A 71,411-nucleotide genomic window follows, 5' to 3' on the forward strand; every position below is an offset into this window, starting at 1 on the left:
AATTGTGTCCTGCTAAGAGATATGTCCATCCCCTAAGCCCCAGTATCCGTGAATGTGACCTTATTTAGAAGCAGGGTCTTTGCAGATGTAATCAAGTTAACATGAGGTCATACCAGATTAGGATGAGCTCTAAACCCAATCAAACTGGTGTCCTTAAAAGGAAAAGGAAATGTAAATACAGACACAGACAGCGGGAGGACAATGTGATGAGACATCTGGAGGAGACGATCACGTGAAGATGGAAGCAGATCTCAGTGAGCCCTCTATGAGCCAAGGGACACAGGGGACTGCAGTCACCACCAGAAGCTAGGAGACAGGTTCGAAAGGAAGCCTTCAGATGCAACTAGCCAGCCCGGCCCACACCTTTATCTTGGACCTCTGGCCTCCAGAACTGTGCGAAATAAATTTCCGTCGGTTAAGTCACCAATTTGTATCCTTTGTTATGTCAACCACAGGAAACATACATACACGAGTTAAACAGATGGGCTCTGACATCTCAGAACTGGACACAAAAATCAGATGTGACCTTGTGGTCTGAGCAAAGGGATGAGAACAGGCTACCCCTCCCTTCCACGCTCACCCCTGGGGCAGCAGGGACCAGAAGAATTCCTTGGGGGGTGGGTGTGATATCTGCTGGAGAATCTCCTGTCCACTACCAAAGAAGGCATGTCCGAGGAGTGTCAGAACAGGATAGGAAACCTCTGTCTGGTCAGAGAAGCTCCCTAAAGCAAAGGCAACTCCTTTGCTGCCTAAACACCAGCACTTAGGTTCCCCTGGGAAAGAAAACAAAAAGACTGCAGAAAACAGCAGGGAAAAGAGCGTTGGGTGGACGGTTTCCATTTTCTCAGATGTCTGCGTCACCAGTCTAACATGCTGGAACCCCTCATTTGTTACCGGGTGGCTGACTGCACAGCCATAAATCCACCTGTACCAACCCATAAACCTGCCAAAGCCAGGAGGCGACTCTAACTTAGTCACGTAAGCCTGTGCTCAGATGTCAGCTGGCTCAGTGGCCAGGACCATCGCAGCCACCGGACACAGCAAAACGGAGAATCTCAGGCCACCTAGGGTGCCTGCCCTGACGTCCACATAGCTGGGTTTGGGTTTCTAAAGCCAGCTCAGAGGGAGTGTTCAGATTTTCTCCTGAGAGGGGAGTTTGTAATTTTTATGAAGATGATTATTCCTTCCTTTTAAATTATTTTTTATAACATTCTTTTAAAAGTCAGTGTTGCAAGCCTTGTGTTTGTCACCACACCTCTTCCCATCTCCCATTCCCTCCCCATTGAGTTACTTCCAAATGTCTTAACTGTTTTATTTTTTAATCTTTACCTTCACATTTTTACCTGACATGATTACCACACTATTTCTTGTTTGTTCGTTTTTTCCATTGTAGCTCACTTATTAAAGTACCCTCCACCATCCTCCATGCACTCTCAGACTCTTCCACACTAATTATCATCTTCACAATTACATCGCAATCTTTGGCCAAATCACTGTTTAGGATTGGCATTACTATGACTCCATAAATGTCGCAAGAAAGTCTCTTACAGCACTAAGATACTGTTTCTTTTCTTGTGCAAATTTTTGTTCTTCCTGAAGTTAATTATTGACTCTTTTTTTTTCATACACTTAATTTTTTATGTACTGTGGACCACTTGGGCTTCCCTAGTGGCTCAGATGGTAAAGAATCTGCCTGCAGTGTGAGAGACCTGGGTTCAATCCCTGGGTCGGGAAGATCCCCAGGAGAAGGGCATGGCAACCCATTCCAGTATTCTTGCCTGGAAAATCCCATGGACAGAGGAGCTTGGCAGGCTACAGTCCATGGAGTTGCAAAGAGTCAGACACAGCTGAGTGACTAACACACATGCATGGACCACTTCTTCCCCAATGTTAGAATCCGACAAAGCTGAAAACTCATCCCAGCCAAACCACGCACATCAGGTAAGCATGCTTGTCTTGTTTTGTTGTTTGTTTTTCCAGTGGAGACATCCTGTCTGGAGCTCCCTGTCCTCCCATTTATATCTGGACTGGCTGACTCTTTGGCTGTGGCATAGCTGTCCTCCCTAGAGTTCCCTTCAACTTCAATGAGAATGTCTTTACATTTTTCTGTGCTATATACAGTGTGTTCTGGGTCCCATGTCTTTCTCTTTCTAGGTTTATTTTCTTACTCAAGTGAAGCACACCCTCCTGTAGCTTCCTAAGAAAGGATGCATGTGGGGTGCAATTTTTAGTTCTTGAAAATGTTACATATTTTCAAGCATCTTTATTCTGTCCTTTGTTTGACAGTTTGTATAGATAAAGAATTCCAAGTAAAACTTTTTAGAATTTTGAAGGCATTGCCCCCACTATTTTCTGCTTTCCAGTGGTGACTGCAGCCATGAAATTAAAAGCTCTTACTCCATGGAAGAAAAGTTATGTCCAACCTAGATAGCATATTCAAAAGCAGAGACATTACTTGGCCGACTAAGGTCCATCTAGTCAAGGCTATGGTTTTTCCTGTGGTCATGTATGGATGTGAGAGTTGGACTGTGAAGAAGGCTGAGCGCCGAAGAATTGATGCTTTTGAACTGTGATGTTGGAGAAGACTCTTGAGAGTCCCTTGGACTGCAAGGAGATCCAACCAGTCCATTCTGAAGGAGATCAGCCCTGGGATTTCTTTGGAAGGAATGATGCTAAAGCTGAAACTCCAGTACTTTGGCTACCTCATGCGAAGAGTTGACTCACTGGAAAAGACTCTGATGCTGGGAGGGATTGGGGGCAGGAGGAGAAGGGGACGACAGAGGATGAGATGGCTGGATGGCATCACTGACTCTATGGACATGAGTTCATGTCTATGGACATGAACTCCGGGAGATGGTGATGGACAGGGAGGCCTGGCGTGCTGCGATTCATGGGATCGCAAAGAGTTGGACATGACTGAGCGACTGAACTGAACTGAGCTGAACACTGTTGAGAAATTCTGACGCGTTGAATATCCCAATGTTTTTCTTCTATAAATGTTTAGAATTTTTTAACCCCTTGTGTTTTGAAATTTCAACATGATGCTCCTTGTTTCATGTTCTATTGAGAAACTTGGTTCACGCTTTCAGTCAGGAAAATCATGTCCTGCAATTCCAGTGAATTTATTTGCATTGTTTCTTTGGCAACTTTTTCTTCTGTTAAGCAGCAATCTTCATCGTTGACCCAGAACAACCAAAAAGCAAAATAAATAAAAAATTTAAAAAAATTAACAACTCACAATGCTAAGTGCTGGTGAGGTGGCAAAGCGAATGAAGTTCACATAAATCACTGACAAGAGCACTGAATAGTATAGCCACTTTGGAGAACAGGTTGGCAGTTTGTCTCTCTCTCTCTCTCTTTTTTTTTTTTTGGTTGTGACATGCAGCTTGTGGGACTTAGTTCCCCAAGCAGCGTCCCTGCAGTGGAGGTGCAGAATCCTAACCACTAGACTGCCAGGGAAGTCCCAGATTAGCAACCTGCAATGCAGGAGACCTGGGTTTGATCCCTGGGTTGGGAAGATCCCCTGGAGAAGGGAAAGGTTATTCACTCCAATATTCTGGCCTAGAGAATTCCATAGACTGTACAGTTCATGGGGTCACAGAGTCAGACATAACTGAGTGACTTTCATTTTTACTTTCAGGATGAAGTTAAATATAGACTTACCAAATGACCTCGCAAGTCTAATCTTAGATACTCTGCCAAGAAATAAAAACTAATGTTTACAGGGACTTCCTTGGTGGCCCAGTGGTTAAGAATCCACCTTGCAATGCAGGGGACTAGGGTTCAATCCCTGGTCAGGGAACTAAAATCCCACATGCCACGGAGCAGCTAACCCCTCATTGCTCTAGAGAGTCCATGCACCACAATGCAAGATCCCACATGCTAGAACTAAGATCTGATGTGCATGCATGCTCAGGCCTGTCTGCCTGTTTCCAGCCCCACAGGCTGCAGCCCGCCAGACTCCTCTATCCATTGGACTTTTCCCAGCAAGAATATTGGAGTGGGTTGCCATTTCTTCCTCCAGGGGATCTTCCCAACCAGGGATTGAACCTGTGTCTCCTGCACTGGCAGGTAGATTCTTTACCACTGAGCCACCTGGGAATCCCTTAAGGACCTGATATAGCTAAATAAATAAATATTTTAAAAATAAAACTAATGTTTACACCAAAACTTGTATGCAAATGTTTATGGCAACTTTATTCATAATCACCCCAAACTAAAGACAAACCAACAGTCTGTCTATCAGCCGGGTGACAAGGAAGACACTACAGACATGTACATGCAACAACATGGACTCAACGCAAATGCATTATGCCGCGTGGAAATGCCGCATTCAGCAGCCACATCCTCCCGGGGGAACTGGGAGGTTCCATTGAGATGGCATTCTGGAAATTCATTCAGTGGAGACTGGAATGGTCACTGGTTGCCAGGGGCTAGGGCGGAAGCAGGAGGCTGACTGTAAAGGGGTAGGGAGGGGTTCGGGGTGGTAGACGTCTGTTCTAGATTGTGTGGTGGTAACACAACTGAGTACATGAGTCAAAACTCATGCAGAACTGAGTTTTACTCTATGCCAGTTGTATCCCAATAAAGTGTTTATTGCTAAGTCGTGTCTGACTCGTTGCAGCCCCATGGACTGTAGCCCACCAGGCTCCTCAGTCCATGGGATTCTCCAGGCAAGAAGACTGGAGTGGATTGCCGTTCCCTTCTCCAGATCTTCCAAACCGATGGATCAAACCCGGGTCTCTCCCATTGCAGGTAGATTCTTTACCATCTGAGCTACCAAGGAAGCAGTTGAGGGACTTCCCTGGTGATCCAGTGGGTAAGAGTCCACCTTGCAATGCAAGGGACGATCCCTGGTCAGGGAACTAAGATCCCACACGCCGTGGAGCAACAAAGCCCATGGGCTGCAACTACTGAGCCCACGTGCCACAACTAGAGAGTCCATGCATCAAAGAAAGATCCTGCATGCTGCAGCTAAGACCTGAGGCAGCCAACTAAATAAATCATTTTAGCAAAATAAAATATTTCTGTTACTTTCTAAAAAATAATAATATATAAGTTGAAGTCAGATACACATGGGAAGTGCACTCACACTGATTTGTGAGTCCTTGAGAGGATGAACAGTCAAGGTCCTGAGCCAATGTCCTGCAGGACATTATCCAAGAGGATTCTCCTTCCCAGCCTTTTTCCAAGTGACAGGTTTGACACACGTCACCCGTCACCCTCGATGATACTGACAGTCTGTGATCTACAGGAGGTTAGGCCACGCCCTCTCTAGAGGCGGTCCCAGGCAGCAGTCACCTTGCTTGGCATTTATGTTTCTTTGCAGAAGGCGGACTCCTCTACCAGCTTCGTGGACTGACTCAGGTCTTCTCCAGGCCAGGAAATGAGGAGGGCGGACAGGATCCCTGTGGTCCACACCCTCTGGGAAAGAGCAGCTCCCGCTGGGGAGAGACATTGAGTCCCCACCTGGGGAGAGTGCGGCCCCCACCCACAGGGCCTGATGCCAGCCAGGGGACCACGGCCACCATCATGAAGGCAAACTCTGGTTCAGACTCAGACTGTGTCCATTTCACGAGACCACTTGAAGGAGGGGTGCAAGGTCTCCATGTGCAGCAGGGGCCTGCAGAGGAAAACAGAAATTGGCATGCTTCCTTCAGACCCTCGCCCTTGGCCAACAGGGTGCCGGGGGTCAGAGCCCGGTACCAGCCAGGATCAGAGGATCAGAGTGTGGCAGGGTCCAAGCCCCCCAGCTCAGTTCCCACTGCAACAGCCTTCCAGGTGTTTGCCAAGCACAGTTAGGAAGGTGACTCACTCAGCCCACGTGGGGGACGCTCACACAGAACACAGGCTGCCGAGGAAGGTGCCAGAGCACGTGGGTACTGTTCCTCCTCTGGCTCCACTGGGAGGCTGCCAGGAGGGCCCTGCCCTGCCCCCACCCCACACAGAGGATGCCCCTGGGCCTACTATAGGCCAGTCCAGCTGCTAAAAATAGTCCCAGTCTGCAGCCAGAATCAATAAACACCATCATATTTTCCACACCAGGCAGCAGCACAGATTGACAAGGAAATCATGGTGACTTTCCTAGTCTTCCCTGCGCAGCCTGCCCACGGCAAAGGGGAGCTTTGTGAACAGTACTGAGGCCCCTGAATCTCACACTGCGGCTCCAAATGCTTTCCAAAGGTAGGTCAGGCAGGACCATGGTGCCCAACCTGGGAGAGGAGATAGCCTCACACTTTTTTTCATATTCTGTGACATTTAAATCATACATTTCTTATTTCTGAGAAGACCAAATGAATGACAACGTAGATGAAACAAGTCTACAAAATTGGTCTACAAAGGGATGGTTCCCTTGTTGGGGCGCTAAGATCCCACATGTCCCGGAGTAACTAAGCCTACATGCCAACAGCCCAAGCGTGAGATAAGCACCCATCACAAAGTTTAAAAAATTAAAAAATAAACAATAAAAAGAAAGTATATTCAGTTTCTCAAAAGTCCTGGTTGATGTGCAACCATTTCATAAACAAGAACATAAAATCAGGTATAATAGTACTCCTTGATCAAGGTACTATTTAAAAAAGCTTTCTTCCTCCACGTTTGATGCGTTAACTCCCCCTATTGTTTCCTAGGACTGCCTTAATATTGTTGTTGTTTAGTCTGTCAGTCATGTCTCACTTTCAGACCCCATGGACTGCGGTATGTCAGGCTCCCCTGTCCTTCATTATCTCCCAGAGTTTGCTCAAACTTATGTCCATTGAGTCACTGATGTTAGCTAACCATCTCATCCTCCATTGCCTCCTTCTCCTCTCGCCTTCAATCTTTCCCAGCATCAGAGTCTTTTCCAATGAATCAACTCTTCGCATTAGGTGGCCAAAATATTGGAGCTTCAGCTTCAGCACAGTCCTTTCACTATATATTCAAGGCTTATTTCCTTTAGAATTGACTGGTTTGATCCCCCTGCCATCCAAGGGACTCTCAAGAGTCTTCTCCAACATCACAGTTCAAAAGCATCAATTTTTCAGCACTCAGCTATATTTTTGGTCCAACTCTGACATCCATACACTACTACGGGAAAAATAAAGTACACGAACTGGGACTTGGACAACAGAAATTTACTCTTAGCTCTAGAGACTAGAACTCCAAAATCAAGGCATGAAAAGAGCCACGCTGTCTCCGAAGTCTCCAGGGGAGGGTCCTTCCTGGCCTCTGCCAGCATGCTTGCCATCCTTGGCTGGCAGATGCATCTCCCAGTCACATGGTCGTCTTCTCCCATGTCTTCTCACTGCCTCCCTCTGTAGCTGTCTGTCCTTGTCTAATTTCCCCTTTTTAAGGATGCCAGTCATATCAGGGTAGGGTCTACACAATGCCTCATTTTCTTTCATTTTTTTAAAAGGCTGCTATGTTGCTGTGCTCAGTTGCTCAGTTGTCTGACTCTTTGCAATCCCATGGACTGTAGCCCACCAGGCTCCCTTGTCCATGGAATTTCCCAGACAAGAATACTGGAGCAGGTTGTCATTTCCTCCTCCATGAGATCTTCCCAACCAGGGGTCAAACCCCTATGTCTTGCATCTCCTGCATTGGCAGGCAGATTCTTTACCACCGTACCACCTGGCAAGCCCCTTTTTGCAAATAAATTGGTTAATTCCAGGTGGTGTAGAATTCAGGAAAGAACAAAGACTAAAGAACACACTCTGGCAGGAATATTCTGGGCTGGCTAGGAATGGCTGAGAAGTCCTAAGGACAAGATGAGCCAGTATATGCTTTTTTTTTTCATGCAAGTTTATTAATCAATGGACAATAGGTTCCAAGACAACACTTCATTCTATTATCAGCTCTAGGTGGCAACAGATGTTATAGCAGGACATCCAGGTGTTTAAACAAGAATGGAATGAAGGATCGTCATTGCCTTAGGCACAAGGAACAGCTTACTTTTTGCCAGATTTCGTAATTCCACCTGTGGTCAAGCGGCCTTTCCCCACAGCTTTTGCTTTTAGCTCCTAGAGTTTCTTCTGCTCCTCCTCCTGTATCTGCTTGAACTCCTTATCTCATCCATCTTCTTGGCTTTCTTCTTGGGCTGCTTCAGGGGCTTCTTCTTGCCTCCTTCGGGGCCCGACATGGCACCTGCCATGCCTCATTTTCTTTTGATCCCCTCTACAAAGACCCTGAATCCCAATAAGGTCATGTTCTGAGATATAGGGGATAAGAACCCCAACATGTTCTTTGGGGATCACATAAATAATCCATAGCACTGCCTAGCTTCTCCTGGAGGAGCAGAGGTGGGAGAGGGAGGAGAGACATGTGGGAAGATGTGGGGAGAAGCCTAACCTGCTCTAGGCACGCCCACTTCACTTTCGTGGTTTGCACCCATAAGACGTGCAGCGCAGACAGAACAAAAGAATTAAAACGCAAAACCAGAGCACAGACCCTGATGGTGCCAAAGACACAGTGGTGAGAACATTACCTGAAGAAGTTGGTTTTTTTGTTGTTGTTCTGTTGCTAAGTTATGTCCCACTCTTTGTGACTCTGTGGATTGCAGCATGCCAGGCTTCTCTGTCCTTCACTATCTCCCAGAGTTTGCTCCAACTCAGGTCTATTGAGTCAGTGATACTATCTAACCATCTTATCCTCTGCCTTCAATCTTTCCCAGCATCAGGGTCTTTTTCAGTAAGTCGGCTCTTCCCATCAGGTGGCCAAAATATTGGAGCTTCAGCTCCAGCATCAGTCATTCCAGTGAATATTCAGGGTTGATTTCCTTTAGGATTGACTGGTTTGATCTCCTTGCTGTCCACGGGACTCTCAAGAGTCTTCTCCAACACCACAGTTCAAAAGCATCAATGCTTTGTCATTCAGCCTTCTTATAGTCCAACTGTCACGTCCATACATGGCTACTGGGAAAACCATAGCTTTGACTATATGGACCTTTGTTGGCTGATGGCTTTTCGTGATTTGTCTCAAAAGTGTTTGGGGTCTGAAGTCCATCCAGTCTGGGTCAAGTTTCAGGTGGGGCAATAGGTCATGGGCCCTGACAGAGCATCTGGCTCCCGGGGCACAGGCCTGGGGAGACCTACCCCTTGGCAGGTGGACCCTAGTGACTTTCCCAGGAGAAAAAAAGCATGGTTCAAAGTTACACGTGGCCTGTTCCTGACTCTGTGGATGGAGCACACTGTTACTGTCTGTGATGCAGTGAGTGGGTCCTTTCAGCAGCACCATCTATGTTTCACAGCCCATGAGGCTGCCAGCCAGGTCTCAGGCTTCGGAGGTATTGGCTGCCGTGAGGCTAGGAAGCCTCAACCTTAAAACCTGGTACTGGAGAAAACACGTACAAGGCTGTCTGTTGGGGCCCATCTGTCCTCCCTGTGCTGACACGACTCAAGAATCACATGATGCTTTGGGTGCCTTTGTTCAGGAGCAGCCTGGGGATGGCAGCGGTCTCAGCCTGCTAGACTCTGGTTAGAAATGGTGACATCTGAGTGTCAAAGCAATACCATCTGTTCCCAAAATCGGGCTCAGCAGGATCACAGCTGATCCATCCTCGCAGTCCATCTCCCAGGTTTCTCTCTGGCTTCCTCTTGTGTCCTCTGGGAAGGCACCCCCCAGCCTCACCAGGAGCAGTCATCAGCCCCTGGCTCACCCGTGCAGGGCCTGAAAGAGGGCCCGTGGGCAGGCGTTGTTAGGAGAAGGCCCCAGGGAGCCCCAGCAAGGGGCGGAAGAGGGTGAAACTGTAGGAGGAAATACACTGCAAGACACAGGGGAGGTGGGTCACGAGGACTTGGGTCCCCTGGGCATCAGAGTTGTCAGGTGAGGCCAGACAGGGAGCAGACTTGCCCGTCCACCCCTGGCTCCCATAGTCAAGCAGTCACTTCCGCATATCCTGGCACCACCTGCATGCCAGGTGGGCTCCATGTGGAGAAGCCAGGGGCAGGAAGTGAACAGGGTTCCCCCAGACCTGCTCCCACAGCGGCAGCTGGGACCTGGGGCACAGGGCACAGGGCACAGGAGGCGTTGGACATACCAGTCCCCCATGACATTCCTTCCCTGCAGGGGCAGAGATGGTAATAAGAGAGTGGGCAGGCCCTGCAGTTGAGTCTGGGTCCTGGGAACCGGGCCTCAGCCAGCAGGGGAGGCCATGGAGAGCAGTTGGAGGCAGGGCGGGGATGGGGGAGGCCAGCTTGCCTCCACTGACTCATGGAGGCAGGAAACACTCCTCTCTGAAGCCATGGAAGGCCCCAGATCTGTGCCCTACATCACCAGCTGACCCCCAGCTGGTGGTGGAGGGCTTCCTGACCGGCCCTCCCAAATGAGTGCAAACTGGGTGTGAGATGATAAAAACATCCCTTTATTCCATACCTGCTATGAGGCTGGGACTCCTTCTGTAGTATTTTATTGACTGTCTGGGATCTTGCAGGGCAAGCATGTGTGGGCCCCGTTTTTGAGGAGGACCCCAGGGCTCAGGAGGGTTGGCATCGGCAAAATCCACACAGCAGGCGTGAGGGTCGGAATGCAGGGCTGTCCACACCCTCGTTAGCCAGGCCTAGGTCACCTTGCTCTGTCGACACCTGGCCAGGACCCCAGGAGAGGGAGTGCCCTTCAGGAAGACTTGCAGGGGGCCCTGCCATGGTGTGCGAGTGTGTGAGTGTGTGCACGTGTGCATATGCATGCAGTGGGACGAGGAAGAGCCACACACCCTCAGAACTGCCTGCTTTGGTTCTCATTCAAACCTACGCAGGGAAAAAAACAAAACCAGGATGCCCAGTTAAACTTACACTTGGATGTCAGATAAACAGATACTGCATACAATATACTTATACCAACAAATTATTTGTGTTTATCTCGAATTCACATTTAACTGGGTGTTCTGAATCTTACCACTGGCTCTCATGGGCTGTCAGCTGGTCTATTCCTTGCATTAAATACCATTAAATACCATGTTTTAAACATTTAGAGGGGTTTCTGTATACCTAGTGGGTTGCTGAGTTATACTCAGGGAAAATAACCTGGACAGAAATACACTAAATTGTTAATAGCCCTTGTCTCTGGTTAGTGGGCTTACAGATGGTTTTATTTCCTTATTTATACTTTTCTATGTTTTCTAAATTTTTCAGCTCACATCTACTTCACAGAAAATATTTTAATGACTCCAGTAACAATTACTCTCTCCTCCTTGGCACCTGAGTCCAAAGGGCAGATTCTGCCAGCATGGAGGAGGGGACGGAGTGGACTTTGGCAGCTGTTGGTCCCAGGCCATGTGAATAATTGACCCTCAAGAGGGAGTCTTGAGGGGCTGATGAGGGTCTGAGTGCCTGGAGAAATGGGGCTGTGATGAGAGCAGTGATTGGAAAGAGTGGTTCAAAGGCAGTTCACGAATTGGCCCCTTTGGATGAGAGGACTGTACAGGGGGCCGCCCTGCCAGGTGCAAAGGCTGCTACCCACCTGGAAACAAGGAAGATTCAGGATGCTCTCTGGTGGAGAAGCTAAACTGCACCCAACAAGGGGCACACGTGCAGTAGGAACGCCACTAACATCGGCTACAGAAGCATACTCCCTGACAAAACTTCCGCTTCTTCCTAAAAGAAAAACGAAGATCACAAGACCAGGTGTGGATTACAACCTCTTTTTTTTTAAGGAAAGGGCATGCATCCATCCCCTTAGAAAAGAGTCGCAAGGCTATAAGCAAAATGAGAACTTGTCCTCTCTGGGTGCCTCTGCAGACTGTCTGCAGGAAATCAGGAGCTGAGAGGTCCCACAAGCAAGCCACGGGGTTGGGGGGCGGGGGTAGGCATCCTTCTAGGGGGCTGTCTTCATGCAAAGCCCATCTCTCTGCATCTCCTGGCAAAATACTCCTTCTGCCATTTGAGACATCCATCATTGTAATCAGTGCTTCTGCTGTAAATCTGTCAGTCTGTAATCTGATACATTCTTTATTGCCTACACACATCCCATAGCAGTCATCTAAAACAATGATGCATTTTTCACTTGTTGGCCAAAGTCAGCCAATAAAATGAAAATTGCTCGTTTGTTATTCACTTCACAAATTCAGGTAGTTGATCCAGGCATCATAGAGTTCGTTTTTCACTTATTTCCATATTAACCTTAAAATTACAAACAAACAAAACATTAACTCTCTGTACTTGTGATATAATTCAATAAAAGACTTCAGAGTGGGTATCCTGAAGCTCCAGCTAGGTCGTGGCCCCTGGCTAAATGCAGTGGGCACCTCCTTCCAGATTGTGCCAGGTGGTCTGGTGGCAAAGCCTCCACGCTCCCAGTACAGGGGGCCTGGGTTCTTCCCTGATCAGGGAACTAGATCCCGCACGCCACAACTAAATATCTCACATGCCTCAACGAAGATCGAAGATGCCATGTGCCAAAACTAAGACCTGGCACAGCTGAATAAATAAATATTTTTAAAAGAGAAGTGTGGGGCAGGATCGCAGAGCCCACCCCTCGCTCATTCCCCAGGGCCTGGGGAAGAGGAAGCCCTGATTGATTCAGTTCTTGCTGGGGTGTCCACTCCTGAGAAGGGGTTAACCTCACCCCTTCAGAACTGCTTGGGCCAAATGTGAGTGTGTATGTATGCACATGAGTGTGGTAGGGGAGGCAGGCCATCCACCGCAGAAAGCAGACACTTCAGGAAGCTCCCTGAGCCTGTTTCCTTTTCTTTAAAGTGCTTGAGTGTCGGACAGTGGCTGTGTGACTCTGTTTTGTCAGTGATCAGGAAGGTGAAGTCACCCACGGCTTCTGGGCAAAGCGATACAAGAGCTGTGAGAATAGAAGCCCTTTGCCACCTGCCCCTCCCTGCACTGGGCGTTGCCCTAGGAGTATGTGATTCCTGGAACCCCTGCAGCCATCTTGCCACTGTGGGGAAAGCCAAGAAAATCTCACCAACCCAGTGCCCTCCCTCCATAGCTCATGAAATGATCGAAGGCATTGCTATCAACTACACTTCCATTTTTAAAATGCAAAAAAAGCAAAAAATGCAAAACCAATATTTTTTAAAATTAAAAAAAAAGCAAAACCACTATTTTTTTAAAATTAAAAAAAAGCAAAACCAATATTTTTTAAAATTAAAAAAAATAAATAAAATGCAAAAAAAAAAGAAAGAAATTTTTTAAAGAAAGTTTTGCTCTAGCTTCTGAGAGTTAGAGATTCTATTATTTATGACCAAAGGCACCCTATAACTACAGCCATTCTGTTGACAGACAAATAAATGGTCAGGAGGCCAGCTTAGTCATCTGCGTAGAATTTGGCTGAGACCTGTTCTGACACCTTTCTACTCAGGTACTATAAATGAAAACTTTGCCCCTTGACATCTCCCCAGCTCCCCGTTATCACACGACTATAACCTTCTGTGTGTGAAATGATTCCCGGTTGCCATAGGGACCGGGACACCTGCAATGGAAACAGACTGCACAGTAGGGTTGAAGGTCAGTCTAGGAGTAGGGCGTGGGAAGGCAGATTCTCCTGGCCCTTCTCTTTAATGGTCTAATTGTTATTTTGCACACAATAGTCTAATTATTTCCCTAAGGTTGGGGACAAGGGCTTGCCTGGAACGACTTGCTGAGCTGTCACAGGTCCCGTCCTTCGGACTCCTTCTGTGCCTAGCAGGGGCTGGCAGCCCCCATAGCAGAGGTGGACACTGGCTTAGCACCCCTGGAACAGCAAGGGGGGCCAAAGGGGAAGCTGCCCTTAATCTCACCCTCCACAGGACTGGACCTGGGCAGCATGGCTGGAGGTGTAAAGGTTCTATTTCTAGAACTCTGCAACCTGCCTGCCAACCTCCAGGTCTCACTGCAGGCAGGCAGGTGGGCAAGAACACTTATGAGATGCCCACTGACTTCATCGTCCACCCCACTGCTCTCAAAGCAGGAAACGCTCTTATAACACTTCCAGGACCAACAATCAAGCCTAATTTGGTTTCATCTGACCCCTATTCTTTCATTCAACATATATTTATGGAGCATATTTCTCAGCTTTCAGGTGGGGATGCCTATGGTGGGCAGAATAAACCCCTCCTCCACCCCTCTCCACCCAGGGTTGATGATGATCCTGGCCCTGAGACCTGTGTCATTTCTTCTGGCAGCAGGGACCCTGCAGCTGTGGTTCAGGTAAGGATTGTGAGCTGGGAGATTATTCTGGATTATCCATGTGGGCCCAACGTCATCCCGGGGGAAGAGAGTCAGTGAAGGAGACCTTCAGGGAAGCAGAGAGGGAGGGATGTGATGGCTGGCTTTGAGGCTAGAGGAGGGGCCAGAGAGCCAGGAAGGTGAGCAGCTTCTAGAAGCTGGGAAAGGATTCTTCCCCAGGATTTACAGAAGGAACCTCCCTGCTGCCACTTGACTTTATCTCAGCCAGGCCCCCATCAGACCTCTGACCTCCAGCACTGAGAGCTGATAAATGCAAGCTGTCTTAAGCCAAGTGTAACAGCAGCCACGGGGAACCAGCCCAGTGGCCTCTCATTGACCTCCAACCCCAGATCTCACTTCCTCCCTGTGCTTCACACCTTCCTCCTGCCACCTTTAAATCCAGACTTTTCTCTCCCAACACAGCCTCTGATCAAACCAGTCCTAAAGGAAATCAACCCTGAATATTTATTGGAAGGACTGATGCTGAAGCTCCAGTACTTTGGCCACCTGATGTGAAGAGCTGACTCATTGGAAAAGACCCTGATGCTGGGAAAGACTGAGGGCGGGAGGAGAAGGGGGAGACAGAGGATGAGATGGTTGGGTGGTATCATGGACTCAATGGACATGAGTTTGAGCAAACTCCAAGAGATGGTGAAGGACAGGGAAGCCTGGCGTGCTGCAGTCCCTAGGGTCACAAAGAGCTGGACATGACTTAGCAACTGAACAACAACTCATATACCACATAATTCACTCGTTTAAGGTCTTCAATGCAATGGCTTTCAGTACATTCACAGAGTTGTACAACCATCTCCCAGCCATCTCCACGGTCAATTTTAGAACCTTCATCACCTTCAAAAGAAACACTCTACCCTTTCAGCAACACCCTGCAATTCCCCTCAGCCCCCAGGCCCTGGAAACCAAAACACTTACTGTTTTTCTATGTCTGTGCCTGTTCTGGACATTTCATATGAGTGGAGTCATGTAACACATGTTCTTCTCGCCCTTCCATTTCCTCCTCGCCACCTCCAACCCTCCACCACTTCTTGCACCCACCTGCCTGGCACTGTCTTCTCTCGATGGGGCAGTGGGAGGAGGGCGTGTCACCTGTTATGAGTGTTATTGTTGCCTGTTTTGGTGGTTGAGGGAGAGGTGTTGGGGAGATACTTTCACCGTTTCCTTCAATGCAGACACTCGGGAGAGTCCCACAAGTGAGGCAGGGCATTGTCCTATTGGCCCCAGTCACACCTGCATGTGGGGAGGACTTCCTGGAGAATGTGGCCAGGACTGTGTGGAGGAGGGTGGGGGGGAGCAGGCCAGCCAGGAAGCTCCAGGAGGAGGGGCACGGATGTGTAAGAGGGGCTGCCAGCCCTTCAGGGGGCAGGATGGAGGCCCAGAATGATAACTGGAAGTGGGGCTGGACACAGGCTAGAGGGAGCGGCCTTCATGGGGGCAAAAGGAGCACTGAAGGGCCTGGGGGCGTCAGGCCTGGGAAGGAGAGTCAAGTTCCTTTAGAGGCCGCTGGCCCCTGAAGGGAGAGAAGACAGAAAGTAAGATGGAAGGAGGCCTGGAGCCTCCCAGAGGGACATTCCTGGCTGGTGTCCTGAATTAACCTCATGAGTTAATTCATGCTCAGAGCACAGAAGAGGCCAAAGTTCCTGTCAGGTGCCCTGGTGAGCACTCACAGCCACCTAACAGAGTCCTCTGCACTTTGCACCTGGGACCTCAGGGACTCCAGCCAGCACACCCCCGGCAGCCCATACTCTCCCAGCTCCCTCCTGGGAGCTTTCTGGGTTCTGGCTCCACCCCAGGTACTTCACCACTGAGTGCTGCACCCACTGAGGGTACCTGCAGATGGACCCAGGAGCCCCCACACCTCCCCCAATGTCCTTGGTCCCAAAGTGGTGCCCAGAGACAAGAACAAGATAGCAAAGCACATTGTCTTTGTAATGAAAGAAACATCAGCTCTTTGTTAATGGTCATGACCCTGATGCTGGGAAAGATTGAGGGCAGGAGGAGAAGGGGCAACAGAAGATGAGATGGTTGGATGGCATCACCAACTCAATGGACACGAGTCTGAGCAAACTCCAGGAGACAGTGAAGGACAGGGAAGCCTGACAGGCTGCAATCCATGGGGTCCCAAAGAGTCGGACACAACTGAGCAACTGAACAACAATAGTGACATCTGTGGGTTGCAGTAAAACCTATACAGTAAACTTACTGGAGAGAAATTCAAAAATTGAACTATTTAAAAACAAACCTTTTGGGGGGGATAAGTTAAGAGTTTGAAATTAGCAGAAATATATATATGCTAATATATAAATTACAATATACAAAATAGATAAACAGCAACTGTACAGCACAGGAAACTATATTCAATATCCTATAATAACCTTTAATGGAAAAGAATCTGAAAAAGAAATATATATATATATACAAGAAAAAATTTATATATAATATAAAACGGAATCGCTGTGCTATACACCTGAAACTAACACATTGTAAATCAACTATACTTCAATAAAACAAAAAAACAAGAAAAAATTCAAAATTTAAAAGATAGAAACAAAATTTTGTACTCTTTAAAGAACCAAGAATTACTAAGAGGATGTTATGTAAGTAAGGTTGCCAGATAAAATGCAGGGCACCCAGTTAAGTATGAAATTCAGATCAGCAACAATTTTTTAGTATGACTAGTCCCCGATAGCTCAGTTGGTAAAGAATCCACCTGTAATGCAGGAGACCCCAGTTCGATTCCTGAGTCGGGAAGATCCACTGGAGAAGGGATAGGCTTACCCACTCCAGTATTCTTGGGCTTCCCTGGTGGCTCAAGTGGTAAAGAATCTGCCTGCAATGTGGGAGATCTGGGTTTGATCCCTGGGTTGGGAAGATCCCCTTGAGAAGGGAAAGGCTACCCACTCCAGTATTCTGGCCTGGCGAATTCCATGGACTGTATAGTATATGGGGTCACAAAGAGTTGGACATGACTGAGTGACTTTCACACATACACACAGTCATAAGTAATAAAGTATAAAATTATAAACATTTGTGAGCTATTCATCATTTTTTGTAAGTCCCATGCAATATTTAGGGTATACTTGTGCTAAATATTATGAATCATTTTTAAAATTTGAAATAGAACATTAGTAAAATTGAGAATTGTACATTTTAATAAAAAATTAATAAACGATATTATGGCCAACTTTTTATTGTAAGTATGTCTTGTGCAATATTGGGGTATTAAAAAGTGATCTTGGGCAATAGCTCCACCACTCTGGGGCCTTGATCGTTTCATATCCAAGGTTGCAGTCCAGCATACACACTCCCATCCCCACTTCATCAGGATTCTTCTTGTCCCCTGGGAGTGATGACACTGACCTTGGTTTTAACCAACATGGTCAGGGAAGTTGGCCCCTGGCTGTGATGCTCTGACTCAGGTCATCCTGGAAGCCCCCCTCTAAGGGGACTTGGGACCACAGGGAGTCATTCCCAGGGCTGAAGGTCAAGGGAGAACTGGGTTGTGAGAGAGGACGATGGGGAGGCTACCCCAGGAAGGTGTGTTCAGGTAGGTAGAAGTGATGATTTCCTGTGGCAGGTCCCGGCAGGCCGTTGCTGCCTTTGATGAATGAAGGAAGAATGTGGCCAGATCAGCAGAAGCAGTTTCCTGTGACTTGGCCTCCTCGGCAGCGCTGTGGTTGTCTACATTAACCTTTTCCCTCCTGTTGTTTCATCTCCAGAGAGGATGCGTGGTCCAGGTCTCTAGTGGGACTGCCAGGCCACCCTGCATCCCTGGGGAAGCCAATACCTTCAGTCTTATTAGTTTACCTGGATACAGGTGGGGATAGTGACATTCACCCAAATGAACAGGGTTCCATGGGAACCTGGTGATGCTGAGGGGGCTCCAGCACCCAGGGCTGCTGGTAAGGGTGAGGAGAATGTGGTTTCATTCTATGTATCAGCTGGGCTGGACCATGGTGCCCAGACATATGGCCAACATTTTTCTAGATGTTACTGTGAGAATGCTTTTGGATGAGATCAGCATGTAAATCGGTGGACTTGGAGTAAAGCAGATTGCCCTTTGTGGTGTGGGTGGGCCTCATCCCATCAGTCAAAGAACCCAATAGCACAAAAGATTGCATTCCCAAGAAGAGGGCTGCTGCAACAGATGAGAAGGCAATGGCACCCCACTCCGGTACTCTTGCCTGGCAAGTCCCATGGACGGAGGAGCCTGGTAGGCTGCAGTCCATGGCGTCACTAAGAGTCGGCACGACTGAGAGACTTCACTTTCGCTTTTCACTTTCATGCATTGGAGAAGGTGATGGCACCCCACTCCAGTATTCTTGCCTGGAGAATCCCAGAGACAGGGGAGCCTGGTGGGCTGCCATCTATGGGGTTGCACAGAGTCGGACATGACTGAAGCGACTTAGCAGCAGCAGCAGCAGCAACATATGAGCTTTGGACTTCAGCTGGGTCTCCAGCCACCTGGTCTACCCCATAGGATTGGGACTTGCCAGCCTCCATAATCTCATGAGCAAATTCTTCATGATAAATCTCTTAATTTCCACATTTCCACACCCACTGTTCGGTTTCTCTGGACAGATGTGACGAATGTGGGGCGCATCAGGCCTGCTCCCTCCCCCAAGACCAAGAGAAGCTGACAAGCATCAGACACACAGCTCCCAGGCTCGACCGGGGCTGGGAGAAGCCTTCTGGAGGGGCCAGATTTGGGCCAAACAACTGGCAGAGCTCCCCCAGCTCCTCCGTCATGGGCCAGCCCCACCCCTCCATCCCTGACATGGCTACGGCCAGGGCGTGGAGATCATTACTGCCACCACCAATAATCCCCAGGAAACTCCACCCAGCCCGGCACCCACACAGGGTTCCACAACAGCCAGGCCTCCTCTGACTCCTTGGGAGCATCTCTGTTTTGCTGTTTCAGAGTTGCTCCAAAGTGCAGCTCTGGGGGCCCACAGCCTGAGATGCCTCTGCCTCAGGAAGATGTGTCCTGTGAGTAGATGGTCATGCATGGGTCGTATTGTAGCAATTTCCCTGGGGACAGAGCCCTGCCAGCCAAGATGGAAATGGTGGAGGGCGGGGCGGGGGTGGGGGCCCCTGGACAGACTCTCTAGCCCCATGAGGTCTGGTCCTAGGAGCTCGTCCAACTTGTTGGGAAGAGCCCAGGATGGCTCATTACCATGCTGGGGCCACAGTATTCTAAGCTACTGCCTAGCTGACTCCGAAAAGGGGCAGCATGGGCTGCTCCCCATGTCTCCACACCCCCTGTTTCTGACCAGCATCCAGATCACTCCCAGCACACCAGCCCATGACACACCTCAGTCCATTGTTCCCACCTGCAAGGGGTTTCCTGGTCTCCCTGACCTCCCAATACCATCACCTAGCCACCTGAGGGCTGACTCCCCAGGCAAAGAACTTCCAGGCCTCCTCCCTCCCCTTCTCCTCTGGGCCGGCTCCCTCTATCTCCCACTGTCCTCTAGAAGATGAGCAAGTGTCAGAGATGCTAGAGGGCTTGGTGCCCTTTGTGACCAGGAGAGCAGGAGGTGACCCACACTGCTGGGTGGGAGCTTGGTCTGTGCAAACGATGGAGGAAGTGAAGGAACAAAAGGTGGACTGAACGGATGCCTTAGTCTGACATGTCCATGCTGCACAGCTTCATTACATCTATAAAAGAGACGCAGTGAATCATAAAACAAGACAGAAGTCAGTGTAAAAGAAGGACGCACCAGGCACCGCCCAGGTCCTTAGCGGGACCAGAAGAGGAAAACGCAAGCAAGTGGCCCCTTGCTGGCCTTAGCTCAGGGTCTGGCAGCTGCAGGACTTGCTTCTGTTGAGGGACCTTTTTTTTTTTAATGTATTGAGATGAATACACACAACATAAGATTAGTCATGTTAGAGGCAGTTGAGCAAACATCTAACACATTCACAATGTTGTTTCGACCCCGTGTTTCCTTCCCTCCAAAGGAAAACCCTGGAACTCTCAGCAGTTTCTTCCCAGCCCTCCCCCGAGGCCTGGCCACCGCATCCAGGACATTTCCTATCCGTGGAATCTACAGTATGTGACCTTCATGTCTGTTGTCTTTCTCTGGACATAGTGACTTAGAGGCTCACTCACGCGGTAGTGGGCATCCATCCTTCCTTCCTTCCTGGATAACACGCTACTGTATGGAGATGATACACTGGGTTGATTCAGGTGCCCACAGATAGACCCTGCACTCTTTCCCCTTTGCTGGTTGTGAACGAGCTGCTCTGAGCACAGGTGCATTTGCTCTTCTCTGAGTCTCTGTTTGCAACTTTTGGGGTGTAGACCACCAACAGTTCACAGTTCACAGGACTGTGGATATCCAGTTTTCAGGCATCATAGCTTCACCACCCACAGTCAGGAGCAGAGGGCCAGCTTTGTACCCAGGTCTCCAGACTGCATGTCATTCTCCCTCCATGTTGAGGCTGCTCTGATGGTGAAGAAAGGGAACAGAAGGTGTATCTGCTTGCCTTAGCAGGTGGCCAACACCCACCAGGCCAGGCCGCAGGCAATGTTGTTGGAGGTGGGGCCCACATAGCCTGCCACCGCCCACCCGTGCCACATGAAATAACCAGGTTGGTCCACATGCCGGGGCAGCTAGAGGAAACCTGGTTAGCCTCAGACAGAGATCAAGGTTCGGCGTCTCACAGAGAGAGGCAAAGCCCGAGTCTGGGTGGAGGGAGGGAGGGGAGCCTGGAGGAGCAGGCTCATGAATGAAGCCTCACCCAGTTAGTCAGTGGCAGGTAAAGTTTGTTATTCCCACTCGGGGCTAAAAGAATGAGAAGGAAAGTTCCCTGATGATGCCACCATCCCAAGAAGCCACCATCAGCCTCTGAAGGTGGGTTTGCGTGGACAGGAAAATCTGAGTGGGTTAATTACAAAGTCAGTGGGTCAGATCTTAAGTCAATAGAGAAGTCTTCAGGGTCGATTTCATGGACATCACTGGTGTACCTTTTCCATTCTCCCTCAGGAAAGCCCAGAGGTTCTCAGCTCCTAGCTCAGGCGCTGGCACTTGGGAAGGGCTGAAGAATGCTTGTTGGGTGGATGTTGAAACTCCAGGCAGCTGCCTTAAAAAGTGAAAGCAGAGCCCTCAGAATCCTGCACTTGGGATCTTTCAGAGAGATGGGTCTCTGCCAAGATACCCGGCCTTGTTCATTCCCAAGCCCCCTGGGGCCCTCTCATCAGCAAATCAACATGTGTAGGCATGTTCATGCTGCTGTTCAGTCACCAAGTTATGTCCGACTCTTTGCGACCCTACGGACTACTTTGCAACCCTATGGACCACAGCGCACCAGGCTTCCCTCCCCTTCACCATCTCCTAGAGTTTCTCAAACTCTTGTTCACTGGGTCAGTGGTCCCATCCAACCATCTTATCCTGTCACCCTCTTCTCCTGCCCTCAACCTTTCCCAGCATCAGGGTCTTTTCCAGTGAATTGGCTCTTCACATCAGGTGGCCACAGTATTCCTTGTGTGTTTTTTAATCAGATCAGTAAAAATACACAGTGCATAAAGTAAAGAGGTCCAGACAAGGGAGCGGAACACAGCTGTCCCCTGCCTTACTGGTCGCCCACTGCCAAAATCCAGCTCTCACACAGTGCGGCAGCCACATTCAAGTCCTGAAGTTCGTGACTTCCTAGTGATCTAGTGGTTAAGAATCCACCTTGCAGTGCAGGGAACATGTGTTCAATCCGTGATTGGGGAACTAAGGTCCTATAGAACACCTGAGACTGTGCATCAAAACTACTAAGCCCACATGCTCTGAAGCCCGAACACCTCAACTGGAGAGTCCACGTACTGCAACAAAGATCCTACATGCTGAGACTAAGACGGAGGCAGCCAAATAAACAAAAAAAATTTTTTTTTAACTTGATGTTCAAATCTTTAGTGTTCATCCTGTCCTAAGTGATCACTGCTGTTCATTTGTGTTTTCTGTTTAAGTCTTCATTCCTGACTACAAAAGATGAAGATTTAGCCCTTTTGTAACAGCCTCACCCATTTTGCTTTTTTGCATTTCTTTTCCATGGGGATGGTCTTGATCCCTGTCTCCTGTACAATGTCACGAACCTCCATCCATAATTCATCAGGTACTCTATCTATCAGATCTAGTCCCTTAAATCTATTTCTCACTTCCACTGTATAATCATAAGGGATTTGATTTAGCTCATACCTGAATGGTCTAGTGATTTTCCCTACTTTCTTCAGTTTAAGTCTGAATTTGGCAATAAGGAGTTCATGATCTGAGCCACAGTCAGCTCCCGATCTTGTTTTAGCTGACTGTATAGAGCTTCTCCATCTTTGGCTGCAAAGAATATAATCAATCTGATTTCGGTGTGGCCCATCTGCTGATGTCCATGTGTAGAGTCTTCTCTTGTATTGTTGGAAGAGGGTGTTTGCTATGACCAGTGCATTTCTTGGCAAAACTCTATTAGCCTTTGCCCTGTTTCATTCTGTACTCCAAGGCCAAAGTTGCCTGCTACTCCAGGTGTTTCTTGACTTCCTACTTTTGCATTCCAGTCCTCTGTAATGAAAAGGACATCTTTTTGGGGTGTTAGTTCTAAAAGGTTTTGTAGGTCTTCATAAAACTGTTCAACTTCAGCATTACTGGTTGGGGCATAGACTTGGATTACTGTGATATTGAATGGTTTGCTTTGAAAATGAACAGAGATCATTCTGTCATTTTTGAGATGTCTGGGGAGGCCTTACAAATAGCTGTGAAAAGAAGAGAAATGAAAAGCAAAGGAGAAAAGGAAAGATATAAGCATCTGAATGCAGAGTTCCAAAGAATAGCAAGAAGAGATAAGAAAGCCTTCCTCAGTGATCAATGCAAAGAAATAGAGGAAAACAACAGAATGGGAAAGACTAGAGATCTCTTCAAGAAAATTAGAGATACCAAGGGAATATTTCATGCAAAGATGGGCTCAATAAACAACAGAAATGGTATGGACCTAACAGAAGCAGAAGACATTAAGAAGAGGTGGCAAGAATACATAGAAGAACTGTACAAAAGAGATCTTCACGACCAAGATAATCACGGTGGTGTGATCACTCACCTAGAGCCAGACATCTTGGAATGTGAAGTCAAGTGGGCCTTAGATAGCATCACTACCAACAAAGCTAGTGGAGGTGATGGAATTCCAGTTGAGCTGTTTCAAATCCTGAAAGATGATACTGTGAAAGTGCTGCACTCAATATGCCAGCAAATTTGGAAAACTCAGCAGTGGCCACAGGACTGGAAAAGGTCAGTTTTCATTCCAATCCCAAAGAAAGGCAATGCCAAAGAATGCTCAAACTACCACACAATTGCACTCATCTCACATGCTAGTAAAGTAATGCTCAAAATTGTCCAAGCCACGCTTCAGCAATACGTGAACCCTGAACTTCCAGATGTCCAAGCTGGTTTTAGAAAAGGCAGAGGAACCAGAGGTCAAATTCCCAACATTTGCTGGATCATGGAAAAAGCAAGAGAGTTCCAGAAAAACATCTATTTCTGCTTTATTGACTATGCCAAAGCCTTTGACTGTGTGGATCACAACAAACTGTGGAAAATTCTTCAAGAGATGGAAATACCAGACCACCTGACCTGCCTTTTGAGAAACCTATATGCAGGTCAGGAAGCAACAGTTAGAACTGGACATGGAACAGACTGGTTCCAAGTAGGAAAAGGAGTACGTCAAGGCTGTATATTGTCACCCTGCTTATTTAACTTATATGCAGAGTACATCATGAGAAATGCTGGGCTGGAAGAAGCACAAGCTGGAATCAAGATTGCCAGGAGAAATATCAATAACCTCAGATATGCAGATGACACCACCCTTATGGCAGAAAGTGAAGAGGAACTAAAAAGCCTCTTGATGAAAGTGAAAGTGGAGAGTGAATAAGTTGGCTTAAAGCTCAACATTCAGAAAATGAAGATCATGGCAGATAGATGGGGAAACAATGGAAACAGTGTCAGATTTTATTTTTTGGGCTCCAAAATCACTGCAGATGGTGATTGCAGCCATGAAATTAAAAAACGCTTACTCCTTGGAAGAAAAGTTATGACCAACCTAGATAGCATATTCAAAAGCAGAGACATTGCTTTTCCAACAAAGGTCCATCTAGTCAAGGCTATGGTTTTTCCCGTGGTCATGTATGGATGTGAGAGTTGGACTGTGAAGAAAGCTGAGTGCTGAAGAACTGATGCTTTTGAACTGTGGTGTTGGAGAAGACTCTTGAGAGTCCCTGGGACTGCAAGGAGATCCAACCAGTCCATTCTGAAGGAGATCAACCCTGGGATTTCTTTGGAAGGAATGATGCTAAAGCTGAAACTCCAGTACTTTGGCCACCTTTGCGAAGAGTTGACTCATTGGAAAAGACTCTGATGCTGGGAGGGATTGAGGGCAGGAGGAATAGGGGACAACAGAGGATGAGATGGCTGGATGGCATCACTGACTCGATGGATATGAGTTTGAGTGAACTCTGGGAGTTGTTGATGGACAGGGAGGCCTGGAGGGCTGCAATTCATGGGGTCGCAAAGAGTCAGACACAACTGAGTGACTGAACTGAACTAACAGCCCCACCCACACCCACAGTCACCCAGGGTGGTTATGTCACCAGCCACCATGAAATTAAAATTCACTGTTTGTACATCACTATGCCTAGGCCAATAGGCTTGGACCTGCCCCTATCCTGTGTGGACCAGACATGAAGACTTGCCTAATACACAGCTAGAAATATTGCATAAAATGTGAGAATCCCTTTACATGACTATCTAAATGTACCAGAAAAAAAGGGAGCAAAATTTCTAGGCACCAAAGGAGAAGAGAGAAATGAAGAGCAACCTGGTAAATGTAGCTGCCAGTCTCCATGCCTGGGGAGTTGGGTCAAACATCCCAGGACACAAGATAAGGCTGGGGCCCATGCAAGGCAGCTGTTGCAAGTGAGACCCTTGACAGCTCCCTCCAAAGGAATACGTCTACCCGCCAACAAAGAGAGAAGACCTGGAAACATGTCTATCTCAGCCTGAGCCAGAGAAGAGAGAAGTGAAGTCACTCAGTCGTATCTGACTCTTTGCAACCCCATGAACTGTAGTCTGCCAGGCTCCTCTGTCCATGGGATTTTCTAGGCAAGAATACTGGAGGAGGTTGCCATTTCCTTCTCCAGGAGATCTTCTCAACCCTGTTATCAAACCCACATCTCCTGCACTGCATGCAGACTCCTTACCAGCTGAGCCATGAGGGAAGTCAGCCTGTGCCATGGGTGGTTTAAAAAACCAAGCAAAGAAAGCAAAAACAAAACCAGTCTTGAGAACTTGTAGTGGTCAGCCTGTCCTTTTCAGGTGTGAGAGTCAAATGTGTACTACCTGCATAGTCTAGGACTCACAAAGCCCTGAGCTTAGCATGAAAATAATCACTGACTGCCAGTACAAATGAGAATCTTGCAAACACAAAATCTCTCAGGAAAAATGCATCCTCGGCTTAAGCACAAAATATTCCCACAGGCAAAGCCCTACTGAAAATGAGCTCACAACCCAAAACCATAAGACACGAGAAAACAATCCACCAGCAGACCCCATAAACAGGGAAATGAGATTCCTCAGAACCTCAGGTAATAGGACTATCAGATAATAGCTTTAAACAAACATGTTTAAAGCTATTATAGATGTAAAAACAAGGAATTGAACCCAGGTACTGCTGGGGGAAAAAAAGGCATATTCAGAACAAGTGGAATAGAACATTTAGAAATAAAAAATACAGTGAATGGAATAAAAATATCAATGGATAAGTTAATGACAGGTTAGACACAGCCCCATTCTCACAAAGTCAGCTCGACTCTGCAACTAGAAGGCACAGCTCCTATATAGGGGCCAAAGATGTAGACCATAGTGAAGGGAGAGAAAAAGGTGGAGAGACAAACAACGCTGACAATTAAAGGGAAAAATTCACAGGCGTGCTAGACTGAAAAACCACCTTCCAGGGCACTTCTCTGGCAGTCCAGGGCTTAAGACTCTGCGCTTCCACTACAGCAGGTATGGGTTTGATCCCTGGTCGGAGAAGTAAGATCAAATGCTGCTGGGCAGTCAAAAAAAAAAGGAAGGAAGAAAAACACTTTCCTTAGAATGCTGACGGCATTGCTCTCTTGTCTTCAGTTTGCCCTTTGTTGTCTAGCAGTCTGATGCCACCTGACTTAGAACCCCCCACCCCGATGCCCTGGCAACCCCCCGGAAGTTTCCAGCACCACCTCTCCATCCCCACCCTGACCTTCCAGGGTGCCATGCTTTGACTAGCTGTCCACCCAGACATTGCCCTGCACCAAGTGATGGCCCTTCTGTAGCTGAGGCGCCTGTCCTTACTCTGGGTGTCTTGGCTTCCTTCTCTGCTTCTGGACATTCTCTCATTGGGATATTGGGCCTCCTGGAATGATTCTGACCTTCTCTCCTTCTGTTAAGAGTTTCATCTTTCCCACCACATTTAAAAAATTTTCAATTTCTGTTCTCGAAATGTGCACGCACACACTCCTGTTCTGGTTGCCGTTTGTTTGAAGTCTTCTGCTTTCTCTCGGAGGTAATTGTAGCTTCTAAAGTTTTCCCCTGCTCCATGCTTTGTTTTCTCTGCTTGTTGGGCTAGTTGAGGGTGATGTTTTTCTTTTTCTTTCTTTTTTTTTTTTTTTTGGTGGAGGGTAGTGTCTTTCTTTGTCTTTCTTCTGAGAGGCTCACTGTTTATCTTCCCAATGTGAGTTAGTAACTGAAGTCTGGAAGCCCTGTGTGCAGGGGCAGGGCTTACCAATGAGCAGGTGTCTCTGCAGGATGACAGAGGGTGGGGACCTTTAACTGTCAGGGCCAGAGAGCTTTTCCTGGCTAGAGGTGCTGAGTGCTGAGAGAAGGGAGGGAGGCCTGGGGGAGGGGGCAGGGGAGGCACAGTTCCTATTTGTGAGTATAGAGAGTCACAGGGTCCAGGCAAAACTGGTTCAAACGTGTCCCATGTCCCGTCTTTGATGGAGCAGGGGGCAGGGCAGGGAGAGGTCTGGGTCTAAGGGCTCCTGGCAAGAGCGTTGAGGAGTCCACGTGTCTGTCTCTGCCTTTCAGATTCTGGTACCTTCACCTCTGACGATTGACATTTTTAATGTCAGATTCAACGCATCCAGTTGGCTTTGTTCCTGGAGGCACAGGGAGAGGTGGACGGTCAGGGAGATGCCCTTCCTCCTGGGGAGGTGGCTGGTTAATCAGCAGGGCTCTTTCAGGTGGCTCTAGAGGTCAAGAATCCACCTGCCAATGCAGGAGATGCAAGGGACACAGGTTCAATCCCTGGGTCAGGAAGATCCCCTGGAGGAGAGCATGGCAACCCATGTCAGTATTCTTCTCTGGAGAATCCCATGACAGAGGAACCTGACGGGCTACAGTCCATGGGGTCACAGAGTCAGACACAACTGAAGTGACTTAACATGCACGCACACGCAGCTGCCCAGAAAAGACCAAAGAAAAAGGAGTTTCCATGGCCACAGCCCACCACAGCCCACGGAGGAGGCAGCGGCCTGCCCAAGAGCCAGTTTCCTCTTAAGCAGGGGCCACTTCCTCACCAACCACACTCACTGTCCTCACCAGGTGCCACTTCACCTGGGGCTCATCTTTCCAGTGGCCCGGCCGGCCCAGGCAGTGACTCAGGAGGGAGGAAGCAAGGAAGGAGACCTCATTCCCTTTGGTTGCCACAGAGGCGCCCAGGCTTGATGAAACCTTCAGGCTGTGAGCCAAGTGGCAGCAGCATCTAACTCAGACACGAGTCTTAAAAATTGAGTGTCCTCCCCCAGCCCCCTGGACCCTCACTCTCTGGGGCAGCGCCCCACAAACTCTGGGAGCACCCATCTGGAGCTACATGCAACTATTGCTCTCTAGCCACTAACTTTTGTTGTATGCACTCTTTTGCAACCCCATGGACTATAGCCCGTCAGGCTTCTCTGTCCCTGGGATTATCCTGGCAAGAATACTGGAGTGGGTTGCCATTTCCTTTTCCATGGGATCTTCCCGACCCAGGGATTGAACCTGCGTCTCTTGGGTCTCCTGCATTGGCAGGCAGATTCTTTACCACTGAAGCACCTGGGAAGCCCACAAACAACTCTACAGTCATTTTTTCCCTACACGTGCTTGTGGGTGTGAAATGGCCAGCAGGGCTGCCTCCTGCCCTAGGCAGGCTTGTCTCCTACCGCATGTTTTCTCATCCTCATCCAGCAGCTAAATGCTTTTTTGAAAAATGTGGGTCAGCTGGTAAAAAATCCGCCTGCCAATGCAGGAGACATAAGAGATACAGGTTCAATCCCTGGGTTGGGAAGATCCCTTGAAAAAGAAAATGGCAACTCACTCCAATATTCTTGCCAGGATAATCCCATAGACAGAGGAGTCTACAGTCCATGGGGTCACAGAGAGTCAGGCACGACTGAGCACGCACACACACATACGTTACTTCTTTTAGTGCAAACATTTTTATTACAGATATTAGCACTTTCCAGTAGTCACAGAGGACACTTATTCTTTGTGAAACCCCTTCATCATCACGGCCCACAGCCACCTGGGATGTTCTGGATTGTTCTTCCCTCCCGCAGCCTGCAGACGTGGCCACCTGAGCCACCCTTCGGCTACTCATTTGCTTCACCCCTTCAATCGGGTGGGCACCCTCTTGGATCCAGCTTGGCTTAGCGAGGGCAGGGGCTCAGTAACTAGGAATGACTCTTCTTCCCTCTAGCTATGGTGGGAGTTCACAGAGCCTGGGAACAGGGGTCCCTCCCCCACCTCTGATGCATCGAGTGGGTGGCCCCAAGATACTCTCTCTGACCCACTGGCTGTGGCTTGGAAGCCACTGGGTACCTGTCCAAAGACCAGGCCAGTGCCTTCCAGAACATCCCTGCTATTTTCCTGGGGTTTCAAGAAGGGCCTGGATCAGGGAGACATGTCCAACTCCTGAGATGCCCAGACACACATTCCACAGGCATCTCAGGCCCCCAGGTGGCTCCAGCTCTTCTGAAGGCTCTTTGTAGGGGCTTCCCTAGTGGCTCAGATGGTAAAGCGTCTGCCTACAATGCGGGAGACCGGCTTCGATTCCTGGGTCGGGAAGGTCCCTGGAGAAGGAAATGGCCATCCACTCCAGCACTCTTGCCTGGAAAATCCCATGGACAGAGGAGCCTGATAGGCTACAGTCCATGGGTCGCAAAGAGTCGGACACGACTGAGCGACTTCACTTTCACTGTGTGGGGAAACCTGTGACTGTTAGTTGTTCAGCTGCCAAGTCGTGTCAGACTCTTTGTGACCCCATGGACTGCAGCACACCAGACCTCCCTGTCCCTCACTATCTCCCGGAGTTTGCCCAAGTTCATTTCCATTTAATCGGTGATGCCATCCAGCCATCTCATCCTCTGTCATCCCCTTCTCCTCCTGCCTTCAATCTTTCCCAGCATCAGGGTCTTTTCCAATGAATCAGTTCTTTGCATCAAGTGGCCAAATTATTGGAGCTTCAGCTTCAGCATCAGTCCTTCCAATGAATATTCAGGACTGATTTCCTTTAAGATTGATTGTTTGATCTTGTTTTCCAAGGGACTCTCAAGAGTCTTCTCCAGCACCGCAGTTCAAATGCATCAATCCTTTGGTGTTCAGCTTTCTTTATTGTCCAACTCACATCCGTACATGACTACTGGAAAGACCATGGCCTTGACTGTACAGACCTTTGTTAGCAAAGTGATGACTTTGCTTTTTAAGACACTGTCTAGCTTTGTCATAGCTTTCCTGCCCAGAAGCAATCATCACTACTCAGCCTCTAATCCACCTTTCCAGCAGGAGTGTCCTGGTTTTCCTTTAGCAAACTACCACCCCCAAGCTCGGGGTGAGATCAACCACCTGACCCAGCCTGGGGTCCAGAGCATTCTCTTGCCCTGGCCACCACAGCTGGTCTTAGGAATGGGCACAGCCAGGCCGTTCCTAAGGGGAATGGCCACTGTACTACATCAATTCTGAGATGCCGTGAATGATAATATGTACCCTATCTAGAGCACCTCCAAAAGAGAAAAAAATGTTGCCAAGTTCAACTGTAAGATGCCATCCACTCTCGCAAGAGCTGTTAAAATGTGAGGAGGGAAAAAAGTAAGTTTCTGTGTATGTGTGTGTTAGTCCCTCAGTCGTGTCTGACTCTTTGCAACCCTATGGACTGCAGCCCACCAGGCTCCTCTGTCCATGGGATTTCCTAGGCAAGAAAACTGGAGTGGATTGCCATTTCCTTCTCCAGGAGATTTTTATGACCCAGGGATCAAACTCGCATCTCCTGCTTTGCAGGTAGATCCTTTACCACCTGAGCCACCAGCAAAGCCCAAGTTTCTATGAATGACATTGAATTTGGGGTTTGAGAAGGGGCAGTGGCGATGAGAACACTCTTTCTACTGGGATCCTCAGGCTGAGGTTAAGCTTGGAGATGCCAGAGCCATTTGTGTTTTTGTGCATGGAGCCTGCTTGCTCCTTAATGAAACCACCAGTGGGGAAGGGTGACACTTGTGAGCATTGGATCCAGCCATTGTTCACACTGGATCATGGTACAGCATATTTTTCTTTGCCAATTGGGCCCAGAGTGATGACTAACACCCCTGCATGGTACACTGCCCGTGTGGTGCCTCTCCTGATTCAACAGTCCCCACCAGAGCCACATGTCCCTGATCACGACGTCAGTGTGTGGATACAACAGGAAGCCTGGAGCTCCAGCACCTGGGAAGGTCGTGCCGGTGCTGGAATGGCAGATCCTGACCCCCTGACTTCATATGATAATTGTAAAGGAAGGCAAGAGAAGAGAGGAAAAGAGGGGGATAAGGATGGGAGGGAAAGGTGGGTGGGGGAAAAAGACTGAGGAAAGTGGGAGGGGGAGAGGGGTGGCTGAGTGGGGAGGGACCCTTGCCCAGGGTTAAGATCAGTTTTCCATAAGCTGGCCAGCGAAGTGAAAGCTCGGGGAAAGGACCCTGCTGAATGTCAGCTTCTCCAACACCGGTTTCCGCTCTGCTGCTGCGTCAACAGGAGGCCTGAATCAAACTGCCCACCACACCCAAGTAGCTGAGGCTGGGCGGTGAAATGCCTCCAGCCAAGGCCCCAAAGAACCGGCACCAGGCACAGTGACCTGGAAGAAGACGGCAACTCTGGGTGAGTCAGCACTTGGGTGTGGAGCGCTCAAGTGGAAAACCAGGAGCCCATGGTGCCCAGGCCCACGTGCAGTGGGAAGAGCACCAGGAGCTGAAGGGCGGTGCCCTCAGCCCAATGGGGATTCAGAAGAAATTTGCACCCGGCTCAGAATGTCCTCACAGTTGTTGGACATGGAGTCGGGAAACCACAGAAATGACAGGGCTACGCCAGTCATGGTCAGGGGTCTGACCTCTCTGCTCTGAGTGAGGCAGCAGGCAGGCCTCTAGGGGGGGACACAGTGACAACAAGGTCACGAGACACCTGAGCCCACGGGACCACGTCTCCAGGGCTGGGGCTGAGACGCAGCAGACACAGCCAGCGGATACTGTGTGCTGGGTGGTCCCCGCCCTGGCTATCCTGGTCGGTAACAAGGGAATGTTTGCCGCCAGGCCACCCCTGGTTCTGACCTCAACTCCAGGCTGCCCTTCTAAAGGGCGTCTCCACACCATGTGTGACCGCCTCCACCTCTGGTCTGTAGAAATCCGATTATCTGAGCTCATGTATAAAAAGATGTAGTCTCATGGGCTTCAGAGAAGTAGGAAGAGAACTCAGCTTTATTTACATCAAGCAGACTTTCTTCCACGTGTTCTACATCCAACAGTAATACAACATAGTAAAGCACAAGGCATATTAAAACATAGCCAGTTCTAAGCAGTTGGGATATTTCCTGTTATAGAAAAGAAGTAACCTGCCCACAGATTCACATTAACATACACAGTACATTAATATCAATCTCTGCTTCATGCACCAGGCCAAGGGGCATGTGTACACACAGGCTGGGGTCCTTCAGCAAGCTGACTCTCACAACAGCATCAGCGGGAGGTGTGAGACACACTTGACAATGAAAGAACAGTGCTTTTATAGCCAAGACCATGAGGCTGTCTCCTGGAGTCGTCTTGGGGGGTCACACCCCGAAAGCTGAGGCCCCTGCACAGTGTAGCTGTTTGTAAAGCAAGTCAGGAGCCCCCTGGGAGACCCCAACACAGCATCACTCGTCACAAACCACCGTCTCTCCAAAAACAAGAACCGGAGAGAAAATGACATGAAAGGTGGGTCACTGAACTCGGTAACACTGTTCTGAATCCAGAACTGAGGCTGTCAGTTCATTTTTCTTGACTTTTGGACAGCTGACTTTAGAGTTCAAATATTTTATGCAACATGAAATGAACAAAGGCAGGTAGCACAGTTGGCATCCATGTGTGGCCGCCCACAAGGACAGAGTGACGGACAATCAAGCTTGGGTGTAAAAGGGCCGGTAAGACGACTGCTTTTGTTTTAAAAACCCAACTTATCAGTTTATGCTCGTTGCCCACAAACTAGATTACCTACTTTTTATTTAAATTTTCATTGTCCACTTGGAGGCGCAATGTCTTAGCTGTGCATGCAGACCTTCAGTTGTGGCGTGCGGGATCCACTTCCCTGACCAGGGCTCGAACGCAGGCCCCTTGCATCGTGAGCATGGAGTCTTAGCCACTGGACCACCAGGGTGGTCCCCGAAGTGGGTGCTTTTAACAGATTTCAAGCGACAGCTGACACTCTTCATCCATTAATGATATTCTATAAAACAAGAATCCCACTCAAACTTTGTGGAGCAAGCTTCTTCACTGCTGCAAATGGAAACAAAAGATTCAGCTCCTCCCACACGTGTGTTCCCGTGCATTCCGGGCAGCCGCTCAGGACAGGTGGGCTCACGGTTCTGTCACTGAGGGACCAATATCAGGAGTGAGGGACACAACCTAATGCCTCCGGCCCACCATCCCTCCGACACGGGGTGCCCACTATCAGTGGCCAAGCACACTCTGATCAACCTCATCGGGAGAGCGGGTAACGCCTAAGCTCGGTCAGTGTCCCGCAGGCCACGGACGGGACGAGCAGAGCACTACGCTGGGACAGGAACCCTGCTGGGCCCCGTCTCCTGGGTCAGCAGGCTAGGTCTTGCTCCGCCGGAGGAGCGTGGCAGCAGGACTGGGGCCGCCCTGGAACTTGAGGCTCTGTAGGTTGACGTGGGCTCCGTGTCTGAGCAGAGTCTCCACCGTTTTGGCATGTCGGCCCCGGGCAGCCAGGTGCAGCGCGCTGAGGCCCTGCTCATCAGACAGGTCGAGCACGTCGGCGCTGACCAGCTCCTCCACCACCTCTGAGTGCCCGCCGGCAGCGGCCAGGTGCAGCGCCGTCTGGTTGCGGGGGCCCCGGGCCAGCATGTTGGCCCGCTCCTCCACCAGCAGCTTGACGGTTGCCAGGTGCCCATTGCGGGCGGCCAGGTGCAGAGCAGTGCAGCCCTCTGCAGTCACCGCCTCTTTGTGGGCGCCCCGGTGGAGGAGCAGCCTGGCCGTGCTTGTGTGGCCCGTCTCTGCGGCCACATGCAGCGGCGTCTGCGCCAGCAGGTTGCACACGTTGACATCGGAGTGTAGGTCAATGAGGACGCGGGCCACGCGGTAGTGCCCGCGCTGGGCAGCCAGGTGCAGGGGTGTCCTTCCGTCCAGCGTCTGGGCGTCCACACTCACCCCTGGCTGCTTGGCCAGCAGCTTGACGATGGGCAAGTGGCCCTGCCAGGCGGCGTAGTGCAGCGGCACCCAGGCGTCCTTCCCCGGCAGGCCTGCATCCACGCCACGGCGCAGCAGGATCCGCACGACGCCCTCCTGGCCGTGCTGGCAGGCCACGTGCATGGGTGTCCGGCCCTCACAGTCTGCCTCGTGCACGGAGGCGTTTTTCTCCAGCAGCAGCCGCGTGCTGCCCTCATCCCCGTTCTGGGCCGCGAAGTGCAGGGCCGTCCACTGGTCCTCATCCGCGGCGTTGACACTGATCTTCCGGGCCAGCAGGAGCTCCACGATGCCCCGCACCCGCTTCTCCACAGCCACGTGCAGTGGGGTGGAGCCCCTCCTGTTGGTGAGGTTGGGGTTGGCATTGTTGAGCAGCAGCCACTTGACACAGTCCTCCTGCCCGGCCTCCACAGCCAGGTGCAGCAGGCTGGCACCCCCATCCAGGACCAGGTCCACATCCTGGGGCTGCAGGATCTTCATCAGCCTGCTGGTGTCCCCACTCACGATGGCGTCCACCAGCTTCTTCTTCTGGATGTCGGTGGTGCCAAGGTCTGCGGGGAGAGCAGATGCAGGGGTCAGACGGGGCAGCTCCCGAGGTCTGGCTGGTGTTTGAACGTAGCTACTATTTACCTGAAATCACTTAAGTGTTTGTCCATGCAGTTTAAGATCTAGTGGGGAGACCTCAGGCAGGTCAATGAATATCCCCAAGGTGCTCTTTTGTCAAATTGCAAAATGGAAATCTTTCCAGCTATCCGATAAAGTTGTAATTAAATAAAGGATATAAAATTCAGGCCCTTGCTGGTGCTCAGCAGTGGCAGTGACTGCTAACAAGGGGGAGAGGGTGGTGAACAGAGCAGGCAGGAGCCCCCAAGCCACCAGAGAGCTGGCAGCTCCCACCCTGGGGCACCCCTCCAGGGCCAAGCAGCTGCCTGCAGCCCAACCTCCAAACAGTGCCTCTTGTCCCGGTACCACCACCTAGGACGCTTTCTAGAAAAGTCCTCCAAGGACTGAGACTCCCACTTTAGAAGGACTGTTACTCATGATGTAAACATGTAAATGTTTGATTTACAGAAAAACCGCACTATGCTGTCTGGGGTTCTGATGTGCATGAAACGAGACGCCTTCAAGGGAAACATGCTCAAGGGGCCTTGCACAGGAGGAGGGGGTGCCGGGTGTACCAAAAAACCAGAGTAAATGCAGTTGGGACTTGGTGTTTCAGCACAGGCTCATGAGACGGACCAGTGACTGATCTAAGCATGAACACGTCACCTGAAGGCATCAGACCCTGAGAAGAGAGAGTTCTAATGACTTTCTCCATGGGAAACAGGTGCTTCTTTCTTTCCAACCTCAGTGCTGACTGCTCACCTCCAATGCAGCCAGGCCTTCCCTACCTCTGCATCTTTGCAAGGTGTCTCCTTACTCAAAATGCTCTCTTTAATTCCAAACACACCACTCTAAAAACCCAGGAGGGCCAAGGCATTTAGGCAAGGAGCTCATTCCAGGAAGAATTCCCGATTCCCCAGGAAGAGCAAGCTCCCCTTCCTCCTGAGGTCTGCACCCACCCCACAACCCTCCAGCCACCCCTGTGCTGCAGCCCTACGCATGAACATCCGTTTTTTTCCTCATGGAAAGGAAACCTCACATGTTGTCCTCACAGGAGACGCAGTGAGGCCCTCACAGGAGGGCCCCTAGGCCCGAGGGCCAGCAACTGGGACAGGGCCGGAGCAGGGAAAAGTGCCTTCCAGAGAGAAAACTCAAAGTGTATAGTCAGGACCAGGCAGTTACGACCGCCAGCGACCGTGTACCCATCAACACACACAGGCCCAGGAAACGGGAGCCCACAAATAGGAAAGAATGGGGTGTGTACCCAGCGTTGCCTGAGAAAGGGGGTGCAGGGCTGACATTACAAAAGAGAGAGAGCTCTCCAGGAAGAGGGGGTCCATCCATTCACGGGACTACCTGGTACAATCCAGCTTCTTCAACCTACACACCTGAGGCCAGTCCCTGCACCCGGTGTTGGCACAGGCGAGACCCTCCCCACAGCCAGGGGCAGGACCTACTCCCCTTACACCTAAGTGACACCTGCTCAGCCCGTATGCCCCTCCACTGTGCACTGACACCCAAATCCAATAAGCAAAGGGCTGCAGAAAACACAGAAGAACTACAGCCGGGCCAAGAAACAAGACGCCTGATCCTTTTCTGTTGCTCACACCGTGCCTGACCCCCCGCCCAATTAAACCCATTGTTTCCCCGGTGTGGGGGCCCATGCTCACCACTCGTTGAAGGCTCCCGCTCGAAAGACAAGGACAGTGACCCTCTCGAGGAGAAAGCAGAATCCACAGAGGACACCCCCGAGAGCCTCTTGCCGCTGCTTGCCGACGGAAGTTTGGACTCGGAGGAGCTGCGGCTGAGCTCTTCCGGGCCCTCAAGGGTCTGGGAGATGCCCGAGTCCAGCTGGGACAGCAGCTCGGAGAGGCTGTAATCATTGTCGAAGGTGGGGGCAGAGGCACGCTTCAGCGGGGTGGGCACAGGGGCCTGTGGAGACAAGAAGACAGAAGAGATGAGGCTCCGTCCATGACCGGATGGGGCAGGATCAGGGGAACACGTGGGTCCCCCGTGAGCCACACAGAGAATTTAACTCCTGTTCCCAGACGGTGCTGGTGCTAAAGAAAGTGAAAGTATTAGTCACTCAGTCGAATCCAACTCTTTGTGGTAAAGAACACGCCTGCTAATGCAGAAGACGTAGGAGACGAGGATTCAACCCCCGGGTCAGGAAGATTCCCTGCAGAAGGAAATGGCAACCCACTCCAGTATTCTTACCTAGAGCATCCCACAGACACAGGAGCCTGGCAGGCTACAGTCCACGGGGTCACAAAGAGTTGGACACAACTGAAGCAACTTAGCACGCAGCATGCACCACGGCTGCACAGTGCCCAAAGACTCCAGCAGGAGGACATCGTAAGACAAGATGGTGGGAACAGATGTCCGTCACCATGCTGAGCCCCAGTGCACCGCCATCCAGACAGAAGGTGAATAAGCTGCAGGAGGTGAAGCCTGCGTGCTGGCCAGGTCCACCCAGGACAGGTCAGTGCCGACAGGAAACGGAGGAAGGAGATGGCTTTGGGTAGGGTCCTAACACCCTGAACCTTCCTTGGGGCCATGCAAGGCTGGCTTGGGGGCTGCGGGTGCACAGGTGAGGTGTGGGGCCCAGCCCTGGGGAAGTCACGGCGTTCCAGCTCAACTCGTGCTAACAGGCCCTTCGCAGGCTCTGTCCTGACAGCGGGGAGAAAGGCAGGTCCTGGTGAGGGATCAGAGCCTGCGAGGGATTCACAGCCCTTCCCCAAATCCTCTGACCCGGTGGCCTGGTGTGCCGAGTCACGCCCATGTGCTGGGCCGCTTTTTCTTATCGGGGGCCAGGTCCCCTCCACCGTCGCTTTGCACACGGCCTTCGTGCCCAGACAGCAGACACACCATAAACGGTTACTTATCTGCCGGCCTTACACCCCAGCCAGGGATGATAACACCAGATAACACCTTATAAAGTCAGTTAATCAGCCTCCTCTTTACAAGTCCTACTGCCTTAAAGGTATTTATTTAGTTAGCATAGTTAGAATTTCTTATCACATCTTACATAACCCGTGTGGCACTCGTAGAGGAAAAACATTTATGGGCAGTATGACCAACCTAGATAGCATATTCAAAAGCAGGGACATTACTTTGCCGACTAAGGTCCGTCTAGTCAAGGCTATGGTTTTTCCTGTGGTCATGTATGGATGTGAGAGTTGGACTGGGAAGAAGGCTGAGCGCCGATGAATTGATGCTTTTGAACTGTGGTGTTGGAGAAGACTCTTGAGAGTCCCTTGGACTACAAGGAGATCCAACCAGTCCATTTTGAAGGAGATCAACCCTGGGATTTCTTTGGAGGGCATGATGCTGAGGCTGAAACTCCAGTACTTTGGCCATCTCATGCGAAGAGTTAATTCATTGGAAAAGACTCTGATGCTGGAAGGGATTGGGGGCAGGAGGAGAAGGGGACAACTGAGGATGAGATGGCTGGATGGCATCACGGACTCGATGGACATGAGTCTGAGTGAACTCCGGGAGATGGTGATGGACAGGGAGGCCTGGCGTGCTGCGATTCATGGGGTCGCAAAGAGTCAGACACGACTAAGCGACTGAACTGAACTGAACTGAGAAAGGCGCCAATCCCCAACCTCAATGTGCAGAAAGACACCCAGACCCCTGGAGCCCAGACCACTCTCCCCAATGTGGCCCAGCAGGGGCTTCAAGCAGCTACCCTGGTTCAAAGAGCATCTGGCCCAGCCTTCCCTGGCGGTCCAATAGTTAAGACTGTGCCCTTTCAATACAGGGGATGTGGGTTCTGTCGCTGGTCAAGGAACTAAAATCCTATGTGCTGTGCAGTGCAGTCAGAAAACACACACTCAGTATCCAAGCGGCGGCTACTTAATGTCAGCCATGGGCCCACATTGCCCTTCCCTAAGCACAGACAGCAGGTGGGGATGGGATACCATCAGGCAGGAAATCAACCTGGGGCCAGCACACCATGGGCCTACCCCTGCCCTGAGATGGAATTCTGCGGCTGGCCCAAGCCTCAGAACCGGGCAGGTGGTCCAGGCTGGCAGGGCGTCTGCAGGAAGCAGAGACTCAATCCCTGAAGCTGATGTGGCAGAAACCAGGCCCCGGGAGGGCCCCCATTACCTCGGCCTCGGCCTCAGGCGGTTCTCTCACATCTGGGTCTTGAGTCGTCTCTTTCACCTCCTCATCAGGTTTTTCACACAGGTCTTCGGTTTCAGAAGTGATTTCTTTGGAGAAAAACACAAACAGGTGTGTCACTCAGACAATGAATTAGCAAATGAGCTACTTAAGCCTGTGGCCTTGGAGGGGGACCAGCGCCTGCAGTGTTCAGTCTGACCAGTCAGCGCTGTTCACGCTGCTGGCCCCTGGCTGAGCTCACGGCGGACCCCCGGCACCCCTATCAGCAACCACATGTGGCATCTGGCCAGGCTCTAAAAGGAGCCACCGTGTCACTGTTTCCCCAAGAAGCCTTCGTCCAGGGAGCCCCGCTAGCCAGCCCAGACAGAGCTCGTACCCCGACGGCCTGGGCTGCCAGTACCAGGCTAGAAAGCCCCTACCTTGTTCATACTCATTTTCCTTGGATGTTTGAAATGTCATGATCAGTTCCAAAGGCATCAGGATCACTTTCCTAACCAAAGGACACAGCTGTTCCCTGGGGATGAGGCCCCACGAGACATGCAAAGGCCACAGGCCAGCGGTCACGCGGTCCCCAAAAGATGCGCTACTGTATCTGCACCCGGAACACCAGGCCGCAGCCGGGGGTAGACAGCTGGAGATGACCAAGTGGCTCCAGCCGCCCCTCCCTGGCCCTGGGCGGGCACAGCCTGCAGGAGGCGAGCTCACTCTGGCATTCCTGTCTGTGGACAGCCTCTTCGTCCTGGCTGCCGCCTGTCCCCCTCCTGGCCATCAACTCCGTCCCCTGGGACAACAGCATGAGTGTCAGGCAGCAGGGCTCCTGGAGCCCAGGGCAGGTGCTCACCTTGGAAGCTGGGCCGCTCCCGGGGGTCCCCATGCCAGCAGCGCTGCATGAGGCGAAGGAGGCTCCTGCAGGCACGCGGCCGGGGTCTGCAGACAGGCGGCAGCTCCGGCCTGTGGCCCTTCACCACTTTCACCATGATGTGCAGGATGTTTTTCTCATCTGCAAAGGGAAGGCGCACAAGTCAGGGCAGCTCCTAGGGGCTGAGGTTGGATTTCTTATCCTTAGGAGGAGCAATGACGACCATGGGAAAGTTTGGGCGCCCGCCTGGGAAACACGGTATTATTTCCTCTTTAAAGCACAGAGATTTCTGAAATCCTTAACCTTGCCGGACACACCTGTCCTCTATTCTCCAGATGTTGGAAACCACCTGTGATCTACTGAGGAGAATCACTCTCTTGTATCACAGAGATCTTTCTGTGCAGCGAACTCAAAGAAAAATCAAGTTCAAAGGAGAAAAATATCTAATGGGGCAGATTCCAAACGGGCCCAAACAGAGGAAAACTGATGAACTGTGGAGTCACACTGCCCAGCCCCCAAGTGGCCCATAGCTCCCCGCAACGACAAAAAAGTCTTTCTGAATTCCTACCCCAAAGCGCAGGTGCCTGGCGATGAGCCAGCCCCAGTGATGGTACATGGCTCTCAGTCCCTTCACACATGGGCTGTGTAAACGGGGACCCTTCTCCTGCAGTTCGTAATGTGGGGTCCCACCTGGCCTCCTTCCTAACCCCCTTCAGAAGCAGGCACAGACCCCTCACCATCATCATCCTGGTCACAGAATGAGGGGCCCAAGGTGACCCTCAGGGCCCAGATTTCCTCAATCAGCCTAAAACCACACCAGCGACCAAGCAGGAGTGCAAGCTTCTGGTTCCCACCACGCCCACACCAGGGGACTCCCGAGATGCCGAGCCACAGGGGTGGAAAACTGGCCCAAAGTCACTGATGGCTGCCAGGAGTCTGCTCTGAGGTTTTGTTCCACTTTCCCGTTAAATCTTATGCAATAGCGAGCTCAGGTATCTACATGTTATCTCCACAATAACTCAGACTTCCAAACCCCAGCAGGTCCTCTGGATAAAACGTTAGTCATCGTGGAAGGGTTTCTGCTGCCAAACACAGATGGAACAGGTTCATAAGCTGCCTCTGCACACCCTGGGTAGCCCATCGACCAATTGATAAAGCAGGGGCACCTCAGCTCCCACGTTCCTTCCCATCGTGTGTCTGACCCCAGGGGCCGTGTCCAGCAGATGGCTGCGGTCAGACGGGCACACGGCCACACTGTAGAGAACCCAGACCCTGGACCTCTGCAGATGAGGCAGTATCATGGAGACACGGTAACAACTACGGACAAAACCCTACAAGGATCCTACTCTGCTTCTCAACCAGCAGACCTAGGGCTGCACACTGACTCTGATCTGCATTTTTAGAACTTTTTGGTCAAACCAGAAAAGATGAAGTAGCCCAGATAGGCTTGGAGAGGAAGAGGAAAACTTTCCAAACAAAGAGAAAAAGTACTTGACTTTTCCAGTAAACCAAGTCAAGGTACTGAAATCTCAAGGCCAGAAATCCACATGGTGGGTGCCTTGTAGGTAGAATGGGGGGAAGGAGGAAACCCCCAGCTCTCAGGCTGGGCGGGCTGACCCAGGGACTCTGATCAGGGAGCACCCCTCTGCGGCAGCATCTACACAGTGATTCTGGAGACTGGCTGCCCCACAAGAAGAACACCTTCACACGACTACACCATACATTTCAGCACAGTTCCAGTAGTCACTTCTGTTAGACATGTGTTTTACAACCAAAAATTACAAAATTAAAAAAATAAATAAAACTAGCTGGAAATACATACAACACACAAACCCATAGAAACAGAAAACAGATGAGTGGTGATCAAGGGTTGGGGGCAGGGGGTTGGGAATGACTTGCCTAACCGCCAGGGGGTCCAGGTGGTGACGATCGTACGACACTGTGAGCTTAACACCACAGTGTATAGCTTAAGTGCTTAAAAATGGGAATTTTAGCAACTAAATGCTAACAAGAATTACTTCTTAAAAATTGCAATGGGAATTATATGCTATGTATATTACGTCATACAACATAAAAGAATGAGCTGGTACCTAACAAGATCCACTGACTGGACCCCATCAGATCTGTGCCTTTCCCTGTATGTGAACTGCATGGAGAGATCACCTTTTTGGCATATATGAAAGCCCACAATGAGGTGGGCCATGGGTCTCTGTGCTGACCTGCTGGGCTGGACAGAGCAGCCTCACCACCCCACCTGCCTGGACAGCCCACCAGCTCCACAAGCCAGGGCAGCCCCTCTGCGATTGGCAGGCCCTCCTTACACAGAAAGGACCACAAAGTGCGCCCTTCACGGTGCCAGGAGAGACGGCTGCACCACCCCCAACACGTCCACTCACCTGCAAACGGTTTCTTCTGCGTGAGCACACCCCAGATCACGATGGCAAAGCTGCAAGGAGACGCGCACATCAGTGCCTGCAAGTCAGATTCTCAAACAAAGCCAGAACCCCCTCCCCTGACACTGCAACAAGCTCAGGAAAACCACCCCCGCAACCAGGGTCTTCAAGAGACAGGGGAAGAGAGAGAGAGAGACGACATGGAGGCATTTTTCATGAATGTCTTAAATGGGGAAATACTCTCATTGCGGGACAAGGCATGCTGGAAGCTCAGATGTCAAACAACAAACAAAACTCCATCAACTGAACTGCCGGTCCAAACAGTAGGAAGGGGTCCCTGAGAGGGAGCCACCCTGTCCCTGGACCATCAGCTTGTGAGAAGAACACCGTGACTGCTTCATTCGCGCCGTGTTCTTGCAGACACGTCCACAAGATGCTGACTACAGCTCTCGGTGACTTGAGTAACCTGCAAACTGATGCCATCCAAGTGCACTGAAAAGATGAGCAGGCAGCCAGCTGAACTTTCCACAGCCCTTTGTGGTGATGAGAAGCTATATATACGTGTGTGGTAAATACAGATACAAATTGGGTTGGCCAAAAAGTTCATTTGGGTTTTTCTGTAACATCTTACGGAATACGTGAACGAACATTTTGTCCAACCATATAAATATACATACATAAATGTGTGTGTGCGTACGCACATATTTTTATATATGCACACATATTTATCTATATATATAATATACACACACACACACACACAATCTATCTATATAATTGCTCTGGATATACCCCCCAAAGAGCTCAATCTGGTAAATTAAAAGAAAAAAAAAAAGAAGTCCAAACTTGGGCTATCAGCTGCACTGGGTTAACAGCACCTGTTTATAGAGACCCAAAAGTCCTCAGTGAAAATTAACTGAAATCTGCCAGTTCAAAAACTGAAACTCTGAACTCTGAATAAAGAGAGAATCTTATTCTCCCTAAACCCTACAAGCCGAGCCCAGTGCCCCCTGTACTGCTGACTACAGATGGACATGGAGAAGCCCAGCAGAGCACAGACAGGGCGGCTGTGGTCAAACCAGTTGGCTGGGACTCCAGGCAGCGGCGATGACACAAAGGCAGGGCTCGGGGTGACAGTCATCCGTGTGGACAAGAACCACAATGATGGGGCTTAAGTGCCGCTCACACCCGCCCGCCTGCTTTTCTTCTTCGAGAAGTCTAAGGGATTAAGACCATGACAATTAGGGAAACGATGCTACCACGTGATTCCTGATTGTTCTCTGGCTCAGAAATCCCCGATGCTGGCTTGTGAACAGCCTCCAGGTGTCCATGTTCCTGTCACAGGTCAGTGATGCTAGGAAGGGTAAGTTCTGAGCCAGAGGGACTGGATTTGGGAGCCTGAATTCACATGCAGACAGCTGCACAGGCCACTGAAAGCAGGTGCTCTCAACAGACAAGTGAGAAAGCCCACCTTTCCTACAAACACTGAAGCTCTCACCAGGCAGGAGCTGCCCATTTGTTATGTAACCAGCCCTGACTGACACCAGCCATTCACAACCTCCATCCTGAGTGGCATCATCCACAGCAGAGAAGTTCCTCTTGTAAGAAAGTTCTGGGGTTGGGAATTCCCTAATGGTCCCTGGTTAAGACTCTGAGCTCCCCATGCAGGAGGCACGGGTTCGATCCCTGGTCAGGGAACTAAGACCCCCACATGCTGCACAGTGCAGCAAGGAAAGAGAGAAGAAAAAAAGAAAGTTCCGTGGTGGCTTGTGCCCACCGACTAAATGCCCTCTCATCTGGACTGAGCCTCTTATCTGATGGCAACCAGGAGCCCTTGGGAAAGCCTCATCCGAACCCGAGGAATGGAGGTGCAGGGCCAGCTGGGGCTGTACACCTGTCGCCCACCTGTACACATCATGCTTGGTGTCGAAGAGCCGGCTCTTCTCCCGGATGCGCTCCGGAGGGAGGTAGGCAATGGTGCCGAACAGGCCGTCCATGCTGAGGTCATGCGAGTGGGACAGCCCATTGCACTTGGCCAGCCCGAAGTCGGAAATCTGGAACAGAGTGGCGAGGAGGGAGCTGGTCAGGCTTGGCTGGCAGCGTGCCGAGCGAGGCGGCCCAGCTGCTGCTTGATGACGTTTATCATCATGTCCCTCAGCAGTGTTGGGGGGGTGCAGTCCCCCAGCCTGGCTGTGCAGGCCCCTTCACCAATCAGGATCACAGCTCTCACGTCAGCTGCGCTCCCCGAGCAGGCGGGAAAGCCCAGCCGGCCAGGGAAGAGCCAAGCCTGAAGACATTAAGAGCTTGACGGGCAGGGAAAAGATTACACTATCAGGAAGGAATTCACTGGGAGAGGGAACTGAAGAATTACAGCTTGTCTGTGGGGCGTTGCGTCTGCCCCATCGCACAAAGGGAGGAAGCGGCCCTCTGTTTTCAGGTGTTGGGGCAAAGCAGTTATGCAATCTCACAGCTGGGAAAGCGGGCGAGTGGCGGCACGTCCTTTAAAGGGAAATATGTCTTCAGAAGCCCTTTAAAGCGAGCAGAACACACACAGCCAATCTGTCCTCCACGCAGAACATTCTGGGGACAGACACTTGCTGGCTGCAAACACACAGCATCCCAGCATCCTGCACCTGGCTTGTACACCGCAAAGCCCACCAGTCCAAGGCCACCTGTTCCTAGGTGGCTCTCACACCCCTCTGCCTCCTCGGCTCCTGGGACAAAGGTGCCCACCCTGAAGGTCTGGGGAAGCCACAAGGGGGAAGTCACTGCAGGGACCCACCGCCCTCTAGCCCCCCACCCCAGCTGTCAATCAGAGCCCTTGGTGGTGTTAAACGCCCTTTGCAGTTAAGCCACACTTGCTGGCAGGTGGAAAATGGCCCCTTAATAAATTCTTCTCTGAGGCTCATGGATTTTCTAAGCCTTCTAATTAATTCTGGGCTCCTCCTCAAACACACCTCTGGAGTGATCGGAAATGCGGCTGAGTCAGACCTTTAGTCCTGGGCTCACCTGCCCACAAGGTGAGCCAGGGGCCTGGTGTCATCACTGCTGAGCAAGGGAAGTTCATGACTGGGGACCCGGTCCTCACATCTGCAGTGGGTGGGGAGGGTGATGGGAAGAAAGCCTGCAAGACTGGACCTGGCCCCCTATTTCTGTGGCCAGGCTGTGCCAGGGTGGGTGTGGGTCCATGCGAAGGAGGCCAGTCTGGCCATTTCTGGGCTTCCAGCAGCTGTCTGTTCTCTGGCCTCCAAGATACTTTCCACTCTGGAGAGCAAAGCGCCAGACCCATCACCCAACCCTGCAGCTTGGGAGGAGGGAGCAACACAAGGCAACAGCTGCACAAGTGGAAAGTGTCAGGACCAGACTCTCAGAAGCCTGCTGGCTGCCCTTTCTTTTCATTTCTGCTGTTTTCAGGCACAGCCAGCTGCTTCACGATATACGTGGTGAAAAGACAAGAACCACAATTCTATGTGAAAGCCTTGGCGTCAAAATCAAACTCAGGAATGAGAATCCTCTGATGCCCACTGACCCCCCGGCCCACCAGACTTCTCCACCTGACCTTTCTCATCTCCCCGTCCATCCCCAGGTTCCTGGAGAGAAGGACAGTGTGGCAATCCCAGTGAAAAGCAAGCGTCTACAATTCACAAATGAATTCACACTTAGTGTCCACCTTGGTACTGCCCAGAGCCAGTGTTCACACAGGCCCCGAGACACAGCCCTTCCCTGCTAGGCCCAGCTGGATGAGACTAACAGAGAGTAACCGAGGCCAGGGGCAGGGCTGCGCCACCTTGGGGAGAAGGCCATTGTGGACTACAATGTGGCTGTCCCTCTGAACACAGTCTGGGCTGAGCAACCTGGGCCTCAAGCATAGCCTGAGGTTTTAAATCGAGTTATTTCATTATGAAATTGAAATGGCTTTACGGCTTATACTAAAATTAATATTTTAGTAGTGATACTTCGTATACTTAATATCAAGTATTCATTTAATATTAAGCACCTTGAATACTCATTCCAAAACACAGTGGTTGCTGTGAAATTTTCAGTTCCAATCCTCCTATCTATGGACATAAATGTAGTCTGGAGGGATCAAGGGAAGGGGGTGGAGTGACAATTTATCATCTTATTTCAAGATTGCAGATTCCAGCTATATCACTGCAAATAACCATCAACCAAAAGCTGCCCAGAAATCCAGCGGATGACTTAGAACCTCAGACCAAGCTCCCGCTGAGCCATTCCTGAGGATGGAAGAAGCCCAGCCCATAAATAGATTTTCTGCTGGTCTGGGGCTATGCGTGGTGGCTGCCCCCCTGCTTGAGAAGGGAGTCACGGAGAAGTCCGTTCCTGACCTCTCCGGGGAAGTCGGGCGGTGCCCTGGCCGCGTCCTCAAAGTGGCAGCATCCCCTCCCCACCTGTTCCCAGCTATCGCAGGTCCTCCATGACAAGCCACATGGTCCTTTATGGAATGTCCAACCACTTCCTAAAACTGTCACAAAGCACCAGGCCTGCCAAGCCAGGGGGTGCCAAGCGCAGGAAGAAGAAAGCAGAGGGAGAAAGTGCTCAAACCGAGGAGCCTCAGAGCCGACACAGAAACAGACCACAGGGACAGCAGCCCCAGGTGCCGGCGAGTGGCACTCTCCACCCTGCTGGGTGAGTGAGTGGTCCTACTGTGCGCCCAGCATCATCAGGACCATCCCTGCATGGGTCAACATCCGGTATGGACAGAACAGAGGGACTGTGTCCTGGCCATTCCAACTCCCACGGGCAAGGCGCAAGGACCCCCCAACAACAGGGCTATCACCCCACCCACCAAGGGCAGAGCACGGGAGGGCTGTGCTGCTGAGGAGGGTGCTGGGAGGAAGGTCACCGCGGTCCTACAGGGCATGGCCTCGCGCCCCAAACGCAGCTATCAGCAGAGCAACCTGCACCATGGGGAGGGAATGGGCTGAAATACAAGCCCTGCCAGGCCCACTGTGGTCCATGATGCTGAAAAGACAGCTCTGAAGGCCGGGCTGTGCCCACTTGGGGACTCCCTAAGAAAGGCGCATTTTATTCCAGCGATGTCTCAGCAACCTTCCCGCACCCTGTACCCTAATCCGACTATGTCTGTTCCCCCTGCCCTAAAAAACCCAGAATTTTCGATGATTCCCTCCACCAAAAGGCTGTTCCGTGTATGCCCCCCAATCCTGACTGGTCCCCTCTGGAGACCAGTCCCACCCAGCGACACCCCCACCCTGAGCTGTTCTGTGTGGCCCCCAATCCTGACTGGTCCTCTCTGGAGACCAGCCCCATCCAGGAACACCCCCACCCTGCGCTGGAGTTACAGTGTCTCCTCACACTGCACCCCGGGGGCTGCCTGGACACCTACCAGCACTACCCACTCCACCCCTACGTGACAATGCCTGCCACCCATTATGTCTGTGAGCATCCCATGTGTGGCAGCGGGTTGGGTGAGGGTCCAAGGGCTCCAGGGCCCCCGAATCTGGTTCTAACCTCTGCTCAACCATGTACAGTGGGACAACACGGGCCCTTGACTCAACCCTCTGAGCCCCAGCTTGGCAGAAGCTACTGTCCACGTGGTACTTCCCCTGGGAGATGCGACAGCTCCTGCAGGTGGGGTCCTCTGCACACAGCAGGGACCTGTCCTCACCTCCCCGTTCTCAGGCATATGCAAGTTTGAGATCCAAGGTCTCACACTGATTGGGTGCCCACCGACCCCAGGCTCCCAGTCACAACCCTGTAATGTTCATGAGGGGCAGAGGGTCCACACGTGAAGCCAGCACCCTAACCAGAAGGAAGCAGGACTGCAGGGGTGCGAGAGCTGGGCAGATCAGGAACCACCCGCCTGATATCTGTTTTCTCAATTCCCTGCTTCACTTTAGCAGGAGCGTACTTCCAATTTCTATTAAAATCTGATCATTGAGCAACATCTCCTTAAGGACACATTGTAACTAAACATCTGATGTGAAAACCAATTTCCCCACCAGCCACAGGTGGACTTGGCCGGAGCTCTGTGCCTGTTGCAGAGTCAGGATGCGGGCAGTGGGCGCCGCGTGCGGGGGTCCAGCCTCCCTTCCAAGGGTGAGCGAGGATGCCGAGGAGCCAGAGGGGACCCAGGCCATGGCGTGCGGGTCTTCCTGCCAACTTGCCTTCCTGAGGCATGGGGAGACTGTGGCAGCTGGGTGAGCCCTAGGACCCAGATCACCTCGTGCCCTCCATGGACACAGATCTTCAAAGAAATGCAATCCTGACCACACTAACAATGGCCAATCTCAGCAGGCAGCCCCTAGTTTTTAGTCATATTATACCTCATGCTTTTCTGCTTTATAAACTTACCGAAAAAAAGATCAGAACTAACAGGCCTTGGGTGAAGACAACAGAAGCAGTCCCTCCAGGGCTTCTCTCTATGACACCCTGAGACTCCCATCACCCCAGGAACCACCAAGGGGAAACACAGCCCCAACGGGCCTCACACAGAGTCAACCAATCCGTGGTCCACTTTCTAACCTGATTTTGTCAGATGGCCAATAAGCCCAGACTCCTAGAGTCCTGATCCAAAATGTGGGGCAGGGTGACCTGTATTCCTAAGAGCCCATTTTCCAGCTATACCATCAGGGGCATTCGGACCAGCCACACACGACAACAGTGGGGATCCTGATGCTGAGAGAGCCTCTGCTTCGAGCTCTTTCCTGCATGAGAACCACCTCCTCTTCCGCCTTCTTGCTGACCCTGAGGTTCCACCACCTTCCCCACCCCACCCCCAGAGCACCCAGCCCTCCCTGGGCACCCCCACATTGATGTGTAGTGGGTGTCCAGCAGGATGTTGGTGGGCCTGAGGTCCAGCCTCCCCCACCACACCCCCAGAGCACAAGCCCTGCCCACGCACCCCTACCTTGACATGGTAGTGGGCGTCCAGCAGGATGTTGGCGGGCTTGAGGTCCAGGTGCAGGAGCGGCGGGGCCATGCAGTGCAGGAAGTTCATGCCCACGGCTGTCTCATGGATGATGCGGAAGCGCAGGTCCCAGGGCAGCGGCTCGGAGGCCAGCAGCTTCTCCAGGGAGCCGGTCTCCATGTACTCCATGACCAGGCCCACTGGCTCCCGGCAGATGCCATACACGGGCAGGATGTAACGGAACTTGGCCATCTCCATCTTTTTGGCTTCTTCCAGAAGTTCCATGCGCTCCCTGGAAAAGTTCAAAGACATGAGGAACATGTCAGGCAGCAGTCGCCTGGCCGCAAACACGGGCACCGCAGCCAGGAGACAATCAGCTCCATATGGCTGACTAAATTGCTAAAATGCACGTACACATATGTACAAATGCATGGATGTGTGTGCACACATACACACAGGGCTCACTTTAGTGTCAAATACAGTGAGACCCCTACTTACGATAGAGTTCCTTTCGAGAGCGTGTTCGTAAGTCCAACAAAGTGAGCCTAGGTACCCAACTAACACAATCGGCTATATAGTACTATCCTGTCATAGGTTTATAAATACTTTTCAGAAATAATATATTAAAAAACAAACACAAATAAGAAAGAAAACACCTTCTGACCTTACAGTACAGGACCCTGAAAGCTACAGTGCACAGCACAACAGCTGGCACACAAGGGCACATTCACATCGTTGAAAGTCGGCAACTTAAAGGTTCGTGTGTAGGGGACTTTCTGGGCCCTCCGAGGCCTTCAGTTCCATGGTCATTCAAACACAGCTACATGTTTTGGGGTTATCAGAGGTGAAAACAGAGACTGATTATGATCTGAAAACTCTCAGGCAGCACTGAGCCAGGGCAGGCTCTGGGCTTCAGAGGCGGCGGCCGATGCTGACAAACCCTTCTCTTGGAATGACAGAAGGGACGTTCAGGTTAAAACATAATGAACTGTCCACCCAAAGAGCTCCGCCCCCTTCTTTTTGAAGCCCATCACTCCAGCCGGCCTCATCATTCCTGACCATAACCCCACACTGAAATCCACAGAGAGAGCACTGGTCTCGAGCAGGGTCTGCAGAGACCACTGTCCAAAAGCCTCCTTCTCTTTAAAGCCACTGTAAGTAAACTACACGTAACACAGTATTTATCACTGTGACCATTCACAAGTGTGCAATTCACAGGCATCAATATCCATTCATGAGGTTGTACAGTCAACACTACTCTCTCCACCCAAACTCTGTCATCACCCCAACAAAAACCTCTGTGCCCACCCCAACCGGAACCCTCCTCGCAGCCCCCAATCTCTTTTCCACTTTCCAGGACCTCTATGGACTTCACATAAGTGGATCACATAATACCTGTCCTTTAGTAACTTGCTTATTTCACTCATCAAGCTTTCCCAGTCCACGCATGCTGGAGCACACACCAGAAGGTCACTCTTCTCAGAGCTGAGTAACATTCCACCGTAGAAACCGACATGCTGTGTTTATCTGTTCATCTGCCGATGGGCACTCGGCTGGTCTGCACCTTTCAGTTACTGGGACTAATGCTGTACATTTATACACACAGGTGGTTCAAGTCCCCGCTTCTATCTCTTGGATATACTCTGAGAAGGAGAGTTGGCTGGTCATTTGGTATTTCTACGTCTGACCTTTTGAGAAACTGCAGAACTGCTGTCCATGGCCAGTTCCTATTTTGTAAAGGAACTCTGACTGGCTGGGAGTCTTGCCCATCCATTCACGTCCCCAGGGGCAGGGCAGCCTCCACACTCAAGGCAGAGATGCGTGGCCAGACTCCGTGGGCTGCAGAGCCTGAAACATTCGCTCTCTCCTGTCACAGAAAATCGGCCAACCCCGCTCTAGGCCACTTCCTGGTGCAGCCCATGGCCTTACAGCCTAGCACCCAGGGCCTCGGTTAGGGTTAGTGTGACGGGTCAAAGTCTCAGGGTGCATTCAGGAGACGAGGCTGAGGCCCAAAAGGACAGCGTCTGGCCACCACAGAAAGGACCTGGGAGCTGGCTGAAATGCAGATTCCTCAGCCCTGCTCCTGGGGAATGGGCTCCAGGTGGGTGCCAGGAACCTGTTTTCTCCGAAGCTCCTTAAGGGACAGTTCAGAAGCACACAGCCCACAGAGGGCTGGGAACTGAAGCAGAAGCAGTGCAAGAGGCCGCAGGGACACCCCTCCCCCCGCCCCCAGAAGGCAGACTGCCACACCAGCCACCTCACCCAGACCCAGGATGGCTGGTTCCCACTGCAGGGGCTCTTCCGGAGTCTGGGTGCACTTGCCCACCCCACCTGCCCCTGGTCCCGCTTCTCAGCCTGCTGCAGAATCAGAAACCACCAAGAAAAACGAGTCTGTTTCTCACTGAGCAGCCTCCCCTCTGTGACCACAGCTCACTCCCAGGCTCCGTTCACAGGCACGAAAGCACTTCCCAGGGTGGGGCCACCAGCAAGGAGGAGCCGTGACACGCTGACACCCACCAGTCCTGGCTCTGCCCTCAGTGGGCTCGGCTGGACAGCATCTCAGCACTTCTGCCTACCTGTTCGGCCCCTGCATTTGGGAGGGGAGCCCCCCGCCCCATGAACACTCACCAAGGTGGGCGTCTCAGGGAGAGGATCTCTGGGTGTAGACCAGTGGTTCTCACCCAGGGGCAACTTTGCCTCCTGGGGATGCTGGGCACTGCCTGGAGACATGTGGGTTGTCACAGCTGGGTGCTGCTGGCATCCAGTGGGGAGAAGCCAGGAGCACCGCCCACCCCCCTACCTTGCATTGCACAGGACAGCCCCCAAGCCCAAGACTTATCCAGCCCCAAAAGCCAAGGTTTAAGCTTGACAACCCCTGCAACAGAGCTAACGCATTTTTAGCCAAATTTAAAATAAACCACTACAGCCTGGAATCACCCACTTCAGTACTCCCAGCATCTGCTTTAATTTTAATCTGTATCCAATTAAAATTCATTTATTGACATATATTTACTGCACATCCTCTACATGTTAGAACTGATGACAAGAAGACCCTTCCCTGCCTTCAGGATATTTACCTTCTAGAGGAGAAGATGGAAAATTACCCCCAAAAAAGAGGTGTCGTTGAAAAATCCGAGATCTTTGAAGGGAAAGAACAGAGACCTGGGGAGGTTTAATAGGCGGGTCCCTAACTTGGGTGGGCAGAGGGCAGGCAGCAGTAAGGGCTTATAGGGAGGTCACACCCCCACTTCTGCAGGGGGTCCCGGGCTAGGAACCACGGGAGCAGAGGGGCTACACACACTCAGGGTGGGTGACCCACTCAGGGAGGTCGCCGGGGCCCTGGCTGCCAGAAGTAGAGGGGGAGCAGGCTGGTCGACGTGGGGCTCATTTCTGAATGAGAATCATTAAGGTTTGGTGACAGACTAGATGTGAAGAGGGAGGGAACAAGGATGGCCCTAGAATGCTACTGGGAATCACTAGGCAGCTCCCCATTCAGGGAAGCAGCAGGAGGTGAGAGGTAGGAGGGGTTGGGGTGGGTTAGTTCTAAACAGGTTCGAGGAGCAAGAGAACCCCACTGGCCTCAAACAAAAGTGTGACAGGCATCAGGAGTAAATAAAGACACAACTACAAAACAAAACTGAGCTAACTCGCCTTAGTTTGATGCGCTTCCTTCGCGCTCTGGTTAAAGAGCCAATGAATGGACAGACAGCAGGATGCCCACAAGAGCCCCTGTGGGGGCCCCAGGCTGGGCTGAAGCTTGGGTTCAGATGCCTGGCCCCAGCCAGCCCCTCCATGCAGCCACGCTGCTCGCTGGGCTCCAGGATGACCTGCAGGCAGACCCCAGCCCTGTACCCAATCTCGAGGGACATCTATACCGAAAAAGGGCTGAATCAAGCATCATTTAAAATAAAGGTAGTAAAGGACAGGGAAGCCTGATGTGCTGCAGCCCATGGGGTCACAAAGAGTTGGACACGACTTAGCGACTGAACAACACAAGCCACTTAAGGATCAGCAATGGCACCCTGGGCCCACCCCCTTCCTCCTCCTCCGGGGAGACCTCACGTCACCTGCACTAACCAGTTCAAGCACCCTCCTCGGACACTCACTACCCAGTGGTGGGGATCAGGACTGGGGCCGCTCCTGTTCCCTACTGAAGAATCAGGTTTGTGACTTGTCTGGTCCTCCCGCCTTCCTTCATATTCTTTTAAAGTGACTGGTGTGCCGCTGCTCCCCACCCGCACAAGTCCAGCACGCAGCGCTCACGTGGTCCTGACATATGTTTGGCCACGGGACGGACAGAGACACACTTCCACCGGGAGTGCCCTCCAGGCCCACAGGCTTCCCGGCACTGCTGGCTCCAGAGTTTACAGGCCAGTCACTCAGAGGACATTCTGAGAGCCAGCCCCAGCCCCACCCCCCTGCCAGCCTGACAACAGCCAAGGAGGCTGTCAATTACACTGAGGCTGAAGGTCTTGAGAAGAGCGGCTCTGTGCCTCTCAGCAAAAGCATTTGCTTCCTTTTGCCCAAAGGGCTGGATACATAAGACCCAGGTGACTTCTGATGGCGGAGTTCGTGAGGCTCAGAGGAGCCGCTGGTGGCAGATCACTCGCGCGGGGCCCCACCAGCCGAGGTCAGCAGGTCCCCAGCTCATTCCCCTGCCCCGGGGCCCTTCCTGCCAAACTGAGACCCCATTAACCTGACTTTGTTTAAGTGGGGTTGGGGCGTGGTGGGGGGGTGCGGGGGGCGGGCGGCCCTGCAGCTGTCTGCTCCAGAAAGTTGACTGTGGCTGGAATGTTCTGAGACAGCCTGTACCCATTCAGGAAACACCACCAGGCAGGCTTTGTGACTGACACAGGTCAGTGTGACCACTGACCACACATCCCAGGACAGTTGGAGGAGGAAGGTGAGATATCTTGGAAATGAAGTCTGCATTTCAAGGAACAAATCACCTTCTCCGTGACAGCTCAATCAGAAATGCCTTAAAGCGAGGACCCTACCCTGGCACCTGCACCCACCAGGGAGGGGAAGGGGGTTCCAGGACCACACAGCAAGGGAATCAGGGAACTCGGAAAGAGCCCCTCACATGGACCTGGGGCGGGCTGGCCGAGCCCCCTAACCACCCTCATTGTTCAGGTTCAGGAAGGTCTACACAAAAGGTGTTCATCCCATTTATCCTCTAGGTCTTTCTTCCCCGGGCCTCTGGTACCATGCCAGGACCCCCCATACCCACCCCACACCTGGCAGTATCCGCAGTTCAATAAGTCGGGGCTGGGCTGGGCCCTTTCCAGGAGCTGCTGGAAAACACAGAAAAGTGCTTCTTACACAGAATGAAACCACCAGAGTGTTTTCATCAATTTAAATGCACTTTTCCTCGAAGCAGTGTTTCTAGTTTATGTTGACAACAACACACAAAGGATGGAGATTGGATATTGTGATGGCTGCTATTACTTAAGGACAAGGAGAGACTGTCAAACCCGTCCCAGAGCCCAGGTGCAGGACCGGGCCAGGGGCCTACAGGTGCCCAGACTCCTCACCATCAAATCCCATTCCACCCAGTGAGGGGTGAAGCTCCAGCTACCAGAGTCCACTGACATCAGTTCAGTTCAGTCGCTCAGTCGTGTCCAGCTCTTTGCGACCCCATGAACTGCAGCACGCCAGGCCTCCCTGTCCATCACCAGCTCCCAGAGTTCACTCAAACTCACGTCCATCAAGTCGGGGATGCCATCCAGCCATCTCATCCTCTGTCGTCCCCTTCTCCTCCTGCCCCCAATCCCTCCCAGCATCAAAGTCTTTTCCAATGAGTCAACTCTTCGCAAGAGGTGGCCAAAGTGCTGGAGTTTCAGCTTTAGCATCATTCCTTTCAAAGAACACCGACATCAGTCTTCATTAAACCCCAAAATGGTGACGTGCTAAAAGCGTGTCTACAATTAGGCATAATTCAGTAGGGCTGGCGTCATGTTTCTCTTCTGTAATCATTTCAATCACATCTCCTTTCTCCCATTTGGGGAAGGGTTGCTGTTCCCCAGCAGGAATGGGGGAAAGCACCCCCGCCCCACCCCTCTTGCTCCAAGAGGGAACACCAAGCCGGGGTCCAATTTGTTAAAGTCACTTACTCAGCAGCATTTAGGTCAATACAATCTTTCTTCTGGCTGAAACCCATTTCCCCCACCCCAGAGAAGACGTAGGGTGGGGAGAGATGAGAAATCTCACCAGACTGATCATTTCTTTCTTTCTTTTGATATTCATTTGACAGTGTCGGGTCTTAGTTGAGGCATGCGGGATCTTTTGTTGCAGCCTGAGCTGAGCTGCCTTTCGGCTAATGGGATCTCAGTTCCCTGCATCCCTGCATAGGAAGGAGTCTTGGCCACTGGACCACCAGGGAAGTCCCAAACTGATTATTTCCAAAGGACCTTTTTAGGAGAAGCTGTGGGGTTCTCCTCCAGTCTCAGGCAGAAATTCCAAAGACATCCAGCCATATCTGGAGGCAAGTACCTTGTGGGGAGGAGGGGAGAAAATGGGTCCTGGGACTCAGGCTTCTGAAAAAGGAGCCGCAGGACACTGCAGGCAGAGGAGGAAGGGTGGAGGTGCAGGGAAGGCACCTGGTAACAAAGAGCTCCTCAGAGGGAGAGCGCTGGGAAGCACCTATGGGAAGAGGCAGCAGGAGCACCGTTTAATCATTCCTGAGCCTCCCAGCCGGGCCTCCTCTCTGTGCACCAACCCAATTACATTCCCAGGGAGCCTGCAAGGGGTTCCCACACTGCTATTTTTAAAACTGACAAGAACCGGGCTTGTCGGATTGTCGGCTCTGTACGTACAAACCTGGGGTTTGCTCAGGCTCGCCCCAACGAGCCTCAGCCAATCACCCAGCAGCTGCTGGTGCTCAGCTATCCCGGGCTTCCTCTTAGCCAGGGGTGGGGGCCAGAGGAACGGGCCTGCAGGGCTAGTTCTCACCTAAATGGGAATGCCCCCCGCAACTAAACTCTGCCCAAAACCTCAAGATCCCCTAATGAGGGTCAGCTGGGAGGACACACGTCTCCCCTAAGCTACCAGCCTACCAGACGTCCCCATGAGAGGAGGAGATGTAGATGAAGGGGGCATCATTTCTCCCAGGTTCCCCTTGGAAGCTACGTGGCAGGTGTTCCTCTGCCTGCTGCAAACTTCAAGGGGTGTCTGGGACCAGGCAGCCTCTGACTTTCTCCCAGAAAAGTACCTGCTCACATGGTCTGGGGCAGCTTGCTACTCTGAGGAGCCCTCGTTGGGTGCTGGGGATTAGGCCCCACTGTGGCCAAGGCGTGGCATGAAGACTGGGGCCAGGAGACCCCAGCCTCCCTGGAGGGAGAAGCAGCTGATGAGTGGGTCCCAATGTAACCAGTGGAAGAGGCCCTTGGAAGGAAAAGGTCAGGCCCTCGTGGCAGGGGTGAGAAGTACCAGCCTAAAAACAGGTGAGACAAGACTTGGCCAGGAAGGGCACGGGCCTGGGGGCTGCACCCAGGAACTTCAGTCAAATCAATTCCCCACTCCAGGAAACATCTTGCAAACAGAAGAGTCAGGATGGTGCGCAGCTAGCTCATCAAAAGAGCATGGAGCCAACCTGTGGAAATCTGGCCGGACCCTCCACCATTCCAAGATAGGGATGCAAGCCTGCTCCCCCTGCACCACTGAGGGAGGGGCATGAACTCCGAATGAGACTCTCAATCCAAAGCGTCAATAATTAACTCTGAAGAGTTTTCTTTACAAAGAGCAGGGGTTTGACCATCTTCTCAATCAGAGGAATCCGCTGCTAATGCAGAAACCAGCCTGGTCCACTCAGCCTGGCAAAGCGCAAGAGGTGAATTCTTTCTGCTGGGCAATGCTGACCTCGACCCAGCTGCCCAGCACATGCCTCCACCTGCCTATTTCAGGCAGGGCAGGAAAGCCTTCCAATTACAGGACAAAACACTTTTCAACCAGGCCATGCAAGATCCGAAGTGGCCTGCCTCACACGGAGAAACCCGACCTCCAAATGGGCCACCCAAGAAACAAGGGCCTGGACGCTGGAAATAACAGATCCTAGGGAGGGCTTGATGAGTCAGCCTGGGGACCTGCTTGTTTACTCTGCTTTTCCAACACAATAAGGTGATGTTAAAAGCCTTCGCTGATGAAGAAATCTCGGCCAGAAGACTCCAGCAGACAAATAAATGCCCCCGAAAGCATAAAAATATCTACACAGCGGCAAGAGTCTTGCCTTTCAGGATCTAACTATTGGCTGACATTCAAAGTGATTCAGATTTCATCAAAATAACCACAGCGCCCCTCCCAGACTGAGAAGCTCCCAGGATCCGAGGCGCAGCTTCTCAGGCAGCTCACCTTTGAGCTGCTGATATTTGCATGACACTTGTCACCACTCTGCTGAAATTTGAGGCTTAGAGCAAAAAGCCACCAATAGCTCTGCCGTATGTATAATCTCTTAGGCCAGGATGAAAACGCAAAAGATGCCCAGGGCTTCCTCCTATCCAGGACCACGGGCTGTGGCAGCACGCACTGTGATTCTGTGTACCTCAGTCCAGGGGACGCACTTGGCCACCCTGGAAATGAGCATTGCCACCACTGGGGAGGGGGGGTGATGGATGAGTGGAGGGGGAGAGGAGCTGGAGTTTGTAGACCCCATCACTCAATAAGCCGAGGATTAGAAACCAGGTCTCTGAGATGGCAAAGGAGTCACCTTTCTAGACTGTGTCTGTTCAGGGCTGACTATACCGACAGCTCTCCAAGAACCCGCCTGTCAATGCAGGAGACCCAAGAATCACTGGCTTCGAGCCCTGAGTGGGGAAGATCCCCTGGGGTAGGAAATGACACCCCATTCCAGTATTCTTACCTGGGAAGTTCCATGGACAGAGGAGTCTGGTAGACTATAGCCCATAGGGTTGCAAAGAGCCCCAACTTTGCAACAAGCATTGTGTGGCATGGCTCCATACGAAACACAAATGCCACACAACTTCCAAGTTGAATGCAAACTTCACCAAAGGCTAAGTAATTTAGATGCACTCAATTAAAGCTTATAAATTATTAAAATGCAACCATAAAGAGTGAACAACACCCAGCCAAAAAGAGCTGCTTCTCAAGACTCTCCTCCCACCTCCCTCTCCCCTAAAATTACACACAGACCATAATCCACCGGCTGAATTTAACTGGGGCAGCTCTGGTCCTTTCCAACTGTCTTTATTTGAGCGCCCCTGTTACCGAGGGACAAGCAGATATCCTCCCAGCTTTGGATGGGGAAACCGGGGTCTAGGAGGGCGCCGTGGCCCCGCCACAAAGTGGGTAAGTGCAAGGCCGCTCCCCAGAGGTCTTGTCTGGAAATGAAATCAGCCTAAAAGACAGTGTGCGACCAGAAGGCACCGAGTGTTGTAACAAGGCTCCCGGGTCACCTGCCGGACCCACCGCCAGGCCCAAGCCAGGCGGCTCCGAGGAAGCCTGGCCAAGCCAAGCCCAGGGCTTCCGACCGAAATAATTACAGTCTTACACCAATTTGTGCTCCAAAGTAAATTACTAAGTAAGTCGAACGGAGTCTAACTCACTCACAAAGCCCAGATCCCCACACGGCAATTTTTCTAAGCCGGGCGCAAACCGCAGCGCCAGGGTGGGACCTGGGCGGACCGGACACGCCACAGAGGGTCGAAAGCAAGGCGAGCCTGGTACCTTGCAAATCCGGGGCTCACCGGAAGCCGGGTAACAATACAAAGCACTTAACAGCTCCTTAGGCGAACGCAGCTCCCCGAGGTTCTCCCGTAGGAGCCGCATCCCGGGGACCCCGGCGGGAGCAAATAGACCCGGAGCTCGCCAAGCCGCCTCTCGCGTCCCTCCCACCCGGCCAGCGGCGCCGACCCCGCCGGGGGCTCACGGCCTCTCCCGGCGCTGGGTTTTCCTGCCGAGGCTGCTCCGGAGGCCATTCGGGTGGAGAGAACGGGAACGCCCGGAACCCAGGCTCCCCACCGCCTGCCCAGCGCAGCCGCCCCCGCCCGGGCCGCTGACCTGTCGTCGACGTGCAGACTCGGCGAGCACTTTATGGCGAGCCACGTCTTCCAGTGGACGTGGCGCACCTTGTACACCTGCCCGAAGCCGCCCGAGCCGACCTTCTCCCAGCCCGCGAACTCGCCCGCGTCGAAGGTGCGCAGCAGCCCCAGGGCCCACGGACCCCGGCTCTCGCCCTCCATCGCGCGCGTCTAGCCGCCGCCCCGCGCCGCCGCGGCCGCCCAGGTGCCAGGTGCGCGCCCCGCCCGCTGACATCACGTCCGCCATCGGCCCCGCCCCCCTCCGGCCCCGCCCCCCGAGCACCAGGTTGGGCAGAACGACCCACCGGCCAGGTGAGGTCGCAGGGCGCCCAGCGTAAGAAGGACCAGGCGGCTCCCGCGTGTGTGCTGCGGGCCTGCGAGTGTGCGTATATGTGTGTGTTTAGATCATCGTAGAGCCATACGCAGTTGTAAAAAATAATTCACTCTGCCAAAGTGCTATCACTTTACAAAATTTTGCAAAAATAGAAAAAAGTAGATATTGACTTTGATACAATCCGCCCATCTTATTCAGATTTCTCCTATATAATTTGTTAGTAAGAAGTCCTATACAATGTTACCACTTGTGTAGATTCGTGTATCCACCAGGACAGTCAACATTTGGGACATTACATCACACAAGAACCCCTTCTGTGGCCCTTTTATAACCGAACTCCCAAGCCCCATTCACCACTAATTTTCTTCTATTTCTAAAATCCTGTTATCTCAAACTACCTTATGTTCACACACAGGAATCACAGCGTGGGAGCTTTTGGAATTGGCTTCTTGCACTCAGCATAATTCTCTGGAGATTCATGTCTCGCTTTTTCACACCGAAGCTTCCACTTTGAAAGTACCTTGTTTTGTTTTTCAGTTACCCCAGCAGAAAATTTAAAGTGCACTCCTAAGACATCAGAGGTTCTCATCTTTTCCTAGAGAGCAGCATCTTTTTACATATAGAGGCGACCATTTGAAAAGATGCTTTTCCACCTTTGGGAGAGAGAAAAAAAATTCCCCTCCTGAATGCTCTCTGCTCTTGGAAAGATATCTGGATCAGAGGTCAAGAAGCGTGATTGCGAACTTCATGCTTAAAATACCACTCATTGAGTGTATGGCTGAGCGGTGAGAAATTTTTTTGGCCAAAGAGATGAATAATGAGGGTAGGATGTGGGAGATGAGAAGGAGCATTTTAATGACATCAACTATATTTTTGTGTTAGTCACCAAAAAGGAGAGGTTGATTCTGGGCAACATATGGAAGCCTTAGCTCTCACAGACCTTACCTGCCCACAGGCACATAATCTTAGTTCACAGCCAGTACCTGATCCCCATTTCATCTTCTCTTTGGCGAGTACTCACACACTGAAACAGGGCAGTGCTGGTTCCGGGGCCTCTTGGGAAGACCAGGAGGCTGTATCCTTTTCTATATAATCCTGAAATCAACACTGATCTCCCTGAGACTAGCATGGCAAATAGTTATCTCAAGCTTGCTCATGGCAAATGTAACTAACATTTTAAAAATAATTGGGATTTAAGATATATAAAGACAAGTTGAAACATATAACATGGTCATTGTTTTGAGGGGGAAAAAAACAAAATTGAGTAGAAAATGAGCCTCTTGGGCTCCTTCTGCCACCTTTCTCTCAACTTCCTATCAACTCTGGAGTCTCAGCTACAGGAAGTTCAGCAGGCTTGGTGACTAACAGTCCACACCAGTCTAGTAATAAAACACACCAATTTCATTTCTTTAATCACCCTCTTGCTTCACTTGACAAATATTTATGGAGTGTCTGCCGCAGGCTCAGTGTTGGCCTCCTGAACTGGGGATCCAGAGCCCACAGGGCCCTGCAGAGCAAGCCCCCAGCTGCAAGTAAGATAGAGCCAAAGATTAAGGCCAGGGCTGGCTGGACTGGCCGGTTGCTCCTCCAGCTAGCTATACTGGGGTCCTCATGCCTGCCGCTCATCCCTCTCTGAGGGTCAGGGTTTTCATCTGTAAAAGGGAAACAGTTTCCTTTACATGAACTGTGAAGACAGGTGGGTTCTAGACTTTTGGGGAATACAGGAGAGTAATCATTATTTATGTTAATGGTATTTATGTTATTTATATCATTTATAGTATTTATGTTAATGGAAGGCAAGGCTGATATTTCCAAACACGGAAGTAACTTACAATCAAAAACAGACTCATATATATATATAGAGAGAGAGAGAACCAACTAGTGGTTACCAGTAGGGAGAGAGGCAGTATGGGTTAGGTGATTAGTCTCTCAGTCTTGTCCAACTCTTTGCGACCCCATGGGCTATAGCCTGCCTGGCTCCTCTGTCCATGGAATTCTCCAGGCAAGAATACTGGAATGGGTAGCCACTTCCTTCTCCAGGGCATCTTCGTGACCCAGGGATCGAACCCCTGTCTCCTGCATTGCAAGCAGATTCTTTACTGTCTGAGGCACCAGGGAAGCCCCTGTATGAGTTAAGCATATACAAGTGAAATGCAAAATGTTTAATGCTAGCTTTAAAATACAATAAACCTTATTAGAATATTACAGAAGAAATGCATACTGAAGTGAATTTTCCATCTTAAAAGAGCTGTTGCGAGTTTCTTAGTAAACAGAGAAACCTTATCTGTATTTTGTAAGCATTCATATTCAAGGAAATGATTGAACTGGCTCCCGCTTCAATACTTTTTATATCACTGGGAACTTTTAATCAAAGCATCAACTATCACTTTTAATACATTTAAGGTAAAAGTAGAAGTGGATTGATTTAAAGAAAAATATTAGGTGTTCAACAGTGCAAGCCTTGCATCTCACAGTTGACAAGTGGTGATCGTGAGAGTCCCTGCCACCGCATCTTCACAGTGCCTGGGTGCCCCAATGTGGTAGGGAATCGGTCAGCCCAGACGGGGGCCGCCCCACGACGGCACTGCGCTGGGCACATCGCAGGGGTTCCAGGAGGAAAGTTTTTTGTTACCAGAGCCCCGAGGGCTTGATGCTTAGATAAGAGACAGCTGAGCTGCCTGGGAGCCGAGCGCGGGTGAGCAGGGGAGGGGCAGTGAGGAGGAAACCCACAGGGAGGCTGCTGGTCCTTCTTGCTAAGAATTCCTAAGTCTGCTTCCTCCTTCTTGGGTCCTCGGCTGGTGCATCTCAATAGGCGGTCCCTCAGGTTGTGCTGAGCTGCGAGGAGATGTCCCCTTCTCCACGTAGCCATTTAGCACCATGCGCTGACCCTGCAGGTCAGCCTGTGGCTGGGAACTGCCTCTGTCCCACTGTGGGGACAGGCCGACTCTGCAGGCAAAGGACAAGCAGCTGCGAAGATTCTCCCAGGGCAGGGTCCCAGCGCCACTACTGTGGATGAGTTTGCCGGCCCCTGAAGTGTGGTTCCCTGCCTCAGGTTGGCGACGGTCTCCAGGCAGTGTGCCTGGCAGATATCCGGTGATGGATAAACTGTGTCGATTGTTTGTTACTTCTCAGCCGTGTGTCAGCTCTGAGAACGTACACCTCTCTTTGTCCTCCTTAGGGTCCCCGGAGCAGCGCGCCCCCTGACACAGACTTCCCAGGCAAATGGCTCACTTAGGTCCTGGAGCCACCGTGGTCCCCGGGCCCAGAAGGAAGCCAGAGCCGCTAATATCCTCCCGCTGGACCGGCCCACAGGGAGAGTTAGGAAGTGGATCCCCCGCCAAGCCAGGGCATCCTCCACACCCCGTCCCCGCCCTCCCCCTGCCCCTCCCCCTCCCTCTCCCCACTTCCCCATCCTCCCTGCCCTCCCAGGGGCTCCTCCCAGGCCTGCCCCTTCTCTGCCCTGCAGGCTCCTCCCTAGGAAGGTGTCCTTGTTCACCTGGAACTGCAACTCCTGCAGCAACCTGCGTGGCCACTTTTGAGAATTCCCTGCATGATTTGAAAGCTATTTGCAAATAGAACATAACTTGTTTGCTGCTGGCGATACTGCCTCCCTGAATTCTGCAAAAAAGTGATTTGGAAGAACGGGGCACCAGGAGCCAGATTCCTGGCAAGGATTTCTGCAGCTGCCCCAGGGGTTGGGTTAGAAAGGGAGAACTGACTCCCAATTTCTAGCTTTTCTCAGGCTACTGTGTCCTTTTTACCCAAACTCCCTTTTCAGAGACCACCTCCTCTGACCCTAGAGGTCCTGTATACGTCCTCCCTTGGGTCTTCCTGTGAGGTCAGTGTCAACGCCCTGGTTGGCCCTCACGTGGAGTGCAACATTAAGCCTTTGTTTGTTGAATTACACTTGTGGTAGTGCTCTGCCCGCTGGTATTTAAGTGCTGGGCTCCATCAAGCCCCATCCAGGCCCTCTTCTCCCTCACTGGATATTCCTCTCTTTGTCCCTAGTCATCCAGGCCTCAGTTTCCATCTATTCAACAAAGACTCCTGTATGTCTAACTTCAGGCCAGACCTCTCCTCTGAGCCTCAGACCCCCATATCCAGCATGGCACCCACACTGGAATATCTTTAAGCCACCTCAACACATTTAAGATGAGCTTATAATTTTCACCCTCAGACTGGTTTATCCACCCATCTCTGTGAATAAAATGCCTTGTGTTCTGAAGGCCAGGAACAAAGAAGTGTGTGAGAATCTCACACACCCTCCATCCTACAAGATCCAGTCTACCGCCAACAGCCCCACCCCACACATGGACCACAGAGCTGCTCCAAAGGGCCCCTGTCTGCCCTTCTTAGGCCTGCCCAGGGCCAGGAGAGGCTCACCCATTGACATGAAGCTCTGGGCACCTGTGACCTGAGAATTCCCAGTCCAAATGTCCCCATGCCCACCCATCAGCCCCTGCATGGGGCTGTCTTCCAGAGAATGACCCCGCTGCTGAGATTTGCCTGGACTTGGGCTCTCCAGGGCCTTGTGAACGTGGGTTTTTCAGGACAGAATACATTTTAAACAATTATTTTATTTATTTATTTTTGGCTGTGCTGGGTCTTCGCTGCTGTGCGGGCCTTTCTCTAGCTGCAATAAGTGAGGGTTACTCTGGTTGTGGCGCACGGGCTTCTTACTGCAGCGGCTTTTCTTAGCGGGGTGGCTTTTCTTACTGTGGAGCACGGCTCTAGGGCATAAGGGCTCCGTAGTTGTGGCACATGCGCTTAGTTGTCCCAAGGCCTGTGGGATCTTCCCGGACCAGGGATCAAACCCACATCTTCCGCATTGCAAGGTAGATTCTTAACCTATTCAAGGAAGCCCCAGGATACATTTTATTTTGTATTTTGGTAGCTTGGTTTATCATCTTCACCAGTTTAGACAATTAGCATGTAGATTTCGATCTGAACCTGTCCCTCGCAGAAATGTCAGCATAGTCTGATCACTGACAGTAGCTCTTCCCTCCTGAGAATCTCCCAAGAGAACTCCTTCTTCCATACCAGCCCCTGAGCTATTTGGTTATTTCCCAGCAGGGTCATTACAGCCCCTTCCCATCTTCACACTGTAGCTGATGTTTTGAAGACACAAATCCAGGACTTCCCTGGCAGCCAGTGGTTAAAACCAAGCCTTCAACCCAGGTGGTTCAGGTTTGACCCTTGGTTGGGGACTAAGATCCCACATGCCTTGCAATCAAAAATCCAAAACATAAAAAGCAATGGAAGCAATATTGTAGCAAGTTCAAGGAAGACTTTTAAAATAGTCCACATCCAAAAAAAAAAAAATCTTAAAAAAACCTCAAACCCCAATCTCACTGACTGAGGATGGAAATGAGCCTGCCCGTCTAGCTTCACCCTCTAGTTCCCCTGCTCTTGTCCTTGGTGGCCCCTCCCCAACCCTGCATCACCCAGGTCCTCTGACCCAGTCTCCCCAGGGCCTTTGCACAAGCTGTCCTGTCTGTCTGGAAAGTTCAGCTGATGCCTGCTTAACTCCCACTCAGCACATCTCTCTGTTTTCCCCAAGTCCCAGACTCGGTCACATGCTTCTGTTACAAGCTCATGGGGCATGTGGCTGGGTGTATCATTGTGTTTATTGGGGGGCTGCTGATTAATACCTGGCTCCTCCACTCTGGGCCCCATGGGGACAGGGAAGCCCCTCCCCCTTCCCTGGCAGAGGCCCATGTCTAACGCCACCCCAGGCACTTGTGTGGGTTCATCACTGGCCCCCAACCCCTCTCTGTCATAGCCACTGGCCTTTCCCCCTCGGCCCATTGGCAGGTGGGGCTCCAGGTTCTAGGCTGCTCTGGCCCTAATCCTCAGTGGGCCTCACCTGCCTTCACCTCTTTCTATTCAGTATCACCACCTCACTGAGGCCTTCCTGTCCACGAAAGCGCTGACCCACTCTACCTGGATGGCACACCCTCGGAGGCACGGGGGATGCTGGTGACTTTGTCATCTCTCTGCTGACACTTGCCCTTAATGAGTTCAGTTACTCAGGAGTGAGTCCTGCTTACCTGGCCTCCAAGCCTCTAGTGCCTGGATGATACAGCCCCCTAAGTCAGAGGCTCCCAAACTTCTTAATATCTCAGTGAGCCCCAAAGAAATGCCCTGAAGTTTCGTGTATTAAGCTTGCATCAAACAACTTGAAAAGGATTTATGGGAAAACCATATAATCTAGCAACTTCACTCCTAGGTATATACCCATAAGAATTGAAGATAGGAATTGGAACAAAACTTGTACGAAGGATCCTAGCCAGGAGGAGGCCCTCCTGTCTCCACCACCACCCCCCTCCCAACACACACACACACACACACCCACTCCCTCGGCCCAAGGGCCCACATCCCGCTATGGGATGCACCGGGGTCTCTCCTATCGCTGCTCCAGATCAGACCTCACCAGTCAAGGCTTTCCTCTCCAAGCTATCTGTGTGGAAAGGAGCTCTCCTTGGGTCCTGCTTCTCACACAGGCCCAGGTGGCTTCGCCAGGTTCTGCAAGGAGCGTCCCACAAGGTGGACGTCTGCCACCTGTGGGCCGAGCGCGGGAACTGCAGCGGCGGCCGCTTGGGACATCCACGTGGTGCGCGGCTGTGTGCCGGGCGCCGCTGTGGGCACGGGTGGCCGCGGCCCCGCTTTGGCCCTCTGGATCTCTCAGCCTGGGCTCCAGCGGGCCGCAAGGGCTGCCTCGTGGTGTCTGGCCTGCCTGCCTTGCCACCACCCAGCAGGTGACAGTTTCTCCCTCTATAGGAGGAAGGTGGAACTGCGGCTTCCTACCGCTCAGGACTGAGAATTCAACAGACGTGACCCCAGGACAGTGTCAGCAAGAGTGCGGGCTCTGATTGTCTTTTTTCTTTCAGTCTGGGGTGCTTTCAAGGGCTTTCAGTGATGCACTGAAAACTGCTGCTGTTAATTCCATCTGGTGTGTCTTCCCATTGATTTAGGTTTCTGTTAAAATATGATACTATTTGCAAAAGCAAAATATTGGAAGCAACCCAAGTCCCCACTGTTGGGCACTCGGTGAATTACTGTCATTCATCCCCTTGGGTGGGGCTTCCCTGGAGGCTCAAACAGTAAAGGGTCTGTCTGCAATGCAGGGGACCTGGGTCAGGAAGATCCCCGGGAGAAGGGAGAGGCTACCCACTCGAGTATTCTTGGGCTTCCCTGCTGGCTCAGACAGTAAAGAATCCTCCTTCAATGTAGGGGACCTGGGTTCAATCCCTGGGTCTGGAGGGACTGAAACCCTGGAGAAGGAAATGGCAACCCACTCTAATACTCTTGCCTGGAAAATCACGTGGACAGAGGAGCCTGGCAGGCTATAGTCCTTGCGGTCACAAAGAGTCAGACACAACTGAGGGACTAACACCCACTGGTCATAGTAAACCCCCTCTTCCAACAACACAAGAGAAGACTCTACACATGAACATCACCAGATGGTTCCCGAAATCAGGTTGGTTATATTCTTGCAGCCAAAGATAGAGAAGCTCTATACAGTCAGCAAAAACAAGATCGGGAGCTGACTGTGGCTCAGATCATGAACTCCTTATTGCCAAATTCAGGCTTAAATTGAAGAAATTAGGGAAAACTACTAGACCATTCAAATAAAATAAAATCCCTTATGATTTATACACTGGAAGTGAGAAATAGATTTAAGGGACTAGATCTGATAAAGTCTCTGATGAACAATGGGTGGAGGTATGTGACACTGTACAGGAGACAGGGATCAAGACCATCCCCAAGAAAAGAAATGCAAAAAAACAAAATGGCTGTCTGAGGAGGCCTTATAAATAGCTGTGAAAAGAAGAGAAGCCAAAGCAAAGGAGAAAAGGAAAGATATAAGCATCTGAATGCAGAGTTCCAAAGAATAGCAAGAAGAGATAAGAAAGCCCTCCTCAGTGATCAGTGCAAAGAAATAGAGGAAAACAATAGAATGGGAAAGACTAGAGATCTCTTCAGGAGAAGGCAATGGCACCCGACTCCAGCACCCGACTCCAGTACTCTTGCTTGGAAAATCCCATGGGCGGAGGAGCCTGGTGGGCTGCAGTCCATAGGGTCACTGAGGGTCGGACACAACTGAATGACTTCACTTTCACTTTTCACTTTCATGCACTGGAGAAGGAAATTGCAACCCACCCCAGTGTTCTTGCCTGGAGAATCCCAGGGATGGGGGAGCCTGGTAAGCTGCAGTCTATAGGGTCACACAGAGTTGGACATGACTGAAGTGACTTAGCAGTAGCAGCAGAGATCTCTTCAAGAAAATTAGAGATACCAAGGGAACATTTCAGGCAAAGATGGGCACAATAAAGGACAGAAATGGTATGGACCTAACAGAAGCAGAAGATATTAAGAAGAGGTGGCAAGAATACATAGAAGAACTGTACAAAAGGGATCTTCACGACCCAGATAATCACTATGGTGTGATCACTCACCTAGAGCCAGACATCTTGGAATGTGAAGTCAAGTGGGCCTTAGTAAGCATCACTACAAACAAAGCTAGTGGAGGTGATGGAATTCCAGTTGAGCTATTTCAGATCCTAAGAGATGATGCTGTGAAAGTGCTGTACTCAATATGCCAGAAAATTTGAAAAACTCAGCAGTAGCCACAGGACTGGAAAACATTAGTTTTCATTCCAATCCCAAAGAAAAGCAATGCCAAAAAATGCTCAAGCTACCACACAATTGCAGTCATCTCACAAGCTAGTAAAGTAATGCCAGGCCAGGCTTCCACAGCATGTGAACTATGAACTTCCAGATGTTCAAGCTGGTTTTAGAAAAGGCAGAGGAACCAGAGATCAAATTGCCAACATCCGCTGGATCATGGAAAAAGCAAGAGAGTTCCAGAAAAACATCTACTTCCACTTTACTGACTATGCCAAAGCCTTTGACTGTGTGGATCACAATATACTGTGGAAAATTCTGAAGGAGATGGGAATACCAGACCACCTGACCTGCCTCTTGAGAAACGTATATGCAGGTCAGGAAGCAACAGTTCGAACTGGACATGGAACAGCAGACTGGTTCCAAATAGGAAAAAGAGTACGTCAAGGCTGTATATTGTCACTCTGCTTATTTAACTTTTATGCAGAGTACATCATGAGAAACGCTGGGCTGGATGAAGCACAAGCAGGAATCAAGATTGCCAGGAGAAATATCAATAATGTCAAATAGGCAGATGACACAACCCTTATGGCAGAAAGTGAAGAATTTCTTGATGAAAGTGAAAGAGGAGAGTGAAAAAGTTGGCTTAAAGCTCAACATTCAGAAAACTACGATCATGATATCAGGTCCCATCACTCCATGGGAAATAGATGGGGAAACAGTGGAAACAGTGGCAAACTTTATTTTGGGGGGTTCCAAAACCACTGCAGATGGTGATTGAAGCCACTAAATTAAAAGACACTTACTACTTGGAAGGAAAGTTATGACCAACCTACACAGCACATTAAAAAGCAGAGACATTACTTTGCCAAGAAAGGTCCATCTAGTCAAGGCTATGGTTTTTCCAGTAGTCATGTATGGATGTGAGAGTTGGATTATAAAGAAAGCTGAGCGCCAAAGAATTGATGTTTTTGAATTGTGGTGTTGGAGAAGACTCCTGAGCATACCTTGGATAGCTAGGAGATCCAACCAGACTATCCAAAAGGAAATCAGTCCTGAATACTCATTGGGAGGACTGGTTCTGAAGCCGAAACTCCAATACTTTGGCCATCTGATGCGAATAACTGACTCATTGGAAAAGACCCTGATGCTGGGAAAGATTGAAGACAGGAGGAGAGGGGGACGACAGGGTATGGGATGGCTGGATGGCATCACTGACTCAATGGACATGAGTTTGAGTAAACTCTAGGAGTTGGCGATGGACTGGGAGCCTGGTGTGCTGCGGTCCATGGAGTTGCAAAGAGTCGGACACGACTGAGCAACTGAACTGAACTGAACACTTACTTATCCCTGTGGAGGAGCAGCAAGCAGTGGGGAAGAGGGAGGAAGTCAGTTCTGAGTGGTGGCCCTGGGGTGATCACAGAGATCTGTAAACAGAACCAGGGGAAGGAGCTAATGAAGCCCAAAGTGTATATCACAGTTTTTCCAGGACAGGTGGGGAACGGGAAGGCAGTCAGCTATCATCATAATACCTGTCTATCATCATAATCAATATATTGATCATATCTTTTGTTCAGTGGCTAAGTCGTGTCCAACTCTTTGTGACCCCATGAACTGCAGCATGCCAAGCTTCTCTGTCCTTCACTATCTCCCTGAGTTTGCTCAAATTCATGTCCATTGAGTCGGTGATGTCATCTAACCGTCTTGTCATCTGTCGTCCCCTTTTCCTCTTGCCTTCAGTCTTCCCCAGCATCAGGGTCTTTTCCGGTGAGTCAGCATTTCGCATCAAGTGACCAAAGTATTTCAGCTTCAGCTTCAGCATAAATCATATAATCATTTCATATAATCATAATCATTTCAATCAGCTATGTTGTTGTTATTTAGTCTTTAAGTCATGTCCCACTCTTTATGACCCCATGGACTATAGCCCAGCAGGCTCCTCTGTCCATGGGATTTCCCAGGCAAGAATATTAGAGTGGGTTGCCATTTCCTTCTCCAATCAATCAACTATGCCTCAATTATTTATCATCTACCCATCAAGATTTATCAACTGTCTACCAGCTCTCAGCTATCTATCATAATCTGTCAAGTATTTATCAACTTGTTATTGATATTATTCTGGTGTTATTATTCTGGGACTGATATATGTCAAGGGATAAAGCAAATGAGATATTCAGATTCTATCAATACCTGTGATGTGGAGGTTTTTTTTTTGAGAGGGTGGAAGTTAAGGAGCTCTGAACTTAAAAGGACTATTAGCACAGAGTCATCAGCAAAATTAATCAGATTGGATAATAGAAACAAGCTCCAAATCAGGCTGGTTAGCCATCATAAAGTAGTGCACTGGGGAATCGTTCCTTCAAATAGCAAAGGGCTCTCCTCCTCTGCTCCTTGTGTTGACTATGTTTATATACACATAAGACTCCCATTTCTACCAAAATGAGAGGCACTGTTTACTGCAGTGAATCTTCAGGCCATCCTAAGAATAAAAGGTGAAATAGATTATTCAGAGTTTGCTTACAGTCTCAAAATGCCAAAACCCTCCCCACCTGATCGGTTACTTCTATTCGTGATCAATGAGATTATCATAATTTTTAATTTTTCACTATTAATTGTAAAAGTCAGCAAAATGTTCACTTTCTAGAATAACATAGCATTTGAAAGCTATCAAACAACAGTAGGTTACATGCAACCAGTAAAATCATTCTGCAGAAATCAGGGTTTTCATGCTTTCAGTAACTGACTCCCCTTTGGATCCGAATTTCTGGGAGGGGACTGGGGTGAAATTCTGCTGCTGATCCGAGAAGGCGGGTCACGTAACTTTCCCACATGCTTACCTAGGGCAGCACGTGCCGTTGTAAAACTGGAGTGAACTCAGATGAAGGTCATTAATGCCACCCTTAAATGATTCTCGGACCCACCTCTGCTTTATGACAAGTCATTTCATTTGTGATTTAAAGATTAAACAAATGCTGCCTGATTTAAATGCTCCTTTTTGATTTGCAGAAAGAAAAGTCAATATTAATTACTAAAGATGTGGCTGAGATACAAGTCCTGTCTAGCGGGAAAGAGAAAACATCAAATGTGTGACTCCAGAGTACATGACAAAATTAGTTAACTTTTATCAAACTTTATCCTTAAGCTGCATTCCTTCCTAAGGTCTGGAGCACTTGTCTTTCCCCTGTGTGTACACATGTGTGTTTGTGTGTGTGAACCTGAACCAAGGTCTCCCCTCTCAGCTTCCCCAGGACCCCCTCCCTAGGACACTGTCACCCAGACCTGCCCCCATAACCCACTCCCATCACACAGATGACCCCACACTCTACACACAGCACTTGAGGGCCTCTGGGAAGGGACTAAGGGAAGAGGCCCAGCTCACACCCAAAGAACCTTCCAGACTGGCAGAGATTTGAGAAAAGCCTCCAGTGTGAAAGCAATAAACAATTTTAAAAAGGGAACTCAGAAGAAATGGTTCAGACACAACTATGTGAAGTCTGGGGCGGGGAGGCGGGCACGGCTTAAAACAGGAGGCTTGCACGTAACCTTAGGGGAACAAGATGTTTGCACCCATGAAGTTAGAAGATGGGGCATGGTAAGTAGAAAGATGACTAGGGAACCAGAACGAACTCTTAGAAATTAAACACATTTTAAAAGCCAAGGAAACCTTCTAGAT

The 71,411-nt window shown here is 50.8% G+C and overlaps 1 protein-coding gene across 3 annotated transcripts; it reads right to left on the reverse strand.

The window, feature by feature from the left end:
• Positions 1-31,882: 31,882 nt before the first annotated feature.
• Positions 31,883-58,938, reverse strand: RIPK4 (receptor interacting serine/threonine kinase 4). 3 transcript variants are annotated; one of them, XM_052649833.1, is made up of 8 exons: positions 58,757-58,938; positions 48,746-49,037; positions 43,762-43,910; positions 41,860-41,909; positions 39,446-39,604; positions 38,590-38,693; positions 36,144-36,405; positions 31,883-34,421 (listed from the first exon to the last, which is right to left on the reverse strand). In XM_052649833.1, the coding sequence occupies exons 1-8, from the start codon at positions 58,936-58,938 to the stop codon at positions 33,262-33,264; spliced, it is 2,358 nt and encodes a 785-aa protein (XP_052505793.1). In that variant the 3' UTR covers positions 31,883-33,261. The 3 variants fall into 3 exon arrangements, with proteins under 3 accessions (XP_052505793.1, XP_052505807.1, XP_052505800.1); XM_052649847.1 differs by lacking the exon at positions 58,757-58,938 and adding an exon at positions 50,209-50,382; XM_052649840.1 differs by lacking the exon at positions 58,757-58,938 and adding an exon at positions 50,141-50,314.
• Positions 58,939-71,411: the final 12,473 nt, after the last annotated feature.

Source organism: Budorcas taxicolor, chromosome 1 (genome assembly GCF_023091745.1).
Source record: "Budorcas taxicolor isolate Tak-1 chromosome 1, Takin1.1, whole genome shotgun sequence".
NCBI lineage: Eukaryota > Metazoa > Chordata > Mammalia > Artiodactyla > Bovidae > Budorcas > Budorcas taxicolor.

Coding starts and splice junctions, on each gene's coding strand:
- RIPK4 (XM_052649833.1), bottom strand. CDS start 58,938: ATGGAGGGCGAGAGCCGGGGTCCGTGGGCCCTGGGGCTGCTGCGCACC. Junction 49,038..58,756: donor AGTCTGCACGTCGACGACAG/GTCAGCGGCCCG, acceptor GAACTTTTCCAG/GGAGCGCATGGAACTTCTGG. Junction 41,910..43,761: donor ACCAAGCATGATGTGTACAG/GTGGGCGACAGG, acceptor GTCTCCTTGCAG/CTTTGCCATCGTGATCTGGG.